At 40.5% G+C, this 72,089-nt stretch overlaps 1 protein-coding gene across 1 annotated transcript; it reads left to right on the top strand.

Annotated features, from left to right (window-relative positions):
- The first annotated feature begins 29,117 nt into the window (after positions 1–29,117).
- On the top strand, positions 29,118–71,826 carry ercc4 (excision repair cross-complementation group 4). Its single transcript, XM_073060483.1, has 11 exons — positions 29,118–29,339; positions 37,135–37,315; positions 39,964–40,159; positions 44,751–44,958; positions 47,802–47,982; positions 53,599–53,730; positions 58,924–59,034; positions 60,097–60,676; positions 67,823–67,915; positions 69,397–69,509; positions 69,820–71,826. Exons 1-11 carry the CDS (start codon positions 29,166–29,168, stop codon positions 70,551–70,553), a joined length of 2,703 nt encoding a protein of 900 aa, XP_072916584.1. The 5' UTR covers positions 29,118–29,165; the 3' UTR covers positions 70,554–71,826.
- Positions 71,827–72,089: the final 263 nt, after the last annotated feature.

Below are 72,089 nucleotides of genomic sequence, written 5' to 3'. Positions count from 1 at the left end.
CACTTCAATTGTCGACATTTGAACAATGACACCTACAAACTGAAGGGAAAGCAAGGTGTCCAAAGCTACGTGGCCCTCCCACAGTCAGCCAATGTTGGCTGACCTGAGTTTGCAGTCTCAAAAAGCATGCTCTCAATTTCCTGATGTTTTACAACTCTTATTTTTGATTCTGTAAATTGATTGGACTTTTATTCTGTCATTTTGATCTGCTGATATGCATTATTTCATCTCATTAGCAAGAATGTTGATCACTGCTTTGCTGTGCCCATCGCAAATAAAAAAGCTCGTATATTAACTCCAGACCAGGGTCTTTCTAGTGAATCCATTCTGAGTTAAGAAATATATTTAACAACTAAAATGATATTTGGGTTCATTTGAACACTGGCCATCAGAACAAGTGGCATGGGATTGAAGATAAAGTTGGATTCCAGATTCACCTCATGTACTGAAAATAGAAACATATAAGATTATGGAAGAGATAGATAAGATAGAGGTAGGTGAGACTAGATCTAGGAGACATACTCTCAGGATTCGGGGTAGATTTAGGACAGAGATGAGGAGGAACTGCTTTTCCCAGAGAGTGGTGAATCTGTAGAATTCTCTGCCCGATGAAGCAGTGCAAGCTACCTCAGTAAATATATTTAAGACAAGGTTGGATAGATTTTTGCGAAGTAGGGGAATTAATGGTTTATGGGGGAAAGGCTGGTAGGTGGAGATGAGACCATGGCCAGATCAGCCATGAACTTATTGAATGGCGGAGCAGGCTTGTCGGGTACACAACTTGCCAATGGACACATATTACTGAAGGACTGTCCTTACGACCCCATCAAGTTTGGGAAATGGTTAAGGGTTAGGAAAGATTGGACCAGTCATGGTAAATGACTAATGAAGAAACATGCTCTTAGCTGAATACTGTTCTGGCCCTGGGAAAGGGGTACACTTAAATACTTAAATGGAATTTCCTGATACTCGAACCTAGGATACAGAGGTTGTCTCGTGAGGAACTGATGCAAAGGTCAGCACAATAATTTGGAGTTTAGAAGAATGAAAAGCAATCCTCCTGAAAATATATTCTGAGGCAGATTGGTAGGGTCGATGCTGAGAAGGTGTTTTCCCAGTCGGGGAATCTGGAACTAAGGCATAATTTCAAAATAAGGGTTACCCCACTTAAGGTGAAGGTGAGGGGGATTGTTTTTTTTTCATTACTGAGGTTGTCATGAATCTTTTTGTATTCAGCTGTGGCATCTGACTCATTGAATATAATCATAGTGTGAGCTAAATTAAAGGTAATGGTAACCAGGCAGGGAAGTTTCTTTAAAAGCAAAATCAGACCCACAATGATCTTTTTGAATGTTTGACAGGCTGTATGGACCAGTCCATCTCCTGGTTCTTAACCCAAGGGCTGTTTTCTGTAAAATAACACTTTTATGGAGTACATTGATGGGGGTGCAACAAGTGAGAGAGCAGGGGTGAGGAGAGACAATGTTTCTAATCAGGATGAGAACTTTAAGCTCAAGGCATTGCTTAAACAGGAGAGAGGATAAGCCAACAAGCACAGGGGAAAGGAGACTACATGACTTAGGCATGTAGGGTTTTGGAGCAATTGAGTGTTTCTCTCATTTACAATGTAGAACATAGAACATTACAGCACAATACAGGCCCTTCAGCCCACGATGTTGTGCTGACCTTTTAAGGTATCCCTCCATTTTTCCGTCCATGTGCCTACCTAAGGGTCTCTTAAATATCCCCAATGCATCTGCCTCTACATCACCCCCGGCAGCATGTGCCACACACCCATCACTCTCTGTTTGAAACAAACTTACCTCTAACATCAGCCCTCTGGTTTAATGCTTCAACCCCAAGAAAGTTAAACTCAGAAAACCATCATTAATCGGATCATAGAGCTGAAACAGGCCCTTCTGCCCATAACGTCCATGCCAGACCATCAAACTCTCATCCATATTCACCCCATTTGCCAACTCTTGGTCTGTAGTCCACTCGACCCTGGAGATTAGAGGGCTTGACAGATGCTCCTTAACTGTGAGAATCCCTATTCCCATTATATTCTCAGGCAATGAATTCTAGATTCTGTGTGAAAAAAATTCTTCCTCAAACTCCTTGCAAACCTTTTACCTTAAACTCACAGGTTCTGGTTTTAGACAACTTTGTCATGGGGAAAAAAAGGTTTCTTGTAATTTGCCCTCTCTATGCTCCTCATAATTCTGTCTTCCCTCCCTCAGGGATCCCTAACCCTCTTCTGCTCCAAGGAAAACAAATCTAGCCTGTCTAGGGCGTAAGTGGCTAATATGAGGGTGCATAATTTTAAAGTGATTGGAGGAAACTTTAAGGCTGATGTTCGAGATAAGATTTTTTAGTGGTGGATGTGTGGAACGTGCTGCCAGAGGTGTTGGGTGAGGCAGAAACATCAGCAACATTTAAGAGACTCTTAGGCACATGGATGATAGAAAAAATGGAGGGCTATGTGGGAGGAAAGGGTTAGATTGATCTTAGTGTAGGTTAAAATGTCAGCACAACATTGTGGGCTGAAGTGCCTGTACCGTGCTGTAATGTTCCATGTTCTACATTCTAAATGAGCAAGTCTCTCGATTTCTCAAAAGCCCTACATACCTAAGTCCTGTAGTCTCCTTTCCCCTGTGCTTGTTGACTTATTCTCCCTTCTGTTTAAGCAATGCCTTGATCTTAAAGTTCTCACCCTGTTTGCAAACATTGCCTCTCCCCACTGCTGCTCTCTTTCTTCCTGCATACCCTTCAATGTATTGCAAACAAGTGTTTTTTCAAAACAGTATTTTACAGAAAAGTCATAACTGAAATGTACTAGGCCGGGCAAAGTTCCGTTGCATCTTCTGGGAAACTTTCTCGATGCCCAAATGAACTCACCACTTCTTGATTAGCACTGCCTGCCCCACTGTGGCCAAGTCTGAGGTTCCACGTTGTCTTCGTAGGACGCATCAGAACCTTGAGGCATGGAGTAGAAGCATATCATCGTCAATCCCAAGGGACTGCCCATGAAGAAGGAGGCAATTTGGGTGAACTACAGGTAGCAGCAGAACCATCAGCATGGAAAAAGGAAGCAGTGGTACAGACAGAATTTACACCAGACAGAATTTACACCTAAAGGTGCACATTGCAGAAAACTAAATTTGTCCCAGCACGGAAAGTATTCAATCTCCGAGTGTGACGTTCTCTTTTGTACTTTAGTAGAGGTCTTAATCAAAATATACCCACAGGGTGCGGCACAGGTGCAGACACATCCAGACCTGAGACACCAGGTAAGGTAATTTCATTCCAAACATTGGTTTATTGATCATGTTGGAATGTTTTTCTAGTCTTTCCTGCTCCCTTCCCCTTTTCCCAACTATGATTCCCCTCTCCCTGCCTTCTTCCCACTCAGTCCACAATAGAGACGCATATCAAAATCAGGTTATCATCACTCACACATTTCCTGAAACATGTTTTTTTTACAGCAGCAGTACAGTGCAATACATAATTACTACAGTACTGTGCAAAAGTCTTGTGCACCCTAGCTTTTGTGCCTAATATATGTGCCTAAGACTTTTCAACAGCACTGTTTAAATATTTTCCCGTATTAAAACAGCAAGATAATGCCAAATGAGGGAGCTGGGAGGTTGTGAGTTTGGGCAATTGTACTTGATCGACAGCTGAACTAATTGCAACATTTGTCAGAATTAGAAAGTCAGAATTACTCCCATTAAATGTTTGCACAATCACATCAAATGTCAATTATAGATTTCCATATTTAAAGGGCAGATGCACAGCAAATTGTTCTTTATTTTTTGCCTGATATTGAATGTTAGGGTTTGGGCGAATGCCAAGTACAGATTACTGAATTAATGTTCAGTTCATGGAGCATGCAGATTGGGCATGGACATTAATAACAACATGGGACAAAATATCAACATTTCTATGAATAAACCAAGTGGTTATATCCTGCATGTTTGACACAGTCCATTTGCCATAATTAAAGGCAAATGCTTGGAGTTCCTGCTCTGGTTCTGCCTCTGTAGCTCACAGCTTCTCATTATAAGAGGCTAAAAGAAAAACAAGACAATGAGAAAGATAAAGAAAACCAACATGTGCAAATTGCAAAGTGACATAACAAATAGTGCAAGCTGATTAACCAAGTCATCAGAAGAATATACCATTTCTGCTTCGGAAGAAGCTGTAAGTAAGGATGCATCGGGAACGTTTGCATAAGTTCAGGCCCATGATTTTCAGGAGCGCAAAAGCCGTAGAGGAATATGTGAATCACAGTCAAAGAATGGTAGTGAAAATCACTGACTACGCAAACCAAAGAGACATTCCCTGATTTTCAGTAACATTCCTTTTCCCTCAAATTGGAATATGTGCCCTGAATGGATCTCCAGTTATTGTCAGGCTACATTCGTCAGGTTTCCTTGACTCATTCCGAATGGTCAGGTACGCTTTGACATTTAATCTATCCTCCCATTGGCCATTTGGCAGCTATGGAGCTTCTCGAGTGAGCTCTCAGCGTTGATGAATTATTCTGAAAACCTAATCTAAGAAACAAGAATTATCCTGTTCTTCCATGGATGACCTAGGAGATGTGTGCAATGGCTAAGACTAGAAAATCTTATTTAGCTGGAAATCAAAATTGGGAACATATGTAGTAAACAAAAACTGTTCCCAATTTTTCTAAAAGTGAATGCTAAACTATGATGATTCATATCATTTCCAGGAGTACTTGTGTGGTTTGCATAATATTTGCTGCTGCAACATACGTTAATTCAATACATAATTTCAACAGATCTACATCTTTTATGTTGGGTAGGTTATAATTATGCTCTGCTTTTAATTTTCTCAAGTAACAAGGGATAAATGAAATTCTCTAGTTCAAAAGCAATTCATTATTTCCAGTCTGGTTAAACCACAAACATATAATAGAAGAAATATTGAGGATTTAATTGATGGTCTCGTTATTGGAAGTGGAGCTTGGAGAGCATGATTAATCCCGCTTGTTCTTATCAATGCCAACAAGATTTGAATATCTGTATCCAGCCAGCAGCAATGTCAGTCCATGGCCTCCTCTACTACCACAATGAAGCCACACTCAGGTTGGAGAAGCAACTCTGTATTTTCTATCTGGGTAGCCTCCAACCTGATGGCATGAACATCAATTTCTCAAACTTCCAGTAATTGCCCCCCTCCCTTTCACCATTCCCCATTCCTGTTTCCCTCTCTCACCTTCTCTCCCTACCTGCCCATCACCTCCCTCTGGTGCTCCTCCCCCTTCCCTTTCTTCCATGGTCTTTTGTCCTCTCCTATCAGATTCCCTCTTCTCCAGCCCTTTATCTCTTTCACCAATCAACTTCCCAGCTCTTTACTTCGCCTCTCCCCCTCTCTTGGTTTCACCTATCACCTACCATCTTGTACTTCATCCTCCTTTCCCCCACCTTCTTACTCTGAATTCTCATCTGCTTTCTCCCCAGTCCTGATGAAGGATCTCAGCCCGAAACAGCGACTGTTTACTCTGTTCTGACCTGCTGAGTTTCTCCAGCATTTTGTGTTACAGCTTTACTGCTCGGGAGCTACATGTACCTGCAAGGTACTACTAGCATTGGTTAAAGCGAGCGTTCACTTCTCAAAGGGGTGCAGCACTGCAGTTAGATCTGATAGTGGGATGTGTGCCGGTAGTGAAACGACAAGATTGAGGAATGGCGTTGGAATGTGGTGGTCTATCCAATGAAGTGTATTCCTCAAGCTGGTGGAAGCAGCTTTGTGGGGGACCCTTATGTTGATCCCGTACTGCTTCTCCTGAGGCGCCTCTGATAGCAGGTTTCAAGGTCTTCCTGAGGCACTGCTTCAGATAAATGTACTTTATTTTGTTCTGTTGTTAATTAGCTCTCTGAAGAGTCTTTTTCTCCAGCTGTTGCAGCAACAAGACACTAGGACCCACAGAGAGTGCAAAGGTCAGTTTTGTAAGGATGGCATGGAGCCTTCCGCATAAGTTATGAGTTGAGGTGAAGCTCCAGGGTAATCTTGTGTCCCACAAGGAGAAATCCTGGGAGACCAAGTTTCATCCAGTCATGGACCAACCTCACAGCACCTGCTTGTTGGCAGATGTCAGGAAATGAACTTAAAATAGTTGTGTTGGTCGCCATCAATCCCACAAAGAGTACAGTCAGTTGTAATGCTTCTTCTACCTGAATTCAGCTAATTTAGCCAGAGAATAAAACAAAATCTTTCATGGTCTATTCCACAAAAGGCACATTTAAACTGGATGATATCAAAAGAAGCATTCAATTCTTGTTAAATTTGAAGTACAAAGTTAACAGATGTAAGGCAACATTCATCCCATTATACTATCGTAGGAACAATAACCTTTGTCTATAAATATGACTATTCGTATTTAACGTAAATCTGAGATTACTCTTATTGTGTAAGGCAAGCAGCAGACTTTATATGGAGCCACAGAGTCATGAAGTCATAGAAAAGTAAGGCACAGAAACAGGCCCTTTGGCCCATCTAGTCCATGCCACACCATTTAAACAGCCTACGTTAATTGACCTGTATCAGGACCACAGCCCTCCATACCCCTACCATCCATGTACCTATCCACTCTTCGCTTTAAGTGTTGAAATCGAGCTCGCATGCACCACTTGCACCAGCAACTCGTTCCACACGCTTGTGGCCCTCTGCATGAAGATGTTTCCCCTTAAACATTTCATCTTTCACCCTTAACCACGATGTCTAGTTGTAGTCCCACCCAAATTTAGTGAAAAAGCCTGCTTGCATTTAGCCTATCTATACCCCTCATAATTTTGTATACCTCTATCAAATTCCCCCTCAATCTTCTACATTCCAAGGAATAAAGTCCTAACCTATTCAATCTTTCCTTATGACTCAGGTCCTCCAGTCCTAGCAGCATGCTTGTAAATTTTCTCTGTACTCTTTCCTGTAGGTAGGTGACCAAAACTGCACAGAATACTTCAGATTTGGTCTCACAAATGTCTCATACAACTTCAACATAACATCCCATCTCCTGTACTCAGTACTTGATTTATGAAGGCCAATGGGCCAAAAACTTTCTTTAAGACCCTATCTACCTGTACTGCCACTTTCAGTGAATTATGGACCAGATCCCCTTCGTTCTACTACACTCCTCAGTGCCCTAATGTTCACTGTGTAAGAACTACCCTGGCTGGTCCTACAACACCTGCACTTGTCTGCATTAAATTCCATCTGCCACGTTTTTCCAGCTGGTCCAGATCCTCCTGCAAGCTACGATGGTCTTCCTCACTATCCACTACACCACCAATCTTGGCATCATCTGCAAATTTGCTGATCCAGTTAACCATATCATCATTCAAATCATTGATATAGATGACAAACAACAATGGACCCAGCACTTCACTAGTCACAAGCCTCCAGTCAGAGGCAACCATCTACTACCTCTCTCTGGCTTCTCCCACAAAGCCAAAGTCTAATCCAATTTGTTACCTCATCTTGAATGCCAAGCAACTGAACCTTCCTGACCATCCTCCCATACGGGACCTTGTCAAATGTTTTGCCAAAGTCCATGCAGACAACAACCATTGCCCAGCCTTCATGGTAACTTCCTCAAAAATCACTATAAGATTGATTGGTCATGATCTACCACACACAAAGCAATGCTGACTATCCCAAATCAGTCCCTGTCTATCCAAATCCACATATATCCAGTCCCTGAGAATACCTTGCGATAAGTTCCCCGCTACATATGTTAGGCTCACTGACCTGCAATTTCCTGGTTTATGTTTAAAGCCTTTCTCAAACAGTAGGACACCATTAGCTGTCCTCCAATACTCCGTACCTCACCTCAGATTAGTGATGATTTAAATATTGCTGCTCAGGCTTCTGTAATTTCTGCACTTTCTTCCCGCAGGGTCTGAGGAAACACCTTGTCAGGCCCTGGAGATTTATCCACCCTAATTTGCCTCAAGACAGCAAATGTCTCCTCCTCTGTAACCTCTGTCAGGTCCATGACCTTGCTGCTGCTTTGCCTCACTTCTAAAGACTCTGTACCTGTCTCTTGAGTAAATACAGATGCAAAATATCAATTTAAGATCTCCCCTATTTCCTTTGGCCCTCACAACAATGGTCTCCAAGACCACTCTACTATCTGTTCTGGCACTCTGGTTCCAACGCCCCTGCAACTCTAGCTTAAAACCCACCCTCCCATGTGGTATTAGCAAACCTTCCCACTAGGATATTAGGCCCCCTCCAATTTAGGTGCAAATTGTCTCTTCTGTACAAGTCCCACCTTCCCTGGAAGAGAGCCCAATGATCCAAAAATCTAAAGCCCTTCCTCCTACACCAACTCCTTAGCCACGTGTTAAACTGTATGATCTTCTTATTTCTGGCCTCACCAGCACGTGGCACGGGTAGCAGTCCTGAGATCACAACCCTGGAGGTCCTGTCCTTTAACTTAGCAACTAACTCCCTGAACTCACTCGTAGGACCTTGTCACCCTTCCTACCAATATCATTGGTACCTGCATGGACCATGATCTCAGGCTGCGCACCCTCCTACGTCAGAACACTGAGGACTCAATCCAAGATATCCCAGACTCTGGCACCCGGGAGGCAGCATACCATCTCGGAATCTCATTCTTGTCCACAGGACCTCCTTTCTGTTCCCCTACCTAATGAATCCCCATCACCACATCTCACTTCTTCCCCCTTCCCTTCTGAGTCACAAAGCCAGACTCTGTGCCAGAGACCTGACCGCTATGACTTTCCACTGCTAGGTCATCCCCTCCAACAGTATCCAAAGTGCTATCCTGTTGTTAAAGGCGATGGTCACCAGGGTGTATATATTTTGCACAAATATGCCAACAGAACACCTTCTTAGGAAGCCTCATGTTAAATTTGCATTTACAAACTCTAGAGCTAATCTTCGCAGATTTTATAATCAATGTCGACATTAGTTCTCGATTTTTACCAGTTTGTGAATTTGTGTAAGGTCTTTCTGCAACTGCGTAGTGAACATGAATCTGAGAAAGAGACCCACACTTCTCCCAAAGGAATTTACAAAGTCCTGAATTAGTGACTGGGTTCTGATTGCAAGAGATACAACTTGAAGATCCTCTGTTATTCCATAAGACCATAAGACATAGGAGCATTATTAGGCCATTTGGCCCGTCGTGTCTGCTCTGCCATTCAATCATGGCTGATCCTTTCTTTTCTCCTCCTCAACCCCATTTCCCAGCGTAACCTTTGATGCCATGTCCAACCGAGAACCTATCAGCCTCTGCCTTAAGTACACTCAATGACCTGGCCTCCACAGCTGCATGTGGTAATAAATTCCACAAATTCACCACTCCCTGTCTAAAGAAATTTCTCTGCATCTCTTTTTTGAATGGACACCCCTCTATCCTGAGGTAGTGTCCTCTTCTCCCAGACTTTCTCACCATGGGAAACATCCTTTCCACTTCTACTCTATCTAGGACTTTCAACATTCGAAAGGTTTCAATGAGATTGCCCCTCATCCTTCTGAATTCCAGCGAGTACAGGTCCAGAGCCATCAAACGTTCCTCATCTGATAACCCTTTCATTCCTGGAATCATCCTTGTGAACTTCCTCTGGACCCTCTCCAATGCCAGCACATCTTTTCTAAGATGAGGAGCTCAAAACTGTTCACAATACTCAAGGTGAGACCTCACCAGTGCCTTATAAAGCCTCAGCATCATATCCCTGCTCTTGTATTCTAGACCTCTTGAAATGAATGCTAAAATTGCATTTGTCTTCCTCACCATCGACTCAACCTGCAAGTTAACCTTTAGGGTGTTCTGCACAAGGATTCCCAAGTCCCTTTGCATCTTAGATTTTTGGATTTTCTACCAATTTAGAAAATAGTCTACACATTTATTTCTACTACCAAAGTACATGACCATCCATTTTCCAACATTATATTTCATTTGCCACTTTCTTGCCCGTTCTCCTAATCTGTCTAAGTCCTTCTGCATCCTACCTGTTTCTTCAATACTATCAGCCCCTCCATCAATCTTTGTATCATCTGCAAACTTGGCAACAAAGCCATCTCTTTCATCATAGCCATTAAAATGCCAGCAGCCTGCTGATAACAAACCCAAGAGGCAGCATAGCACATTAGAATAACAAGTAAACCATGCAACGTGGTGAAACCATAATAATGTCATCAAGTATTGAACCACATTGGTAAAGAGATATAGAATATGCACTTGTTTGTTGGGGATTCCCTCAATCCCATGTGTAGCTAATGACTCACTCACATTAAAATAATATAAAAGCAAGAGTGTTGAGTCTTTATAAAGCACTGGTGAGGCCTTACTTGGAGTATTGTGAGCAGTTTGGGGCCCCTTATCTAAGAAAGGATGCGCTGACGTTGGAGAGGGTTCAAGGGGATTCATAAAAATTATTCTGGGTAATTTGTCATGTGAGGAGCGTTTGATGGCTCTGAGCCTCTACTCACTGGAATTCAGAAGAATGAGGAGTGACCTCATTGAAACATATTGAGTGTTGAAAGGCCTCAATATAGTGGATGAGGAGAGGATGTTTCCTATGGTGAGGGAGTCTAAGATCAGTGAACACAGCCTTAGGGCATCCTTTTATAACGGAAAGGAGGGGGAATTCCTTTAGCCAGAAAGTGGTGAATCTGTGCAATCCATTGCACATGCAGTTATGGAGGCCAAGTCATTGGGTGTGTTTAAGTCAGAGGTTGGTAGATTCTTTATTGGTCAGGGCATGAAGGGATAAGTGGAGAAGGCAGGAGACTGGGGCTGAGAGGGAAAATGGATCAGCCATGATGAAATAGCAGAGAAGTCTCGATGGGCCAAATGGCCTAATTCTGCTCTTGTATCTTACGGTCTTGTGGTCTCTAGTTCCTGCTGTACATTTGCAATGAAATGCTTGAGAGAAACCAAAGCAGTTTGTTTAGCTAACCGAGAGAGAAAAAAAAATATCAATTGACTGTCAAACCTCGATGTACAACCTGCATCCTTCCTGGTGTGACTAACTAGCCAGACAGAAGAACTGGAATAAAAATGGATGTTTCTGTATACTTGTTTCAAGGAAAAGTGACAGTTCAGTCTCTAGTGCCGCATTTAGTTGCTTGGTGACCTTATAGGCAGTTATTATATTAAAGACTTTATTTCATGTTCTGTGTTATAGTTTATTGACTGTTGCTCCTTGAGAATCAAAATAAAATTAGAGAGCCTATTTTCCTCTGAGGCAATGTTAAGGCTTTAGCTGCAAACCTAACCAAGAGTATAATTTGCTGACTGCTTGCAATTATCTGCAGTTGCTCAGTTGAATAACTATTCATAGCTGTAGGCTTGGCTTTGCCTTTGTACAGCAAATGGATCAGAGACTGAAAGTGCAAAATCTGACCAATGCCGCAAATGTGTTATCACTTACAGCTAAGTGGTAACAAATGTTAACTTTGCTTTTAGAAAGCTTCAAAGGGAATTATTAATTTCTACTTTTTCCAAGCCTGGAGGAGATGACGGGAGTAGAATGGTAAATCAATAACAAATTGAAGAAGAGAAAATCGGAGACACAAGATAGATTCTGTGGTCAAGTGGGAGGTCAGTCCCTGGTTTTCATTGCATTAGTGCAGGCAATGGATGGTGAAATGTAAAACCATCCCACATGATAATTCAGGGCACCCACGGACTTGCAAACAGCAGTTAAACATGAAAGGAATAGAAATAAAAAATTGTAGCAGGAGCCATACATCTAACCGAAGCCTCCTCTGCTATTCAATATCAACCTGGCTGATCATCGAAATTCAGTATCCTGATCCTGCTTTCTCCCCACATTACTCTTCATCCTTTAGTACCGTGGCGAGCACTTGGTCCATGACGACGGACGAGAAAAGCTTGTTCAACTCACGACTGTTTTTATTGCGACAGAGTGCCGTCACTCAGTGAGAACGCTGCTCCGTCACATACATATGAGGGAGGTGATTATTACCCACCCCGATTACAGTCAGGGAGACCCACGGACACACAAGTGAGCAACTTCGTAACCCGAGCTAAAACGTAACGATAAATGAACTTGAACATCTCACCATAATGCCACCGACGCATTTTAAGACAAAAACAATAAGTAGCGCTGGCCACTAGGAATGCTGGGGCAAGCTGTCGACCGTGCCCCTGGAGTGCTACGGTACTATATCTAAATCCTTCTGGAGTAAATTTAAAGGTTTGGCCTCAACTGCCTTTTGGTAGTATAGAATTTCATGGGTTAACTACTCTTTCGATGAAGAAATTTCTTGTCATTTCTGGCTTATGTGCATCCTTAGGCTGTGATCCAGGTCTGGACTTCCCCATCACTGGGAACATCCATCCTGTTGGGATTTTAATAATGTTAATGAGATTCCTTGTTATTTTTCTAAAATGTAGCAAAGTTCAATTGTCCAAATCTCCCTTCATATGTCTGTCCAGACATCTTGATAATTAGTCATTAAATAATTTAACACTAGGTGTATGACCTAGAAACTGATCTGGAATGCATTTTAAACCAATCAGACCAGGCTATTCATTGTGGATCACTAGATAGCTCAAACATGCATAGCATACTGTATTGCGTGGCAACCTTTTCCAGGTTTACTACATACCCAAGCCAAGTTTTCACTTACTAAAAGCTCGCACATATTCTATTCTACAACTACAATTGGAACTTTTGTCAGATCTATGTCTTCCAAGGACATGGAATGAATGTATCACAGCCTAGTGAGGCACAAATACCTGGACATACTGGACTGTGCATATTTTCTTGTATGTTTATTGATTGCTTAGGTTTTCAGCGCTTCACGGTTGCTTTAGTTGTTTCTCCAAAAACAAGAACATAAGAAATAGGAGCACGAGTCGGCCATCTGGCCCGTCGAGCCTGCTCCGCCATTCAATAAGATCATGGCTGATCTGGCCACGGACTCATCTTCACCTACCTGCCTTTTCCCCATAACCTTTAATTCCCCTACTATGCAAAAATCTATCTGACCTTGTCTTAAATATATTTACTGAGGTAGCCTCCACTGCTTCATTAGGCAGAGAATTCCACAGATCCATCACTCTCTGGGAAAAGCAGTTCCTCCTCATCTCCGACCTAAATCTACTCCCCCGAATCTTGAGTCTATGCCCCCTAGTTCTAAACTCACCTACCAGTGGAAACAACTTTCCTGCCTCTATCTTATCTAGCCCTTTTATAATGTTATATGTTTCTATAAGATCTCCTCTCATTTTTCTGAATTCCAGTGAGTACAGTCCCAGGCTACTCAATCTCTCCTCGTAGTCTAATCCCCTCATCTCTGGAATCGACCTGGTGAACCTCCTCTGCACTGCCCCCAAAACCAGTATATCCTTCCTCGAGTAGGAGAGCAGAACTGCATGCAGTACTCTAAGTATGGCCTCACCAGTACCCTGTACAGATACAGCATAGCCTCCCTGCCCTTAAATTCAATCCTTCCAGCAACATTCCATTTGCCTTCTTGATAGCCTGCTGCACCTGCAAATCAACCTTTTATGATTCACGCACAAGCACTCCCAAATCCCTCTGCACAGCAGCATGCTGCAATTTTTTACCATTTAAATAATAATCTGATCTTCCATTTTTCCTTCCAAAGTGGATGACCTCACATTTACCAACATTGTACCTCATCTGCCAGACCCTTGCCCACTCACTTAACCTATCCGTATCTCCCTGCAGACTCTGTATCTTCTGCACAATTTGCGTTTCCACTCAATTTAGCGTCATCAGCAAACTTAGATACACCACACTTGGTCCCCTCTTCTGAATTTTTAATGTATATTTTGAACAGTTGCAGGACCAGCACTGACCCCTGCAGCACACCGCTCACCACTGATTGCCAACCAGAGAAACACCCATGTATCCCAACTCTCTGCTTTCTCTTAGTTAACCAATCCTCTATCCATGCTAATACATCACCCCCAACTCCATGCACACTTACCTTATGGATAAGTCTTTTACGCACCATTAGAAAGTTCCTTTTACTGAACAATTCCTGTGAAGAAGATTTTTCTGACATAATTTTATAGCCCCAGACAAGCCTGTAACTTTGGACATCTGGTGAGTTAGAATCAGAATCAGGTTTAATGTCACCGGCATATGCGACAACACTGGTGCCAAGCTGTATCAGCCCTTGCCCTTCCCTTGGACCACATCAGTGACGTGGAGAGGGGGACCCGCTGCGTGGGCAACAGCCGGTTCTTCAAATCTTCCCGCCCAGGCTGAAGGGGACACAGTCCATCAGAGGCACAAACCCTTGATCCCCTGAGATCGACGGCTCTCTACTACATATATGCCACAAGAGGACACAGGTTTAAGGTGCTGGGGAGTAGGTACAGAGGAGATGTCAGGGGTAAGTTTTTTACTCAGAGAGTGGTGAGTGCGTGGAATAGGCTGCCAGCAACGGTGGTGGAGGCGGATACAATAGGGTCTTTTAAGAGTCTTTTAGATAGGTATATGGAGCTCAGTAAAACAGAGGGCTATAGGTATGCCCAGTAACTTCTAAGGTAGGGACATGTTCAGCATGAATTTGTAGGCCAAAGGGCCTGTATTGTGCTGTAGGTTTTCTGTGTTTCTATGTTTCTATATATATGTAATGAAATTTGTTAACTTTGTGGCAGCAGTACAATGCAATACATAATAATGTGGAAAAAAAGTAAATCAATTACAGTATATTTTAAATTTAACGTGTATAAGTTAAATTAAAATAGTGCAAAAACAGAAATAATATAAAAAAGAGAGGTCATGTTCATGGGTTCAATGTCCACATAGGGATCAGATGGCTGGGGGGGGGCAGAAGAAGCTGTTCCTGAATCGCTGAGTCTGTGCCTTCAGGCTTCTGTACCTCCTTCCTGACGGTAACAATGAGAAGAGGACATGGTCTGGGCGATCAGGGTCCTTAATAATGGACACGGCCTTTCTGAGGCACCACTCCTCAAAGGTGTCCTGGATTTTACGGCGACTAGTACCCAAGATGGAGCTAACTAATTTTACAACTTTCTGTAGCTTCTTTTGATCCTGTGCAGCAACTTCTTTTTCTAATTAGAGGCAAACCAAAAACTACTGGACCCAAAACAATCCAAGAAGAGACACACAAATCAAAGAATCTTTTTGTTAAGAATAAACCTAAGACCCATTCACGTCATTAAGCAAGAGCCAGTAAATTTTGTACAAAAATAGTTCATATAAGCGTAAGTAGTAGCCAGCTGGTGGTGTGGTGGCATCCGCACCAGAATTCGAGGCGAGTGGTCCTGGATTTGAGTCCGGCCGGCCCCTTGCACGCTTTCCATCTGTGCTGGGTTAAGCATCGAGCTGGCAACTCAGCCTCGTAAGAAAAACAGAGAACTTGCTCAAGAAACAGCAAGGGTGGCGGCCGATGTGCCAGAGCAATGACAACAAACCCAAGTAGTGGAACGTTGTCAGAATAAGCGAAATATAACAAAAAAACAACCATGGCAATAAAATAATTTTGTTAAAAGCTAACTGTGAAGATTCTTATACAGTTTGTAATCAAATAAAAGAGCAGCAAGTGAAATAGAAGACAGCCAAAGGCAAAGCAATAATGGATGATAAGGAAATGGCAGACTTGTTAAGTGAGTATTTTGTTTCTAATTTCACAATGCAGGAGGATAAAATACCAGGGCTACAGGGGGAGCAAGAAAATCTAGAGAAATCTGTAGTGGATTTAATATTAGTATATAAAACAAAACAGAACATATTAAGTATTTTGGCAAATATGGTGAACTACATATACCTGTCTGGACACGCCCCCTGATGACTGCTCCTGTGGCTCCTCCCACAGACCCCTGTATAAAGGTGATGGAGGTCTGAGCCCGGCCTCTCAGTCTCCAGGATGTAGTATGGTGGTCACTTGATGCACCATCAATAACTCACTCTGAGACGTAAGAAGCGAGATATCGGCTTTTATTGACTGGAAGAATGAACAACACTACATCCTGGAGAATGAGGCCGGGCATCAGGCCTCAATCACCTTTATACAGGGGTCTGTGGGAGGAGCCACAGGAGCAGTCAGCAGGGGTGTGTGGGAGGAGCCACAGGAGCAGTCCAGACAGGTATATGTAGTTCACCACATCACTCACTGCTCGTTCCTTCTTCCAGTCAATAAAAGCCGATACCTCGCTTTTACGTCTCAGAGTGAGTTATTGATGGTGCATCAGCAAATAATTTCTGGAATCTGATATTTTCTACTCCAGCATATTAGGAAGGGAAGAAATCATAGTATTTTACAGAATGTCTCTCAACTCCAAGATTTGTGCCTTAGGATTGAAAAACTGTAAATCATACTGCATCATTTGAGGATGGTGGGAGAGAGAAACTGTTAGTTTTGGGACCATTATTGAAATCCATCATCAGTGTAGAATGAGCAAGCTCCTGGACAAGTGTGTATTGAGCAAGAAGAATGGCTCCTTAAAACAAATCAACCTGCCTCAGTTCAGACTATTCCAATGTTCTATGGCTGGGGTTTTGTCTCATCTTGCAGTCCTTTCTTGATCTCCTGCTCCAACCTCACTTTCCTGACTGGCACCTCCTCCCTCCTCTTAATTAGGCACTTTTCCCAAGTTCACTATGTCTCCAACTCAAGCAATATCTTTAGGGAGGAAAAATTAAAACTGATGAAAGGACATTGAGCTGAAATATTAAATATTTCTTCCACCACATATGGAAGATGAACGCCTGAGCACTTCTAGCATTTTCAACCTTAATTTCATCTGTTATTTGCTTTTGAACTTTTTTCTGTTTTCCTTTCCATTCAGTCTGCTATACTACTTGCAATCTATCACTTTGGTGTTTCATAACACACAGATGTTTGATATGTAGCATCGATGTCTGAATAATAACAGCTGCATTCTCTACAATTTGTTTCTATTAATGAATTCTACGCTTTGCTTCACTTGCTAATCTTCTCCTACATTCTTCATCTGTACTTTGTTGCACGTTTCACACCCAATATCAACAAAGACTTAAGCACCACTGGAAAATCTCTATCTCCGCTACATTTTCAGACTTTGACAAGTTGACGACGAACTCTGTCTTCCATGGAAAACAGCACACACTGTATTAGAAGATCATAAAACCATAAAATATAGAAGCAGAATTCAGCCATTTGGCCCATTGCATCTGCTCTGTCATTTCATCATGGCTGATCCACCTCTCCTCTCAGCCCCCATCTCCTGCCTTCTCCCCATAACCCTTCATGCCCTGACCAATTAAGAATCTATCAACCGCTGCCTTAAATATACATAAAGACTTGGCCTCCACAACTGCTTGTGACAATGAATTCCACAGATTCACCACTCTCTGGCTAAAGAAATTCCTCCTCATCTCTGTTCTGAATGGATTCCCCTCTATTTTGAGGCAATGCGCCCTCTGGTCTTAGACACTCCCACCATAGGAAACATCCTTTTCACATCCACTCTATCTAGGCCTTTCACCGTTCAATTGATTTCAATGAGGTTACTCCTCATTCTTCTGAATTCCAGTGAATACAGGCCCAGAGCCATCAAACGCTATACATGTGACAAGCCATTTAATCCTGGTAACATTCTAAAATCAATGTGGTACCAGAACTTCTGCTTTTGAAATAGTTTATATTGCAATATCTTACCCTCCTTTTGATTTAGAACAGGGCTTCCAAACCTGGGGTCCACAGACCCCTTGCTTAATGGTATTGATCTATGGCATAAAGAAGGCCAGGAACTCCTTGTCTAGAGGTAATTTGCTGCAGTGACTTGCCTATATGTTGTAAGAAAATGGGTATCAAAGATAGATAAAACTAGAGGGCATAGATTTAGAGTAAGGGACAAGAGATTTAAGGGGATATGAGGTGGCCCTTCCTCACCCAGAAATGTACTGCCTGAGAGAGTGCTTGAAGCTGAGTTACTAACTGCATTTAAGAAGTGTAAAAATGAGCACTTGAATCACCTAGGCAAGACGATGGACAGGGAGATGAGTTTAATACAGAAAGGCGTTCATTGATCATTGTGGATATGTTAGTCCAAATGGCCTGTTTCCATGCTGTTTTGTTCTATGACCATGGCTCTTCAACCTTGAATCTGAGTAAGTTCCATGCGGGTCATCTTCTCTGTCCAATTACTGATTAGGGTTGAAATGAGAATTTTCCCCAACATATCTAATTTTACCTGAATACAACTTCGGAAGAAATATTTCCCGATATCATTTTAATTAAATAATATAACTTTGTTGAAGTGAAATAGGGTTGAATCACATGGGATTGAGTTTTCCTGTTAACAGTCTTACTCATCATGCTGTATATGGAAGAGAAGCCCTTTCTCCCCAATTCCCTTGTGAGTATAATTCTTTAAGATCACTTCAGATCTTTTCCAAATGCTCCTTATCTCATTTGGAAAATAATTATATTAAGGTATTTGCAATTTAGCAAATGAGATGAAGATAAGAAGAGTATTATTCTCATATAACAGCTGCTCCCTTTGAAAATTTATAGCTTCTCCTGCTTGAGATATCTAAGCCTCAAAGTTTTGAAATGATGCAGCCAAGGAGTGAACTACTGATATTATCAAATAAATTAAGCCGTTAATTCCATTGTCTATTGCCTAAATGACTTTGAAGGCAAGTACTGCCAATTAAAATTAGTCATGAATTATAGAATTTTATGCTAGGTTTGCTTCTAACAACTTACCTGATTTTCCATCTAATGAACGTGAGATGTAAATTAGAGCTGCTTCTAATTAATCCATGATGAGTTTATGAGGTTTATGTGACTGATTTTATACAAACAAAACTGTTGATGCCTTGTTTTATTGCAGTTTTGTTTGTTTTAAACTCACTTTCTATATGACAACAGCAGTGAAATATGATACCTTGATCTGCATTCTAAGTCCAGCAGTCTTCCACTATCAGCTTTTGCCACTTTTATTGGTTTAGTAGGCAAGAGAGTAGTATTAGTACTCACCAACAACAGTCTACAGCCAAATCCACTGTGACAATCCTCTTGTATCTCCTTTGCCAAAATCCCAACCCTAATGCATTCACTTCATCTGAAAAGGGATTGGGACTGTACTGCTCTGATGCAACCTCTGGAAGGCTGCAGCTAATTACAAGACTGTATCACTTCAGGAGTACCATTCTGAGGAAAGCCACAATATCTGAGCTGGGAGTTGCCACAGAAAATCCTCCACATGCCCAGCAGCACCTCTGAGGTCATTGCTGGCACACAAGAAGCAAGAAATACAGAAAGTTGGCCACAGAGTGAAGGAGATCCCGCTAACTGTTCTGGAGATACGTAGATCCACTTGACATTACCAGAGATCACTCTACAGGTCAGGAAGGAATCCAATGACCTCATAGTAGTGGTAAGGATAATTCAGAGCACAGGTGTCAGTACACATCCTCAGTCTTTCTTTTAGCTTCCCTCTTCCTCTTTTCCTTTCAGCATCTGAATATTTAGACACCATTTCTGGAAAGGGTCATCTAGAAGCACGCAACCCGCCACTGCTTGTAAGGAGCTTGTACGTTCTCCCCGTGACCACGTGGGTTTCCTCTGGGTGCTCCGCTCTCCTCCCGCAGTCCAAAGATGTACCGGCTGGTAGGTTAATTGGTCACTGTAAATTGTCTCAAGATTAGGCTCAGATCAAATTGGGAGTTGCTGGGCAGAACAGCTCGAAGAGCCAGAAGGGCTTTATCTCAATAAATAAAATTAGAAGTGCCTGCTGTCAATGACACATTCTTTCAATTGTAGTTAAATCTATATTGGAAAAATGTTTCATGCTACACAAGTATCTTCTCCACCTCCAATGAATGATGGGCTACAACCCCCACCACATCCATTCGAGTGGAAGAGGAGAAACGGCAATGAAAACCAAGCTCATTAGGAGAGTTCACATTGCAAGCAAACAGGTGAATGTGTGGGAGAGAGCTGGGTTGTAGTTGGGAAAATTATAGAGGAGCAATAAAAGCTGCAGAATATTAATCATAAGTAGATTCTGCTTAATGTGTTTGTTCAAAGCATTATCCTCCTTCAGATTGAGCAATGATTTTATTTGACAATGATCTCATGCTGTAGGCAAGTACGTTGTTTGTTTCACTCACTGCAGATGCTTTGCAGGAGAAGGCTGCAAAACATTAATCACCTAGAGACCTACCCTGGGCAATTAGCAGCTGCAGAGGCAGGCTGGACTGTTACCACTTTATCGCCAACTGAATGACAGCAGCCTTTTTATCAACAATGACAGCAACATGGCAGTGTAGTGGTTACAGTAACATGACTGTGTAGTGGTTACGGTAACATGACTGTGTAGTGGTTACGGTAACATGACAGTGTAGTGGTTACGGTAACATGGCAGTGTAGTGGTTACAGTAACATGACAGTGTAGTGGTTACAGTAACATGACTGTGTAGTGGTTACGGTAACATGGCAGTGTAGTGGTTACGGTAACATGGCAGTGTAGTGGTTACAGTATCATGACAGTGTAGTGGTTACGGTAACATGGCAGTGTAGTGGTTACGGTAACATGACAGTGTAGTGGTTACGGTATCATGACAGTGTAGTGGTTACGGTAACATGGCAGTGTAGTGGTTACGGTAACATGACAGTGTAGTGGTTACGGTAACATGGCAGTGTAGTGGTTACAGTATCATGACAGTGCAGTGGTTACAGTAACATGACAGTGTAGTGGTTACGGTAACATGACAGTGTAGTGGTTACGGTAACATGGCAGTGTAGTGGTTACGGTATCATGACAGTGTAGTGGTTACGGTAACATGGCAGTGTAGTGGTTACGGTAACATGACAGTGTAGTGGTTACGGTATCATGACAGTGTAGTGGTTACAATAACATGACAGTGTAGTGGTTACAGTATCATGACAGTGTAGTGGTTACGGTAACATGGCAGTGTAGTGGTTACGGTAACATGGCAGTGTAGTGGTTACGGTATCATGACAGTGTAGTGGTTACGGTAACATGGCAGTGTAGTGGTTACGGTAACATGACAGTGTAGTGGTTACGGTATCATGACAGTGCAGTGGTTACAGTAACATGACAGTGTAGTGGTTACGGTAACATGACAGTGTAGTGGTTACGGTATCATGACAGTGCAGTGGTTACAGTAACATGACAGTGTAGTGGTTACAGTAACATGACAGTGTAGTGGTTATGGTAACATGACAGTGTAGTGGTTACAGTAACATGACAGTGTAGTGGTTACGGTATCATGACAGTGCAGTGGTTACGGTAACATGACAGTGTAGTGGTTACGGTATCATGACAGTGCAGTGGTTACAATAACATGACAGTGTAGTGGTTACAGTAACATGACAGTGTAGTGGTTACGGTAACATGGCAGTGTAGTGGTTACGGTAACATGACAGTGCAGTGGTTACAGTATCATGGCAGTGTAGTGGTTACAGTATCATGACAGTGTAGTGGTTACGGTATCATGGCAGTGTAGTGGTTACGGTATCATGACAGTGCAGTGGTTACAGTATCATGGCAGTGTAGTGGTTACGGTAACATGACAGTGCAGTGGTTACGGTAACATGACAGTGCAGTGGTTACAGTATCATGGCAGTGTAGTGGTTACGGTATCATGACAGTGTAGTGGTTACGGTAACATGACAGTGTAGTGGTTACGGTAACATGGCAGTGTAGTGGTTACAGTATCATGACAGTGTAGTGGTTACGGTATCATGGCAGTGTAGTGGTTACGGTAACATGACAGTGCAGTGGTTACGGTATCATGACAGTGCAGTGGTTACAGTATCATGGCAGTGTAGTGGTTACGGTAACATGACAGTGCAGTGGTTACGGTAACATGACAGTGCAGTGGTTACAGTATCATGGCAGTGTAGTGGTTACGGTATCATGACAGTGTAGTGGTTACGGTAACATGACAGTGCAGTGGTTACAGTATCATGGCAGTGTAGTGGTTACGGTATCATGGCAGTGTAGTGGTTACGGTATCATGACAGTGTAGTGGTTACAGTATCATGACAGTGCAGTGGTTACGGTAACATGACAGTGCAGTGGTTAGGGCAACATGACAGTGTAGTGGTTACGGTAACATGACAGTGTAGTGAATAGGGGTATCATGACAGTGTAGTGGTTACGGTATCATGACAGTGCAGTGGTTACGGTAACATGACAGTGCAGTGGTTAGGGCAACATGACAGTGTAGTGGTTACGGTAACATGACAGTGTAGTGAATAGGGGTAACATGACAGTGTAGTGGTTACAGTATCATGACAGTGCAGTGGTTACGGTAACATGACAGTGCAGTGGTTACGGTATCATGGCAGTGTAGTGAATAGGGGTAACATGACAGTGTAGTGGTTACAGTATCATGACAGTGCAGTGGTTACGGTAACATGACAGTGCAGTGGTTACGGTATCATGGCAGTGTAGTGAATAGGGGTAACATGACAGTGTAGTGGTTACAGTATCATGACAGTGCAGTGGTTACGGTAACATGACAGTGTAGTGGTTACGGTAACATGACAGTGTAGTGAATAGGGGTAACATGACAGTGTAGTGGTTACGGTAACATGACAGTGTAGTGAATAGGGGTAACATGACAGTGCAGTGGTTACGGTAACATGACAGTGCAGTGGTTAGGGCAACATGACAGTGTAGTGGTTACGGTAACATGACAGTGTAGTGGTTACGGTATCATGACAGTGTAGTGGTTACAGTATCATGACAGTGCAGTGGTTACAGTATCATGGCAGTGTAGTGGTTACAGTATCATGACAGTGTAGTGGTTACGGTAACATGACAGTGTAGTGGTTACAGTATCATGACAGTGTAGTGGTTACAGTATCATGACAGTGCAGTGGTTACGGTAACATGACAGTGTAGTGGTTACGGTAACATGACAGTGCAGTGGTTACAGTATCATGACAGTGTAGTGGTTAGGGCAACATGACAGTGTAGTGGTTACGGTAACATGACTGTGTAGTGGTTACGGTAACATGACAGTGTAGTGGTTACAGTATCATGACAGTGCAGTGGTTAGGGCAACATGACAGTGTAGTGGTTACGGTAACATGACTGTGTAGTGGTTACGGTAACATGACAGTGTAGTGGTAGGGGCAACATGATATTGCAGTGGTTAGGGCAATATGGCAATGTAGTGGTTAGGGTAACATGATATTGTAGTGGTTAGGGTAACATGATATTGTAATGGTTAGGGTGACATGACAGTGTAGTTGTTAGAGTAACATGATATTGTAGTGGTAGGGGCAACATGATATTGCAGTGGTTAGGACAGCACTTCTCAGAACCAGCAACCCGGGTTTAATTCCTGCCACAGCCTGTAAGGAGTGCCAGTGACCACGTGGGTTTCCTCCAGGAGCTCAGGTTTCCACCCACCTGCCAAAGACGTGAATTGGTGAATTGGTTATTGCAAATTGTCCAGTGATTCAGCTAGAATTAAATCAGGTGGTTGATGGGCAGTTCTGCTCAATCTCAATAAATAAATAAATAAATAAATAAATAGTACCTTTAATGCAGTAAAAATGCTTTGTAAGTTTTAGTTTAACACAGAGCCAGGTAACAAGCTCAGAATCAGATTTGGATTTACTGTCACTGACATTAGTTGTGAAACTTGTTTTGTGGTAGCAGTACAGTGCAGGCAAACAAATTACGATAAGTTACGGTAACATATTTGTAAATAAATAAAGAGTGCAAAAGAAGTGGGGGAGTGTTCATGGATTCATGGACTGTCCAGAAATCTGATGACAGAGGGAAAGAAGCTGTTCCTAAAACATTGAGTGTGGGTCTTCAGGATCCTGTACCTTTTCCTTAACGGTAATAATAAGAACAGGGCATGTCCCAGATGGTAGGAATCCTTAATAATGGACGCCATTTTCTTGGGGCACCATCTTTTGAAGATGTCATTGATGGTGGGTAGTTTTATTCTAGAGATGGAGCTGGCTGAGACTATAACCCTCGGAAGTCTCCTGCAATCCTGTGCATCGATGCCTCCATACCAAACAGTGGTACAACCGATCAGAATGCTCTCCCTCTGTGGTACGTCTGTAGAAATCATCCAGTCTTTGGTCATATTATGCCAAGTGATGAAAGGTATGGTTAAGGAAGGTGTTAAGGACTAACAATGGAGTAAAGGATGATAGAAAGGCTGAGAAGCTTCAGGATGAATTTACAAAGCACAGACTCTAACAGCCACAGTGCACGAAAATGGGGAGAATAAACCTGGCAGTCAGTTTATGATTAATAGTGGGGGAAATATTAGAGACTATTGTTGAGCACAACATTATTCTCAGTTGCTTAAGCATTGATTAATAAGGGAAAGCACAAATAAATTTGTTAAGGCAAGTTTTGTCTGACTGATATAATTGTCATTTGACAAAGAAATAGAATAGGTTGATGAAGGTACTACAGTAGACATCCAAAACATTGTGTACCTTTCCAAAAGATTTCATGCTTCAATGTATGTAACACAACGCCAGCCACGAAAGCTACCCAACTTCCAGGTGAGCAGCCACTGTTTGTAACAGCACAAGTGAGAAGGGCTCCACGGAGAGTCCATCCCATCAGGCTGCTGGGCCAGACAGCATCCTGCCATCCCCACGGGCTTCAATTCATCCACCATCATCCCTGTATCAAAGAACTCTCCATCTTCAGAACAAGACAACTACTGTCTGGTGGCACTGATGCCCATCGTCATGAAATACTTTGCATGGCTGGGAATGTCATACATCAAAGAGGCTCCATAACCCGTAGTCAAGACGGCCAAACGCATCACTGGCACCAGCTGATTGGCCATTAAGGACATATCGACAGAAACATGCCAGAAAAAGCGTAGCAATATCATAAAGGATCCTACCCACACTCCTGTTGGACTGTTTGTCCCATTCTCATCGGGGAGGGGGCTACATAGCATCAACACCAGGACCACCAGACTCAGAAACAGTTACTTTCCCCAAGAAGTAAAGCTGATTAACACCTCCACCAGCTAACCGACCCCTCCACACCCCCAACCACTACTGCTTTATCATTTCCTGTCAGCAACCTTATGTACAGACACAGCATTACTTTATATACTGTACATAAATCAATCTATCCCATATATTTATACTTACTGTGGTTTTTTGTGCTGCATCAGATCTGGAGTAGCAATTAGTTCATTCTCCTTTACACTGGGGTGCTGGAAACCATCCAAAATCTTGAAAAATCAATATGCTTTTCACTCCACAGTGTTACATTTGATTTTGTTTTAGAATTTAATGTGAAGGTTCCTGCTTTACAATTTAACAGTTAATACCAAGCATGATAATCTTCATAGATCATAGCAATGAAAGGGCAAACTCATGGATAATGTGATTTAATACAGACAGATATGAAATTGTGCATTTTGCATGAAGCAACATAGAAAACAATTTCTATTATTCTATACAGTATATATCTCTTTCTCATCCTGTTCCTATAAAGATCCCTCCAATGATTAGCACTCATGATTCTTATCACCCAATCTATTTTAACCTTTCTCTAGGTAGTTATTTGTCTCACATCTCACTCCTCTCCCAATTCTGCTTTCAAAACTGCTTGCCTCTTCTGAAGCAAAAGAAAATCCTCAGATGCTGGAAACCAGATCAACATACACAGAAAGCTCAGCAGGCCAGGCAGCGTCTACGGAAAAGAGTAAACAGTTGACGATTTGGGCCGACACCCTTCATCAGTCCTGAGCTCCTCCACTCTTCCCCAGCTCTGAGGAAGATTTCCTGATCTTAGACGTTACCTGCATTTTTCTTTCCACAGATGCTGCCTGACTGGCTGAGTTGTTCGAGCATTTTTTTGTTCTAGCTTCTGCAGTTTTATTTGTTCACCATCACAGGATAAGGGGTCATTCATTCAGGACTAAGATATAGAAGAAATCTTTTACACAGAAGGGCACAGTTCCTTGGCAATCTCCATGAGAGCTCAGGACAAGCAGAGGGAAATACTGAAACTGTGAAATGCAGTTCAGAGTTGTTGTTGAGACCTGAAATAAGGACAATACAGGAAATGACCAACAGATAACGCAACATCTATACAGAGAGAAAATCTTACTAATATTGCACCTGGATAATACACAGCAGAACCAGTCACTACCTGTTAAATGTTCCCAGTGGTGTGCGTCTCAAATAGCCTCTGACAACCAAGTCCAGCTTCTGGCCTTCATGTATGGCTTAGCTACTAAACCCAGCAAAACCATTTCTACTGACAGGAGAAAGGGCGAAGGTGGGGTACTGGTGCCTTTAAATCAGTTGCTTTGGGCAGATGGGGCTCTCCAGCCATGTTTGGCAGCTCATCTAGGAGAAGGAAAACTCTGATCTCAAAACTCTGCTGTTTTGCAGCTATACCTACTCATGGGGCATGAGTAAACCCCGAGGAAAAAATCTGGAGCTGGAGTCCCTCAGGCAGTCCTACATTGAGCTCAATGCTGACTGGCAACTCCGGCAACACTGCTGGTGCCAAACTGTATCGGCCTCTGCCGTTCCTTTGGATTTGTCAGCTGCATGGCAGAGGGAGCCTCCTATATAGGCATCAGCTTCCCCTCCATATTGTACTGCCCCGGCTTGCATATGACAGCTAGCAGGCACCATCCATGGTCAATCCCCACCAATGGAGGGCCACAGACAAGTCAGAATCTTAGTGAGAAAGAGTATACGGTGACATGCAACTAGAACCTCAGGGCCTCCCTTGTGGACAACATGCAGGTATTCTGCGAAGTCATCCTCTAACCAACATTTGGTTTTCTCCTGTGAAGAGGCAGTCACATTGTGAGCACCAAATGCAATACACTGGATTAGAAGAAGTGCAAGTAAATTGCTGCTTCATCTGAAGGGACTGTTCGGGTACTCAGGTGGTGGGAAGAGACAAGGTTATAGAGGAAGTCATGGAAAAGTGCTGTGACAAGGGGATTGGTTGGTGAAGGTGGAAGAATGGATCAGATCACAAAGGGAATAGTCACTTCAGAATGCTAAGAGAGGTGAAAAAGATGTGTTTGAATGTCATTGAAAGTGGTGAAAGAATTGAATGCAATCCAATTCAGGTATAGTTGTCATTCAACCGTACAGAGCCAAACGAGACAGTGTTACTCTGGAGTCAAGGTGCAAAACACAGTACTAACAGTCACACACAGCACAAAGCACACACAAGATAGCAAACACAAATAGTATCACAATCGCACTATAAAATGGTCCAAAACTCTTGCCATCGATCTACAGCTGACCATAACAGAGCTTGTCTCCTTGCTGAGCGAACGTTGCGGGGAAGGGCAGCACTAAGTCCAGTCTGGACACCTTGCCACGCCACCTCCAGTGAAGTGCTTAGGCTCCAATGCCTCTCTCAGGCGTCACCACGCAACCACGCAAATATATAATCCTGACCCTTCAGTAGACCATAATAGAGCTTGTCTTCTGCCGAGCGAACACTGGGGCACAGCACCGACTCCAGCCTGAACCCCGCACCACAATGCCTCTCTCAGCTGACACGGTGACTTGACTCCTAGTCCTTGCATATACTCAGTAACGCAGTGAATGTAGAGGTAGTGATGTGAACATAAGAACATGGAGACCCAGTCCTTGCTTTGAGTTGAAGACATGTTGAGACCAGAGGTACAGGAAATAGACGGCAGAACATTGAGTCTCTGTCAGCTATAGCATGGAGATGCCAAACTAAGAAAGAAGGAAGAGTTCTCGAAGTTACCTGTGTGAAAGTCTTGTAAATAGGGTAGATACAATGGAGGGAGATAGTACAGGATACTTGCAATACATAATGTAGTGTACACTGTAAATAAATTACAGTCAAATAAAGGTAGCACATTTCTCGAAGGGTTCATCACTTGGTGGCAAAGCAAAAGAGAAGAGGCAGGTGATTGGATGACTTGAATCTTGCTGATAAAGGTCCTCACACATAATTTGGCAACTCTTATTTGGAAAAAAATTCTGGAGAATCTCTAATGCAGCTTTTCTGTTCCATACTTTTGCCACTGAATACTCAGCTGAACTGTCTTATCCACATCTTTTCTTTCCTGTGCAGAGTGGAAAAACAAGCTGGTTCCATCACTGTGTGTTTCTCAACTTTCTATCAAACAGTCTTTGTTATTTCAGTTAGCTTTGTTATCATGGATAAGCAGAAACTTTCAAAGGAAATGAAAGGACACTTGAAATTTCTCCCTGATATTTCTCTCTGGTAGTAAACTGAAATGTGGGTATCTTATTCTCCCAGTTGTTATTTAACCCTTACATAACTGCTCATATTCGACTTGTGGAAACTGTGTGGTAGTTTCTTTCGAACTTACAGTCTTTTAACATCTTTGGACTATTATTACCGTGCCCATGGTCTGTTTTTTTTTAATCAATTATGGTATTGTTTGCACTGTTGTAACTATGTGGTTTTGTGTAGATCTTGTAGCTTTAGTTTTTGGTTTGTTGGGTGGTAGAGTTGGTCTCCTGACTTGGTGTGTCTGGGTAGTCTTGTTTTGTTTGGTGGTTTTGGAGCTCCTTTCCGGGAAATGCGTGCTTTTGTGATTTCCTTCTGGAGGAACGTTGTTTCATTTTTTAACTGCATTGCAGTTGTGTTTTCTAAATGACAATAAACTGAAATTCAATTCAATATTCTATACCTTTACAGTATGGTCCGGGTCAATTTTGACCCAGCCCCTGAATCCACTCATAAATACCAAATTTTGAACCACAGTTCTATTTAGAATGTACAAACAGCCTATCTGACATTAATAAATGGGTGATTAAGCCTTAATTAATGTTTCAGAGAACTAAAATCCATTTCAATAGATACGGGTCAAATTTGTAGCACCTGTACAAAAGTATAACATTTTTTAAATATTGTCATTTTTACGCATTTTGGGTCACTTTAGGAAAAGTCATCAAATTTCGGCTAAAAAAAAAATGACGGTTAGGGTGCTTTTACTGCTGTCAAAAGTCAAAACGGGTCAAATTTGACCGGAACAGTATGTAAGGGTTGAATATAAGGAATCCTGTAAATATATTCTGTAGCCAGTAGTTGGCGATGTGGCTGGAGGGCAGCTAGTGAAGTACAGTGAGATGTCCCTGCGCCGTTGGATTCCGCTCCTCGGCAGCAGAGAGGTGCCGGTGTTATGGCTCCTCTCTTGGAACACGAGAACCAGATCTTTTTAGACTTATTTCACGAAGATGGCCTCGTCATCACGGCAAAGGGCTTGGGTATAGACAGGATTCTGCTGAATTTTCTCAAGCTGTATTGTGACCCCGGGAACCTGGTGCTTGTGCTGAACACCAACTTGGCGGAAGAGGTAAACGTCGAGGGTCAGGGCGGCGGCCTGTCAGTCGGAATTGGATGGCTTGGCGGTGCTGTTGCCTGCACCCTCCCTCGCCGAGCATCCGTGACAGTTGTCGCGGACCCGTCGCCCCATTTTATCCATTTGTTGGCCCGGACAGAATCAGGTCGAGACCCTTCGTCCGGACTGAGGGAGTAGAGGGGAGGCTGGGCATCAGTACATCAGGATGTGGTGTGAAGGGCAGGTGTGCTGAGAGGATAGCAGCTGTCAAATGCGCTTTTAGGAGGAAGCGGTTACAACTGTTTTTCGATGGGGGGGGGTGTTGTTGCAACTAGTTCTGTTCTTGAAGGGGTTGCAACTAGTTGTCTTATCAAAGGTAAAGTGATGTAGATTGTGTAATTGAGACAAAATCTCTAGCGGTGAAAAGCAAACTTGCCATTTAAAGCTCACAATAGACTGCAGATGCTAGAATCTAGAGTTTGGAAGTATTTAAGGTTGACGTGTTTTTATCTGAAAGGGTTAAACATGCGTTTACCCTTTAATTGACATGTCATAACTTTATTGGCATATTTAGTACATAACTATAACTGAAAAGATGTATTTTCAGAGATTTCAATGCTGACATTCTGACAAGGCATGATTAAGTTAATCACCATCATGACTTGCATGGTTAACTGCACATGTGCAGATCTTCTGAAATCACTGAAAATAATGGGATGAGGTTTTGATTACTTTTTTAGTTATGGAACAGTAAATTCAAGATTTTTTAAAAGTGATTTTCCCATTTCATTTCAGTACGGAAAGAAGCCATTTGAGTCCTGTGAGTCTATGGCAACTCACACTGGTTTCATTCCCTCTTCAGTTTGCCCTGTACGTATCCACTGCACATTCCCATCAGTGATACCACCCTAAAAAAAAACTTTCTACATATCCTATCTGACTGGAAAGGTACAGAGAGACACCTAGTATTGAAAGTTTTCATAATAATTTTGATCAGAGGTTGCAATGCTAATGCACAAACATTTACAATTAAGTTAGTGCAATTAGTTCAAAGTAAATTTATTATCAAAATATGTATGTGTCACCAAATACAGCACTGAGATTAATTTTCTTGTAGGCGTACTCAATAAGTGCAATAACCATATTAGAATCAATGAAAGACCACACCATCAGGCAGTCAACCAGTGTGCAAAAGACAACAAACTCTGCAAATACAAAAAAACAATAATAATAATAATAATAATAATAATAACAACTAAGAAATGAATATTGAGAACATGGGATGAAGAGTGCTCAAAAGTGAGCCCATAGGTTGTGGAAACAGTTCAGTGATGGGACAAGTGAGTCCTGAAGCTCATGTACCTTCTTCCTGAAGGCAAAAGTGAGAAGAGAGCATGATCTGGGTAGCAAGGACCCTTGATGATGAATGCTGCTTTCCTGCAACAGTGCTTCATGTAGATGTGCTCAATGGTAGGGAGGGTTTTACCCATGATGGACTGGGCCACATCCACTACTTTTTGTAGGATTTTCCATTCAAGGGCAGTGGTGTTTCCATACCAGGCTGTAATACATCCAGTCAATATACTCTCCTCCACACATCTGTAGAAGTTTATGGAAGTTTTAGATGTCATACAAATTTCACAAGCTCTTAAGGAAGTAGAGGCACTGCTGTGCTTTCTTTGTAATGGCACCTACATGCTGGATCCAGGACAGGTCCTCTGAAATTATAACATGGAGGAATTTGAAGTTGTTGACCCTCTCCACCTCTGATCCCTTGCTGAGGACTGGCTCATAGAATAACAGTTTCTTCCTCCCGAAGGCAATAATCAGCTCCTTGGTCTTGCTGACGTTGAGTAAGAGTTTGTTGTTGTGGCACCACTCAGCCAGATTTTCAACCTCCCTCCTATTTGCTGATCTGATTCAGCCTACAACAGTGGTATTCTCAGCAAACTGTAATATAAATATGGAGCTATGCTTAGCCACACAGTCATAAGTGTAAAGTGAGTTGTGTACACAGCCTTGTGCTGATGGAGATTGTGGATATGTTGTCAATCTGAACTGACTGGGATCTGCACGTGAGAAATTGCCCAAGGAGGTATTGAGGCCAAGGTCATGAAACTTTTTGATTAATTTTGAGGGGATGAATGCGAAGTTGTAGTCGATAAAGAGCATCCAGATATATGCATCTTTGCTGCCCAGATGTTCCAGGGTGTGTGAAGAACCAACGAAATGGAATTTGCTGTGGATTTATTGTACCGGTAGGCAAATTGAAACAGATCCAAGTAGCCTCTCAGGCATGAATTGATATGTTTCACCATCAAATTCTCAAAGCATTTCATTGCTGTGAATCTAAGTGCTACTGGATGAAAGTCATACAGGCAGGTTACCAGGTTCTTCTTGGGCATTGGTATAATTGAAGCAGGTGGGTATGTCAGACTGCTAAAGCAAGAGGTTCTTAGTGAGCCCTCCAGCTAGTTGATGAGCATAGGTCTTTGGTACTCAGTCAGGTACCCCGTCTGGGCTGGATGCTTTTGGTAGGTTCACCCTTCTGAAGGATGCTCACACGTTGGCCTTAGAGACTGAAATCACGGTTATCTGGGACTGTAGTAGTTTGTTATGGTTCCTCCATGGTATAAGATCATGCAGCACTTAAAGATTGATAATGTGACATTAAAATAAGAAAATGGCAGACATTAAATATTTACTTTTCATCTGTGATCACGGAAAAATATGAGACTACTGTGTCACATCTCTGAAGGAAATTAGTGATGAATGAAGGACACAACCCTATTGGGAAATATGATTCTCCTTCAGAGACCAGATTAAAATAATGATAACTTCTGGAGAAAAAAATAAGGAACTGAAGTCTACTTACCAGGACTATTCTGCTGGAGAATCAAATTAACAGTAGGGAAAATGACACTGAGAAGTAATACATTCCTGAGACCGGGTAGCTTTAGTCCCAGATTTTTAAAGAAAGTAGTTAAGATTATTGAAGATGCTGAAACTGTAGTGTTCTCTTAAACTGTTCCTTTGGATTGAACAATTGGAGATCATTTTGCATTCTATGACTATGACTAGGAAGAAAAGTAGACCTGAGGGCTAAACACTCAAAGTCCCTCACATTTGTTGTCAAGGAATTATTTGAATCTGTAGTTAAGAGCTGATAATTAAATATCTTGAAAGTTTTCAGTAGATCAAAGGGAGTTGGGAGACAATTTGTGAAGGGTAGGACCATAGCTGGAGAGAATCTTATTTGATATTTTTTAAAAAGATGACAGAATGAGACAAGGAATATTTTGTAAAACTACACCGTTCCTTCATTTCACAAATGAGAAAATCTGTGGATGCTGGAAATTCAAGCAGCATACACAGAATGCCGGAAGAACTCAGCAGGCCAGGCAGCATCTATGGACATAAAGTATAAGTGTCGGCAGTACTCTTTTCCATAGATGCTACCTGGCCTGCTGAGTTCCTCCAGCATTTTGTGTATGTTGCTTGCTGTTCCTTCATGTATTTACTATATATGTCATTGGTATACTAACAACATAGATGTCTGACAACTACATAAGCAGTTAGAATATATTAACAGATTACGTGAAAAAGGTAAACTTCAGTAAACACTGCAAAGCAGTATTCTAATAAGTATATGATAGGATAATTTGGAGTACTTTCTAATTATGAAGTGCTAGAGGCAGTTGGAGTCCAGAGAAGCTCATATGCACAGGTCACATACAGGTACAAACAGTAATTGGAAATGCTAATAGAATGATCATCTTTAAATACCTCTGATAATCGATTAAGTGGATTAGAATACAGCATGTTAAAAAATCATTCAGAAATGAGACACACCCCATTTAGCCAATACCAAAAGATTGTTGGGCATCACAGCTTCCCAGAGACACATAGGCCTTGCAGTGAATGCAGCTTATGTTTATTGAAATGATATCGGAACTCTAAGAATTTAATTATAATGGGTGATTATGAACTAGAATTGTATGCAATGAAATTTAGAAGAATATTGAAAGATTTGATAAGTTATCAAGATGTTTGAGGAAATCAATAGACAAGTGAAGCCAAACTATTTTTGTTGAAGATCAAGATCGTAGTCTGAAATTTATAGTCAGGCTCAATTTGTCATATGTACATCAAAACATACAGTGACATGCATCACTTGCATCAAATCAAATCAGCTAGGGTTGTGTTGGGTGCGGCCCGCAGCGTCACTACACTGCTGGTACCAACATAACATGCCCATAAACAAGAGAAAATCTACAGATGCTGAAAATCTGAGCAACACACACAAAATGCTGGAGGAACTCAGCAGGCCAGGCAGCATCTATAGAAAAGAGTACAATCAACATTTTGGCCCAAAATGTTGACTGTACTCTTTTCCATAGATGCTGCCTGGCCTGCTGAGTTCCTCCAGCACTTTGTGTGTTTTGCATAGCATGCCCATAATTCACTAATTCGATATAAAGATATAACAATTACAGCACAGAAACAGGCCATCTCGGCACTTCTAGTCCGTACCGAACGCTTACTCTCACCTAGTCCCACTGACCTGCACTCAGCCCATAACCCTCCATTCCTTTCTTATCCAATTTTACTTTAAATGACAATATCGAAACTACCTCTACCACTTCTACTGGAAGCTCGTTCCACACAGCTACCATTTTCTGAGTAAAGAAATTCCCCCTCATTTAACCCCTAAACTTTTGCCCCCTAACTCTCAACTCATGTCCTCTTGTTTGAATCTCCCCTACTCTCAATGGAAAAAGCCTATCAATGTCAATTCTAACTAACTATCCCCCTCATAGTTTTAAATACCTCTATCAAGTCCCCTGTCAACCTTCTATGCTCCAAAGAATAATGACCTAACTTGTTCAACCTTTCTCTGTAACTTAGGTGCTAAAACCCAGGTAACATTCTAGTAAATCTCCTCTGTACTCTCTCTATTTTGTTGATATCTTTCCTATAATTCAGTGACCAGAACTGTACACAATACTCCAAATTTGGTTTTACCAATGCCTTGTACAATTTTAACATTACATCCCAACTCCTATACTCAATGCTCTGATTTATAAAGGCCAGCATACCAAAAGCTTTCTTCACCACCCTAGCCACATGAGATTCCACCTTCAGGGAATTATGCATCATTATTCCTAGATCACTCTGTTCTACTGCATTCTTCAATGCCCTACCATTTACCATGTATGTCCTATTTGGATTATTCCTACCAAAATGTAGCACCTCACACTTATCAGCATTGAGCTCCATCTGCCATCTTTCAGCCCACTCTTCTAACTGGCCTAAATCTCTCTGCAAGACTAACCTGGATGTCTTTGGAATGTGGGAGGTAACTGGAGCACCAGGAAGAAAACTATTAGGACATGGGAAGAACATACAAACTCCTCACAGAACCATTTGGGATCTATGTTAGTAAGCACACTTTCAACCAAGAAGTAGAAGTTGTTGAATTAATAGATGGACTTAGATCAGAAATAATATCATTGAATGATGAGATGAATTTGAGGTCCTTCTCTTGTTACAGTGTTTTATAATTATTATTATTTAAGACCATTCAAAAAGGGAAGAAAACCCCGTTATTTTTATAATATTCAAAGAGTATGATAGATTTCCTGTGCAGATGCTTTTAATTTTTAAAAATTAAAATATGATTTTCCTTCAAAGACCTAATTAAAATGCTGGCAATGTTAAGTTAGATAAATACCATTTTGGAGAAGTAAATGGAGATTTGATGGCCATATACTAAGAATATTTTTGAGTAAAATAATTGCATTACACTTTAGTATTTAATTACTCTAAGTATATCCCATTGATTACATTTTCATATTTGCTATGCACAACCCTGAATTTACACTCCAAAATTTATCCTTGTTGATCATGTGCCCAATGAAGATGATTGTTACTAGTAAGTCATCCCATTCGGAGACTAGAATTTCCCCCACTTAATTTCTTTTTTAATTCACCATTGTTTTATTTGTGGAAAAAGCTAATATACTTCTATTTTCCATGGGAGCTGATTGATACCTTAGTACAAACGTGTCAACGATTGAACAATGTTCAGATTGGCAGATGCCATAAAAGGGAATGCAAGTCTTAAGCATATGCATATTGAAGAAGTATTGAAATATATGGTGACAAAAAGAACTTTTGGGGGGGTATGATGTACTGAGTGAAAAGTTTTGTTCTCATTTCACAAGGGAAAAGAATGCTGTCAATATCATAGTAATAGAGGGGATGAGAGAGAAATCTTTTAAAAATATATTTGGATAATATTTGAAGTATTTCCCCTTTATCAGCTCTCAAAGTAGAAAATTGTGAAGTTCAGATGGTTTAAAAAAAAGAATGACGATTACAAAGGTATACTCTTCTAATCCTTAATTAGACCCAAGAGAGAAGTAGTGGTGAGCATATAGTGCGTTCCAGTGGTACTATTGTTGAATTGCAAATATTGTCTGTTGGACCAATCAGCATAATATCTTGGTTAGAATGGCTTCAAAGTCGATACTCACAAGCAAAAATATGAGAAACATGATGTTGAATAAATGAAAACACTGATTTATCAAAGGAAAATTATATTTGACTGACATGGGGGCCATTGAGTCATACATCACAGAAACAGGCCCGTCAACCCAACTGGTCCACAATGACCGAGAGTCCCAAGTAAGCAAGTCTGATTTGCCACCATTTGGCCTATATCCTTATAAATGTTTCCTATCTTTGTAGCTGTACCTTTTAAATGTTGTTAATGTACCTCTGCCACTGCAGCTATAGTAGCAACTGACAGTCAAGGCATAATGAGTTAATTCTGCCTCTTCTGGCTAACTATATGGCTTCAAACAGGCTTTAAAGCAAAACTACTTTCCAAACTTTAATTGTTCCTTTCACTTTCTCCTCTACAATCCAGCAATGAACTATCAGTGTATGTTGCTGACTTACTTACAAGGAAAGATGAAGAAACTGCTCAGCATCTTCCTCAGTTAAACCTTCCCGTCTTTGTATGGGCTGGCGACACAGCTATATGGTCCATTGTGCGCTTGCCAGAAATATTGGGGCTGCTGAAGTTAATTCTGCTTCCCAGTTGTAGATTGTGACTGTTTATGTGCTCATCCTAATGGTTTTTTTTTAATGTGCTGAATTTTTCTGAGCCAGCTAGTGAATTCCAAACAGGTGAAAACATCTATGGAAATGAATAAACAGTCGATGTTTCAGTCCAAGATCCTTCTTCAGTACTCTGTTCAGGATATGCCCTCTTCTCATTACTATTATTAGAGAGGACGTGTTGAAACCTAAATGTTTTAAGAACATCATCTTCCCCTCCACCATCAGCTTCCTGAACGGTCCATGAACACTACCTCACAACTTTGATCCCTCATTGCATTACTTATTTAATTTTTATATTTTTCTTTTTGTAACTTGTATTTTTTTATGTATTACACTGTACTGTTGCTGCAGGACAAATTTCATGACATATGTCAATGATAATAAACCTGCTTCGGAGTCTGAGGAGTATTATGATGAACTTCAATAGACACACGCATAGTGATGTGGTTTACTTGGGAAAATGAGGCAAACTAAATGGTGGAATATTCAGTGTTGCTGCCACAAAAGAGCCTGGGGGTTTGCAAACACAAAACATTAAATGAAGCAGGGCAAGTAAAGAAGGTTTTGCAACCGAATTACCGGTACATGTTGTGAGTACATTTCAACTGCCCTGTGCACAAAACAGAAAATAGTTATATAACAAAGAATTTTGAAATGTCTTGTTTCTTTTATGTTTCAGCAATATTTTATTGAGCAGTTACGGTCTGAAGGAGTGTCCCATCTTCCTCGTATTATTACTAATGAAATTCCAAGCAGTGAGCGTTATGCTGTGTATACAGAAGGTGGAGTCTTATTTGTGACGAGCCGGATTCTGGTTGTTGATTTTTTAACAGATCGTATTCCTTCTAATCTAATTACAGGTGAGCAATTTATATGTTCCCCCTCACCCCAAGAAATGGCTTGTTCTTAAGGTGCCTTAATATCAGGTTGCACTGTAAGATGAAACGGCAGTTCTTGCACTGAGAAATATGATGGTTTTGATCAGTCAAGTCGTCACTTTTTATTGTCATTTCGACCATAACTGCTGGTACAGTACACAGTAAAAATGAGACAATGTTTTTCAGGACCATGGTGCTATATGAAACAGTACAAAAACTACACTGAACTAAATGAAAACAACACAGAAAAAAAATAAACTACATTAGATTACAGAACTGCCCAGGACTGTATAAAGTGCACAAAACAGTGCAAGCATTACAATAAATAATAGACAAGACAATAGACACAGTAGAGGGCAGTAATTTGGTGTCAGTCTAGTCTCTGGCCATTGAGGAGTCTGATAGCTTGGGGGAAGAAACTGTTACATAGTCTGATCAGAGACCTTGGTTAATTTTAAGCTATCTTGTTTCCCTTTTTATATATATATATATAGAATCTAGGAGTTTAAAAAGCGTAATGCAACTTCTGAAATCATACAGGAAGATTATTATTGGAAATATTTAATTTATGTTCACTTTCCTTTGAAATAAAATATATTACCAAAGGGCTTGAGCATTTGCAATATCTTCATGCAGTAAAGTTATTTCATGTGTATATAGACTCAGCGGCTATTTCATTAGCTACCTCCTGTACTTAATAAAGTGGCTACTGAGTGTATGTTCATGGTCTTCTGCTGCCGTAGGTTTGATATGTTGTGCGTTCAGAAATGCTCTTCTGCAGCACTATTGTTGTAACGTGTGGTTACTTGAGTTATGTCACCTTCCTGTCAGCTTGAACCAGTCTGACCATTCTCCTCTGACCTCTCTCAATAACAAGACATTTTGTCCACAGAACTGCTGGTACAGTACACAGTAAAAACGAGATGTTTTTCAGGACCATGGTGCTATATGAAATAGTACAAAAACTACTCTGAACTACATGAAAACAACGCAGAAAAAAAGAAACTACGTTAGATTACAGACTTGCCCAGGACTGCATAAAGTGCACAAATCAGTGCAAGCATTACAATAAATAATAGACAAGACAATAAACACAGTAGAGGGTAGATAACATAACATCACACTTGATGTTTTTTTGTTTCTCGCACCACTCTCTGTAAACTTCGTGTGTGAAAATCCCAGGAGGTCAGCAGTTTCTGAGATACTCAAACTGCCTCGTCTGGCACCAACAATCATTCTACGGTGAAAGTCGCTTCGATCACATTTCTTCCCCTTTTTTTTGCATATGCAACATTGTTTTATTTGACATGATATTCCAAATTATACAAATGATTGATTGAATGGAAAGTTTAAAGTATAGTGTTAATTCTACAAGACACATGTGTATGGAACTTGACATTAAAGGTGAAATCTTATATCTTAATGTCTGTTGGTGGCGAAGTTTAAATTTGATGGTGACATCGATACCAGTGATTCCCAATTGTATATTGTAATTTACACAAGACTAATGGACCGAATAGCTTTTTTTAAAAAAAAAGGTGAATTTAAGATACCACAAATTGTAAGGTTATAGCATTTGCAATATTCTTGGCTATTATTCCAGTTGAATTTGCTTTTGAGAATAATATTCAAAGGTTTCTCATTACAAAGAAGCAGGGTTTGGCAATATATCCCTCCACAACAAGTTACAAGACCACATGCAGTCTCCATAAAGTACATGGCAACATTGCATTAAGATAATCCTACCATGGATCAATAAAGCAGTGGTTATGGTCCAAATGCCTGTCCATCTTTCAGCTAGAACCAGAATTTGAGACACTGACTTTGGTCTTTAATGTTGGAGGTAGGGTGGGGACTCAACTGAGATGGTTAGTATACCTTCTGGGTTATCCAGTTCACTATTGAGCCACAGCAAATTAGGTAGAATCAGAGGAAGCTCTGCTAAATTTTTCAGTTCAAGGATTTTTTTAATCTTTCCGATTTCAGCAATAGATTTCTTCCCCGTTTTGATGTTTGGTCTAAACAACAACTAGACCTCTTGACCATGTTTTGTGCACTGAATTGCTGCCACGTGATGGGCTGATTAGAGATTTGCAGGAACGAGCAGGTATACCTAGTAAAGTGGCCATTGGGTGCATTTCATTTTGTCCTGACCTTTGAAAACTTGGGGTCTTCAGTGTCTTATTAAAGTTCAATATTTTTGCAATGCTTTCGCTTGTAAAGCAATGGAAATGCCATATTGTGTGAGGTCTCTATTTGAATAAGTGTGTTAAGTGTAAAATGAGAGACTGCCTGCCTGCCCTGGAGTGAGCAAATGGATGTATTGTCACAAGTCTTTGCTTGTTGCTATTCAAAGAGGATTGATCATCCAGCATTCACCAGAAAGAGTGAAAATCCTACTACCGTACTCCAGTGATATTGATGGTGTCGGTTTCATACCTGGGGATATAAATCTCTGTAATCTCAGTTATTAAATTCCAAGTTTCTCGTACTGTATGATTTATAGAGTTGCGTCTGTTTTAGAAAATTCATGATATTTGCTGCACACTCTCCAGCTGTCTGGACGTGACCTAGATACATTAGTGGCTTCTATGAACACTTAAGTGTTGGAATGTTTTATGTTTCTGCAGGTATTTTGGTATACAGAGCTCACAGAATCATTGATTCATGTCAGGAAGCATTTATTCTTCGACTTTACCGGCAGAAGAACAAACAGGGTTTTATCAAGGCTTTCACAGATGATGCAGTAGCCTTTAATCTTGGATTCTGTCGAGTGGAACGAGTGATGCGAAATTTGTTTGTCCGTAAACTGTACCTTTGGCCTAGGTAGGTACTGTACAGAGAAACATCATAATCTGCTGAGTTTCTCCAGTGTTTTGTGTGATCACAAGTTGACAGAAGTGAAGTTACTCTCTCAAAATCCTCTTAAACTTGTTATTTTGCCTATGTAGAATTCTTTAGGCTTCATTTGAATGGAGCAAAGTTTTTTTCTTATTCAAGTGCTAATTCATTTTTGTCATTTCATCCAAATAAGAAAACAAGTTTCGAAACTATTTTAGTTTATCTGTTGAGTGCAGTGCTCTACTGTTTTAAGTGACTAACAATTGAAGTGTCTTTCTTGAATAAATGTGCCTATTGGCAATATTTTGTACCAGAATCATAGATAACATACTTGTGCTCAACTATGAAGTTACTGAGTTTAAAGCCAACACATCTGATAAAAGCCTTTGGATGTACATGCAAGTTCACTTGAAACGGAAACATTCCAGAAATCTAATGCACTGAGTGAACTAGGTATGGCTTAGCTTCCTTGAGGAACAGCTGGTACAGTAGTAGCCAAGTATATTTATTTTCTTGAGTATTACCACGAGGAAAGTGACCATTTAGCCTGTCAGGTTCATGCTGGCTTCCGGCGGAGCATTCTTATTGGGACCATTCCCCAGTGACTTATTCTTTCTAGTGTACTGTTCAACTCACTATTCTTTAAAATTTTCTACAGCGTACCTTACATTAAAGGGTAACTTCCATTAGCTAATTAACCAACCAGTGCATCTTTGAGATGTAGAAGGAAACTGGAGCACCCTAAGTCAGAGTGAGAACATGCTGACTCCACACATACAGCACCAGAAATCGGGAACAAATACAGATTCCTGGAATTGCAAGGCAGCAGTGCTGCCCCTGTTGTACTTGTGCATTAGATCAGGCAAGCTGGAAATAAGGCCCATGACCAAATTTGGCCAGTGACAGTCTCGGTTTGATTCAGGGTGAAAATATCCTGAAGGTAAGTTTTATCTTCTATAATGCACCTTGTCCAGAATATTGGAATAAACCTATCCCAGTGAACTTCTCCCATTAACTTTAAATTCATCAATGTTATTAAGTGCACTTATGAAGAAAGCTCTGCAGAGCCTCTACTTCCTTAGGAGTTTGCAAAGATTCGTCATGGTGTCTAAAGCTTTGACAGACTTCTGTATATGTGTGGCGGAGAGTATATTGACCAGCTGCATCACAGCTTGGTATGGAAACACCAATGCCCTTGAACAGAAAATCCTACAAAAAGTAGTAGATGTAGCCCAGTCCATCACGGGTAAAGCCCTTTCCACCATTGAGCATGTCTCTATGAAATGTTGTCACAGGAAACCAGCATCCTGCATCAGAGACTCACACCACCCAGGACATGCTCTCTTCTCACTGCTGCCATCAGGAAGAAGGTACGGAAACATCAGGACTCACACCACCGGGTTCAGGAATAGTTTCTTCCCCTGAACCATCAGGCTCTTGAACCAAAGGGAATAACTTCACTCAACTTAACTTGCCCCATTATTGAAGTATTCCCACAACCAATGGACTCATTTTCAAGGACTCTTTATTTCTTGCTCTCGATATTTATTGTTTATTTATTATTATTATTATTATTTATGTATTTATTTTTGTATTTGCACATTTTGTTGTCATCTGCACTCTGGTTGAACACCCAAATTGGGCGGTCTTTAATTGATTCTGTTATGGTTATAATTTTATAGATTTATTGAGTATGCCCACAAGAAAATGAATCTCAGATTTGTATATGGTTGGCATATATGTATTTTGATAATAAATTTACTTTGAACTCTGAAGAGATAATATCTGCAAACGATGGGTTACACAGATGGTAAGTGGATGTATTGACGAAGAGGATTAGAACAGATTGTAGCAGCACTTCAGGAGAGGTTAAAGGGCAGTGGAGGATAGACATTGAGTAGATTAGGACAGGATTGTGGAAACTAGGTTAGAGAGGTTGGCAGGGTGAGTGACAGATGCTTGTGGGGGAAGACATCATAAAAAGTAGTTGGTCTGGTTAGGGCAGATAATGGAGGTTTGGAAGGGGTAGGGTTCAAGATTTGCAGATGGAGGAGTGATACCATGAGGACTTTAAAAGCATTGTAAGATGAGAGCAATTACTAACACCTTACCTTCAACAGGACCTTCAAAACAAAACAGGAAGGGTGAAGCTCTTTAACTATTGATGAAACAGGGCACTGGTCTTTGGTTAAGACTTGCTTGCTGTTCCCATTTTCCTTGCAAGCATAAAGAAGTTTTGTGCAAGTGCCAACAAATGAGCCTTGTGCACCATCTGAGCACAATACATATGCCTGAGAGCATCCATGCTTCAACATGTCGTGAATAAATGTGCAGGCAACAATATTGGCACCCATGGTCAAACTTTGGGTACAGTGCATTCTACATATTGGTTTCTTTCTATAAGACCATAAGATATGACCCTTTCATTCCTGGAATCATTCTCATGAATCTTCTTTGAACCCTTTCCAATGTCAGTATATCCTTTCTAAAAACCACACACAATATTCCCAAGTGTGCCTTTTAGAGCCTCAACATCATATCCCTGCTCTTATATTCTATACCTCTAGAAATGAATGCCAACATTGTATTTGCCTAATTCACCACTGACTCAACCTGGAGGCTAACCTTTAGGGTATCCTGCACAAGGACTCCCAAGTCCCTTTGCATCTCTGCATTTGAATTCTCTCCCCATCTAAATAATAGTCTGCCCATTTATTTCTTCCAACAAAGTGTATGGCCATACACTTTCCAACACTGTATTTCATTTGCCACTTCTTTCCCCATTCCCCTAAACTATCTTAAGTCTCTCTGCAGGCTCTCTGTTTCCCCAACACTACCCACTCCTCTGCTATTCTTTGAATCATCGGCAAATTTAGCCACATATCTATTAATCCCATAGTCCAAATCATTGACATACATCTTACAAAGCAGCGGTCCCAACATCAACCCCCCGTGGAACTCCACTAGTAACCGGCAGCCAGTCAGAACAGGATCCCTTTATTCCCACTCTCTGTTTTCTGCCAACCAGCCAATGTTCCACCCATAGTCGTAACTCCCCTGTAATTCCATGGGCTCTTGTCTTGCTAAGCAGCCTCATGTGCGGCACCTTGTCAAAGGCCTTCTGAAAATCCAAGTACACAACATCTACTGCACCTCCTTTGTCTAACCTGTTTGTAGTTTCCTCAAAAGATTGCAGTAGGTTAGTCAGGAAGGATTTTCCTTTCAGGAAACCATGCTGGCTTTGGCCTATCTTATGTGCCAATGACAATGGTTTTTGTGGTCCATGGTTCTATGGTTTTTACTGCTATTAATATTAATTTTAATAAACAGTTTGAGTTTCAAAGAATGCTCAAGAATTCTTTAAAGCTATTAAGAGTTTGATGATTTATGTGAAATTTTGCAATTTATCCTACTTCTTTCTGCTGGCAACTTCAGTGACATTAAATGCATATGAATGCTACACCAAGGCAAGACTTTTTAATTGTTAAAGAGAAGATTCCAGCATGTTTCAATAGGAAAGATCTGTTCCCTACATTTTAACTTGAAACTTTCATTTTTTTAAAAATTTGTGCAATTTAATAATTCATTCATCTTGGGGCATCTTGATCTTTTAATTTTGTGAGCCTTCTGCAGTTGTCACCAGTTAGGAAAGAAAAACATTGAAACTTGAACAGCTGAAGTGATGAAGATGAATTGCTGCCATTTCCTTGGTATTGAGGCTGTGTTCTGTATACTAAATAGGATATTGGGATTCTGTAGTTTGTCCTTGAAACTGCTTGCTTTTATTATAAATGCACTGTTCTATTATTTTGAGAACAGCCTGTGTATATAATAAATGTATTCTTCTTAAAGTCCTCAAGTGTAATTTATTTTGTGCAGTAAGTGCTTTTTACACTAAGTAGCACATTAAAGCAGTATAAAAGTGTGCTTCCCATTAGAGCAGGTGTAGCAAAAAGGATTGTCAGATAAAACATTTGTCCAAATGATTTGCTCTTTGTTTTGGCCTTTAGGCTTTCTCAAATTTAATCTTGCCAACACTGAAAGTTATTTAGAATCTTCACACTTTCCTTTCAAATTCAAATCCAATTTAAGTTTATCCATATGTTTAGATCAGTTACTCTTACATGGAGGTGATACAATTTCAAGTGTATGATCTTACAATGCTTATTTTAATACCAAACTCATACTAAATGTCAACACCTAATTCCATGCTGACCTCCAGAAATAGAGATGTCAAACAGCTTTTGAATATAAATTTTTAATGTCAACCCTGCAATTTGGTCTCTCCAAGCTTTATGATTAGTTTATTTGTTCTGAAAGCTGTAATTGGTAAAATCGCTAAACAAATACGCTCTTGGGGATTTTCAGCGCAAACGATGAACGACTTGTCGAAATGGTTCTAGCCTTGGTTAGATGCTTAATGGAAGTTTCTCATGCACTCTCAATGGAATTGCAGAATTCAGTAATTTTAGCTGTAATTGTTCTCTGATAGAACTACTTTTTGAAGAGTCTGCTTTTTGATTGACTACATGTTATATTTCCCTTTCACTGGTGTACATCTCTCTGTTCCATTAAGGTTCCACATTGCAGTTAGCTCTTTTCTAGAAAGATACAAACCTGAAGTGATAGAGCTGCATGTTTCCCTCACTCCCACTATGCTGGCTATCCAGACGGCCATTATGGATGTAATGAATGCCTGCTTGAAAGAACTTAAACAGTACAATGCATCTTTGGATGTTGAGGATATGTCTCTTGAAAATGCAGTTGGAAACTCCTTTGAAAAGGTTTGTGATATGGAATTTTGTTTTGATGAATATTTTGTATCTCAGCATTTCATTGACAGACTCAGGGCTTTTGCCCAGAGGCAGCAGTAGTTCACTTGAGCTCATTGTTGGTGAGTGATTTGAGCTGTATGGGCAACTATACCTGGTTTGTTTTTTCTTTATTCTTTAAATCGTATCTAGTTCATTCTGGGAATGGTCTTGAGTCTATATGATGCATTTCCAAGCATACAGCTAAGAGATAAACATCCTAAATGGAGAATTACTCTGTGTGGACTGAAAAGTAAGATAAATTGAGAGGGGGTTGGTGGCAGCTAGGGGACACATAGAATGGTGGGAATACAGAAATATTAAATCCCTTGGAGATGGTAAAAGTCATTCCAAGATTGGTCTCTGAACCAGAGAAAATTGGAGTAATGTTTAACTTGCAGAAGTTTCAAGTTTGAAGCAATTTAAATTGAATCATAATAATCTTTGATTTGCCTTGTTGCCTAAAGTTTTAATATTTGAGTCTTTCACCTGCCTTTAAACAAAACTGTTCTATGATTTATACAGATTTGTACACTATGGGATCGCAGTTCTGACTGGAATATATAAACTACACTGTATAAAAATATGTCTTGTAATTTATGCATGCTGGAAACTTATGAAATTTTTCCATCCTATAAAATTAACTTGCAGAAAATGCTGCAGGGCAGATTGACCTTAATATCCAAGCTATCATTGCTGCTCTTCCTTTTTGTGAAGTCCTGTGCGAGGACTGTGAATTTGAAAAACCTGCTTATGAATCCAAGCATAAAGACACAGCTTTGATAGGTGATTCTTTTGATCTATCTGTAATGAAGAGTTTTGTATAATTTTTCTCCTGCACATTTCGAGCCTAGCCTAATAATTTCTCAAGTTCACTTTCACATCTCTTTCATAATTAGGTTTAGATTTACCACCTAACATCAAGTCCCATGATAGTATAGCCTGGGGGTAAAGGCAATTAAACCTTTTGTTCTGTGAATCAGATATTAAAGCTCCATGTTCACTTTTGGAAATTTCTAAAAGGCAGGCTGATCAACACCTTCGTGACACAAAATAAAATATACATCAGCAAGCTGTTTGCATTTACAATTTGTCAAGTGCCTGTATAGAATAGAATTTAAACTCCAGCATGACTTCACATAAATTCAGCTGTTCCTCCAAGAGGAAAAGTTACAGTACAATTTGCTCATTATTGGGCTAAAAGTCACCTTTTTCATCATTCAGCTTTTTAATGGCTCTGTATTTTTTTCTGTTTGGCTCCCTTCCAAAATTTTATGGAATTGACTGTGGACCACATTCCTGTCCCTTGTTCCCTGCTCAAAAATAACATTCAGCAAATTGATCTTTGTTCCCCTCCTTGACCTATGGTGATTGACTGCCATGTCCGAATATGACAGGAAACCTGTGAGAGAGTTTTTTTTTAAAGTGGAAAAGCCACTGCACTGGGGCAGCTCCAATCTCTCGACCTCAGAACTCCAGGTCCAGTGGTACAAACAACCTTCACAAACTGGGGTCTTCCTTGGTTGCACTGGGTGCCCATGAATGTGCCTTGTCATGTCCTTGGCTCTTCACGAAGCTGCTTTCCTGGCCATTGACCTCACTGTTGATCTCATCTGCCCAGTCCATCAGAGCTGACTTCGCTTGCTAGAACATGCAAGTCCCTATCTCACTGGGGTGTGAGGCTGCCAGCTACTTTCACCTGGTTTAGCCTGTCTGTTGAAGCAGTATACCATGGTGCATGCACACAGCTACTTGGAGCCATAGGTGAGAGCTGAGTGTCCGGTGGGAACTAAAGGTGAGTGAGCTGCCCTGGAATGGACATGACAAGCCTCTTCACCAGAGAAGCTATCCTTCACTGGACACCCCATACACCTTTCTCGAATAGCGATTGACTAATAGAGTAGTTAATTAAGAGATTGTTATGATATGAAAGAAACAACCATGTGCAAATTGGGAGTATTGTGACTACTCAGTGGCTCCAAAAACATCACTGCAGTTTCCTCTACAAAGGCTGAATGATCAGTTGACAACTTTTTTTGGATTTCAAATTTCCAGTATCTGTATTTCTCTGCTTTTCAGGGATTGTATAAATTGGTTCATCTAGCTTGAAAACACGTGAATTCTGTTTCTGTTCTAAGTATTTAATCTCATAAGGTTAAAGTTTAACTTGATTATCAATCATGATAAAATCCCTCCACAACAAAATATTCAGAAATCCTCCTTTAAAATAATAATTATAAAATATTTGGAGCATTAAAGATTATGGTGCATCAGAGAGCTTTCTTGAGAGGAGCTCCAATGTTCTGTAATGTGACAATCAAAGTTTCCTCAAACTCTAAGATAGTGTATCAATATATTAGAAAAGCAGAAGCATTATGTAAATATGAAACAGCCATGCAGCAAGGAAAGTACATGCGTCACTCTACGCTTAAGCTCTGTCTGAAAAGAGATTTTCTTTTGGAAAATAGCTCATCACATTACAGATCTATCATGAATCATCTTCACTTACATATGAAATGAGCCATTTACTTCTTGTTCATGAGCTCTATGATACCCAAAGGTAAACTGAAATGCCAGTACCAAGTCACTTAGTAGGCTGAATGTATCATACCAACCATCAGCAAAGCAAGGACACATCCTCTAAGGCTTGATTATAGTGATAAAGACATTATGTAAAGTAATTACACATACACCAAATAAATGACTGAGCATACTTCAAATTAAATTCAGGAAGTTTGAAGAAGTTATTAAGCATTGCTTTATTTTACCTCAGCAATAAATACTTTTTTAACAACCTCATTTTTCTTAATTCCCAGGTAATACGTCACCATTTGGATCCAATTTGGCACCAGCTTGGTGCAAAAACAAAATCCCTGGTACAGGATTTGAAGATTCTTCGTACTCTATTGCAATATTTAACCCAATACGACTGTGTTACCTTCCTCAATCTACTTGAATCTCTACGAGCCACGGAAAAAGCTTTTGGCCTGAATTCAGGTATTTGTGAAATTAAGACTTGATAAAGTTATGGCTGGGTTCATTTATTCTGGAAATGTCTTGAGCATCTAAACAATTATCTTCAACAAGTAACTATCATTCTAACTATTTCTCAGATTTGTTGTTAATGCTGGGAAGTAGTCGCGTTCATTTAGCCTGCTTGGTGTTGAATCATGCTTGGTGTTACATCATGCTTGTGTTGCTTTAGCATTGCTTAGTATCTTGCATCATTAAAGAAAATTTTACTAAAATACATTTTAAATGTAACTGCCTTTACCACTTCTTCTGGCAGCTCACATACCAGTGCGGGAGAGTCAAAAGTTGCCCTCATGTCGCCTTTAAATCTTCCCCTCTCACCTTAAATTTATGCCCTCCAGTTCTAGACTCTCCTACCTGGGGAAAAAGATTGTGCCCATTTACAAGAATAGTCTCCTTGTAAAGTAGCAGCTACTCTTTGATGTGTTCCTTCAGCCCTTCAGCCTGGCATGATGAAATGGCAGAAATATTTTCACTCGCTGCATCTGAGAAGGACACGAGATCTATTTCATTCCATTTCTATCCTGGGACTGGCTCTGGGTCTCCGTCAGAGGACACAGTGCCCGCAACTCAGATGGCTGTTGTCCACCAACAGCATAATATGCATTGAGTCCATCTTGCTTTCAGGTTGTCTGAAGCTACTGTGCCCAGGGGTCCAGTTTGTATCCTTGGCTTTACCAGGAACCTCAGCAGTGGTGATGACAGCATCTGCGAGTTCCTTCATGTTATTTGTGAAGCCATCGCCAACCATGGGAAGAGGAAGGTTTGCCACAATCCGATCGGGTGGCTTGGCTTAGCAGGATGATGGCTCTTATAGAGTTCTGCACACTCGGTTGGACTTGCAGGTCCTGGATGGGACCACTCCTCCAGATGGCTGATGTCTACTTCTACAATGTTGGTGAGAAGCTCCATCTTCATGACTCGTGAGAGCCACATCCCTGGATATCAGAGCCTCCACTTCAACCTCGTGCTCGTCCTGACTGGCACGCAGCTTATCCTCAGGAGATCAGGACTTTCCAAGGTGCTAATCCACAAGTTTAAACAGAATGTAATGCATTGATGGAATAAATCGCTCACACCATAATAAATATATAATCCATGATGATACGTCTATCTCTCAACTGTGAAGGGGCCAGGGGACAGACTCAGGATAGAATGAGTGGTGAACGAAATGCTCACGCAGATGTGCTGACAAAAGGTACATCAGGTAATCATGAAGACAAAATGGTGACAATGACAAAACTGTGCAAGACACTAGGTGTGTGCCAAATGTTGAAGGGTGTGAGGGGAGAGAAGTGAGTGCGGTTACTATTACAAGGGAGATGGTGCTCAAAAAGCTGAAAGACCTAAAGGTACATAAGTCACCCAGGCCAGATTCACTGTGCACTAGAATCCTGAAAGAGGTAGTGGTAGAGACTGTGGAGGCATTAGTAGTGATCGTTAAAAAATCATTGGACTCTAGCATGGTGCCAGAGGACTGGAAAATTGCAAATGTAACTCCACTCTTTAAGAAAGGAGGAAGGCAGCAGAAAAGAAATTATAGACCAGTTAGCCTGACCTCAGTGGTTGGGAAGATATTGGGGTTAGTTGTTAAGGATGGCGTTATGGGGTACTTGGTTACACAGGGCAAGATAGAACAAAGTCAGCATGGTTTCCTTAAGGGAAAACCTTGCCAGATAAACCTGTTGGAATTCTTTGAGGAGATTACACAGAGGATACATAAAGGGGATGCAGTGAATGTTGTATATTTGGATTTTCAAAAGGCCTTTGACAAGGTGCCACACATGAGGCTGCTTATCAAGTTAAGAGCCCTTGGCATTACAGGAAAGTTACTGGCATGGTTAGAGCATTGGCTGATTGGTAGGAGGCAACAAGTGGGAATAAAAGGATCCTTTTCTGGTTGGCTGCCAGTGACTAGTTGTATTCCACAGGAGTCGGTGCTGGGACTGCTTTTTATGCTGTATATCAGTGATTTAGATGATGGAATAGATGGCTTTGTTGCCAAGTTTGCAGATGATACAAAGATTGGTGGAGGGGCAGGTAGTGTTGAGGAAACAGGTAGGCTGCAGAAGGACTTAGACAGATTAGGAGAATGGGCAAGAGAGTGGCAAATGAAATACAGTGTTGGAAAATGCATGGTCATGCATTTTGGTAGTCGAAGTAAATATGCAGACTATTTTGTAAACGGGGAGAAAATCCAAAACTCTGAAATGCAAAGGGACCTGGAAGTGTAGAACGTCCTAAAGGTTAACTTGCAGTTAGAGTAACAAGGTCAAGTTGCAAAGAACCAGACTGGTGATCAGTCAACCTGATACCAGAGGTTATACACAAAATTACAGATCCAGCACTCACTCTTCCTGGCAGGGAACACTGCCTAATCCCAAACCCTGTCCTGACACTATCCAAAACCCTGATCCCTGACCCAACTTGTAACCATCAGCCCTAACCCTGTTGCCAGTCAAAACCTAACAAGTAAAACTAACCCTAATCCCTAACTCTTAAGTACCACTCCTGAAGTAGAGGTGAACCTGTAACTCATCCCTAACCCTAAATCCTGACTGATGCCCCAATTTATAACATTTAGTAGGAGTACAATCACTCAAATCAAACATAATGTTCTCTCAGGAGCTTATTCCCTTAATGAAGAAACTAACTAGGGTTAGTTTAATGTGGGGAGGCTGATTTCCGGACAGCCACCACACAGTCCTTGGCAGATCAGGGTGTGGTCTAGTGACATGGAATGCAAGATGACTGGGGTTCCTTCACTCTGCAGCCTTCCTCTGCCTTCACTGCCATTGAGCTCTTAGTTAGATCATTCTTTGTCTGGAACCTCTCTCTTAACCTTAGCACCATGGGCAACTCTACCAGGAGTTAAGCTGCAGATGGCATCTCTCTTGGGATCTCAGGGGCACATAAACCTCTCCAACATGACTCTGGAGAAGATTATAAACTAACCTTCATCACTAACTCTAAACCCTAATCCATGACCTGATCCCTAACCTTACCCTCATCTCCAGTTGTAATGCTACTCCTTACATTCAACCCAAAGACCAAACCAGGACATCAAACCTTAAGAAGCCATTGGTGACCATGGGAAGAGGAGGGACACACCCTACCTTACACAAGAGATCACTGATGCAGTCACAAGTCCTTCCATTACTGCTGAGGTTCCAGATAAAGTGGAAGGATGTGAGGCAGAGCTCATCCTTCCTCTTCCTGTGGCCACCGAAGGCATTTCATGCACAGAGAGGATCTAACTGATGCATCCGTGAGTCCTTCCCTCATCACTGTGGATATCCCAAATCAAGTGCTTAGCTGGCTGTTGCACTCTCTCTACAGTCGTGTTGACATATGAGAAGCACCCAGTGGCCTCTTGCCTATACTTTGCAGATTAGAGAATAACGAGGGGATCTCATTGAAACCTATCAGATATCGATATGCCTAAATAGAGTGAATGTGAAGAGGATGTTTCTTGTGGTGGAGGAGACAAGGACCCAAGGGCACAGCCTCAGAATTCAAAGATGTCCCTTTAGAAAAGAGATGAGGAATTTCTGAGCTAGAAGGAACTGATTCAATGGAATTAATTACCACAGATGGTGGTGGAGGCTAAGTCATTGGGTACATTGAACACAGAAGTTGATAGGTTGTTGATTAGTAAAGGTGACAAAAGTTAAAGGGAGAAGACAGGAGAGTAGGGTTGATAAATCAGCCATGATGGAATGGTGGAGAAGACTTGATGGGCCAAATGCCTTAATTCTGCCTTATGGTACAAAGTCCCCCATCAGCCTCCTTGTGTAAGCACTCTATTCTGTAATCTCTGAAAAACGAATGGGAAGTCAATGACAAAAGCATGCAGCCTACTACAGTCAGAATAATGATAGAGGAAAATAATCCAGTTTGTATCTGATATTCTGATCAGTCTATTCTGAATGGATACACTTAAAGATGCTGGCTACATCTAATAAGCGAATTAAACCTTCAGTCCAAAAATTATTCATGGCAATCATGAACCTAAAGTTGTTTTACCTTTATTATTTGAACATTGCTGGGTGTTTTTAACCATGTTTGAAAACAAAATTAACTCAAGTCTGCAACTTCAGTGCATCATCTTCCCACAATTGTATCAAATTAGAGCAGTCTCTTACCTACTTCCTTTGACCATCCATTCATCTTCAATGATTTACAATGTACTGGTGCCATGAGCATCGTCGGACATCTTGCTGCCGCAGCAGACAACTGCCTCTTCAGTTAAGTGAAAGCAACAGATAAATTGAGACGAGGGTGAGGAATGCTTTGTACCTCATTCAAAGTAATCTAGAATTTGCTGTTTGATTTCAGTATAAGGTGCGGTGTTAGCATTTCAGTTTGTTATATCAGTGTGTATTTCTGGTCGAGGCCATGCATGAGGACTTCTGGGTTTTGACCGAAACATTAATTACCCTTTTGCCTCCACAGATATTGCTTGGCACATTAAGATCCTCCAGTAGTTTGTCTGGTGCTTTCACTTAACCAGGAATTAACCGTGCAACAATTGAATAGGAAAGGAAAATTTGAAAAAAAAGATACCAGAAAACTAAATTTTTAAAAAAACTTTCAAAAACATTCTGCAATCAGGCAGTATTTGTGGAAGGAGAAACTGTTACCATATCAGGTCCAAGACACTTCATCAGAATCAAAATGAGTTTAAATAAAATCTGAAAATTTAAAAAAACGCTGTTCTCAGTAGAAGTGGAAAAAAAAACTAGCTGGTTCAAAATGTAGTTTGGACAAATCAGTTCACAGAGGATTAAGAGAGGAGACATCTGAAATCAGATCAGAAATAATTTTTCATTGGCTCCTCCTTCTCCCAGCTGCCATAGTTGTGATGGGAATTAGAGGTGATAATAACTGATATTAGCACAGCACTGGCAGACAGATCATCTCACTTTTTTTGAAGTTATATTTTAGTCATGTCAAATGTTTTGAGAGAGTTTTGCTGACAGGAACATTTTAAAATTTATTAAATGAAAACATGTGAAATAGATTTCACAATTTCTATTGTGAAATAGAGATCAAAGGCTAAACTTGGCAGAAATAAAACTTTACCTTAAGAAAAAGAGCTTAATTTGCATTTGCACTGCTGTAGCTAATACGGGAAATACCCTGGGAAGACATATTGCTATAATTAATGTATTATTTGAATATTTTGCTGCTATACTACTGCATCTATCCCTATTGCTACTAGCACCATATTTTATGCAGGACCAGATGGCACTTCAGTGGCTGTTGCCAAAGTCCCTAGTTGTAGCTGGAAGGAGATGACTGTGTAAAAGGCTGCACTGTCTGACAGCCTTTGGCAGAGTACGAAGCATAAAAACTAAAAATGCTGGTTAAGGTGCAGCATTTGTGGAGGTAAAAGCATTTCAGTTTGATGACCTTTCATTATGATCTGATCTATGAAAGATTATTAACCTGAAATATTAACTCTGTTTCGCTCTCCACAGATGGCACCCAAATGTTGAGCATCTCCAGCATTTTCTGCTTTGATTTCAGATAGACAGAATCTGCGGCTTTTCAATATCTGTTATTCTGTGTTTATAGGGTGGTTATTCCTGGATGCAAGTAACACAATGTTTGTGAATGCTCGTGCCAGAGTTTATGAACTTCCTGAGGCAAAGCTCAAAATCTCAAAGAATGTGTCAGAATCTGAAGCAAAAGAAAGAGACCAGGCAGGTATGTAACTTGCTGCTCTGCTGCATTAAGGACTGCACTGATTTCTTTTGACTGGTTGTGTATGTTTCCGGAATTAACTTTTTATTGTTGAAATTAGTAAAATCTGACCTGCAGAAAGTGAGAAATCCGTAATTTTTTTTCTCTCTCCCCAGAGGAGCTTTCATGTGCAGTGGCCAGGACAATAGTGCCACTACACTAACAAATCGACCGTGCTGCTGCTGAGTGCCATGTATCTAGCAAAGGCTCAAACATGTGCTTGGCCGTAGTCCATAACTCAGCATTAGATAATAATCCTACAGAAGAGACTGTTGGAAAGCAAGGCACCATGTGAGGATCAAGATAATGCACCTGCACACAAACCAGACAGAAGTGGGACTAAGCCATCTCTTCCAGGCTGCCTGCCCATTCAATATGATCATGGCTACAGCCTCTTCTGTGCCAACTCCACACAGCACACAAATATCTTTAAACAAATTAACTACTTGCACTTCAAATCCTTTGTTAATGTTGCCTCCACTACCCCTTGGAGTAGAGAATTGCAGACATCCACCACCCTATGTGAGAAGATTTAGTCACACAGCAGGGAAACAGGCTGTTTGGCCCATCATGTCCATGCTAACCAATGGGCACCCGTCTACATTAATCCCATAATCAGTCTTGGCTCATTGCCTACACCTAAGCAATTTGAGTGCTCATCTAGTCACTACTTAAATGTTGTCAGCAACCCTGCCTCAAACACTCTCTGGGAAGTCCCTCTCAGGATACTTGCTGCTCTCTGGGAGTGGGGGTAAGTTTGTCCTCCCAAGTCCAATCCAAATCTCTTCCCCCCCCCTCCCCCCCCCACACAGTCATCAGTCTATGTCCTGCAGTTTTATCTACTTCTGAAATGTGGAAAAGTTTCCTGCAGTCTTCACCAGCAATCATGTCTCCTCTTAACCTCATCTGATCCAAAGGAAACACTCCCAGTTTTGGGAGTTTTTTTTCTCAAGACTGAATTACACTACCTTATCTTGTTTTACTCTATAACTGCCACAGTGCACTGTTGTAACAAAATAATCAGTATGGATGGTATGTAAGTACTTGTGTAAGTTAAATGAGCATAGAGGTTCAGGTTGCATTTCTCTTACTTAATGGCTGAAATAAAAGTTGAAGTAGCTGATGACTCTATACATGTATAATGCTCGGATAATTATGTTGGTACCACTTTTTGCCTCTGAAACAATGGATTCAAATCCCAATTCGTAGTCTTTAGTACAGCAATCTTTACTAGTGTCCTGTGCTGTTCCAAATGAATAAAATAGTCATCTTTCAGATAGGATGTTAAACCTGGTCCAACTTACTCTTTCAGGTAGATATGAAATTTTCAATGGCATTATTTTGGAGAACAGCAGGGAATCCTCTATGTCATTGCTCATATTTTATCCCTTCTTAAAATTACTTGGAAAGAATCAGATTATCTTGTCATTATCACATGATATATACAATTCAGTTAGCATATACCCCACAAATGGCACTGGTGAACCATGGCAACGTGTTGCAAGCAGCTTACAAAATTACAAAATATATTTCTAGTAAATTACTCTCACTGCAGTCTGCAGACTGTCATATGGTACTTTTGAACAGTCTTTGTGAACTAGTGACTTCATAATCTTACCTCTCAAGCATTCAGGTACGGCACCTTTAAGCAGATGAAGATACATCACCATAGCTAGTAGAGAGGGAGAAGGGAAGGACTCCAAGCCAGGCTAAAATGCCAGGGTATTTTGTTAGCAGATGTACAGTCACTGAGGATCTAAGGAAAAGTTTGCTGTATCAGAGGGAAATGGGGAATTGCTGTGTTCTCTGCTTCACAAAGACATGGTGCACTCCAGACATGTCAGATATATTGGTAAGACCCATGGGTTTCTTGATACACAGAATGGACCAGGCTGCTGATTAGGAGAAGGCAAGAAACAGCTTACCCCGACGCCTTTCTGATCATTGTGGGGGACTTCAATCAGGCCTATTTGAAGAAATCTCTGTCCAATTATCATCAATGTATAACTTGCAGCACCAAAGGACCCAACACACTCAACCACTGCTATACTGCAATTAAGAATAATTACTGTTCCATTTCTGGGAACAGAAATTACTGCATTTTGGGAACTCTGATCACTTTGCTCACCTCCTCCCATCTGCATACAAGCAGAGGCTAAAAAGCAAGGCTCAGAGATAAGGACCACAAAGAGGTGTTCACAGCTGACAGAGGAGGATTACTTCAAGCTGGTGGACTGTGCCGTGTTCAAGGACTCATCAGAGGATCTGGACAAATACACCACGGTTGACATGGACTTTATAAAAACAAGTCATAGTGTGTCCCCATAAAATCATTTAGAGTCTTCCCCAGCCAGCCAGAGGCCGTGAATGAACCCCTGTTGAGACCCAGCTCAATGGCATTCAGGTCTGGCAACCAGGAAAATATAAGTCATCCAGGTATGATCTTCAGAAAGCCATTTCATGGTCAAAGCGGCAACTAGACGAAACTTGAATCTCAAGTTTTACTCGAGGATATTCAACAGCTGTGTCAGTGTTTGAATGCTATCTCCTCTTACAAAGTGAAAACAAGTCACATAGGTGATAACAAGGCTTCACTCCCAGATGAGTTCAATGCCTTTTGTGCTTGCTTTGACATAGGGGAACCTTCCCAAACTCCTATAGATCCCGAGGACTCTGTGATTTCAGTTTCTGAGGCTGACATGAGAGCATCCTTCAGGAACGTGAACCCACAGAAAGCATCTGCTCTGGCCGAGTACTGAAGACCTGTGCTGATCAACTTCTGGAGTGTTCACCAATATCTTTAACCTCTCACTTTGGCAGTCTGAGATATCCATCTGCTTCAAAATGACTTCAGTTATACTGGTGCCTAAGAAGAATGTGGTAACCTGCCTCAATGGCTATCGTCCAGTAGCACTTGCATCCACTGTGATGAACCTCTTTGAGAGGTTGGTGATGAAACATATCTCCTGCTTGAGAAACAGCTTGGATCCACTCCAATTTTCCTACCAGGACAACAGGTCCACAACTAATGCTATTTCATTGGCTCTTCACTCAATCCTAGAACATCTGGACAACAAAGGCACACACATCAGGATGCCCTTTATCAACTGCAGCATTCAACGGCATTCAATACAGTCGGCCCTCTTTATCCGCAGGGGATTGGTTCCGAGACCCCCGCGGATACCAAAAAACGCGGATGCTCAAGTCCCTTATTTAACCTGAATCAGTGCTGTGGTCTTTAGGACCCAGCGGAACCCCAGACTTTATTTAGCATGTTCAGTGTGGTGGACATTAGGAACCGGCATTGCTCTGAATCCGCAGTGTTTCTGTTCACGAAAAGAATCAACGATTGCGATTGAAAATAAAGTGGAAATAATAAAGCGATTGGAAAGAGGTGAAGCGCCATCGGTCATTGGAAAAGCGTTAGGCTACAGTCGGTCAACGATCGGAACAATTTTAATGGAGCATTTGAAAGACCCTGCCCCGATGAAAGCTACAATTATTACTAAGCAATGCAGTGGTTTGATTATTGGAATACATATGTTTCTTAAGTGTTTTATATGCATAGAAAGGTAAAATATGTACTATATACTAAGAAAAACGTTTGACTAACTGACGCTAAATAATTTCAGATGTACCTGTTCCGACTTCAAATCCGACTTAAAGACAGACTCAGGAATGGAACTCATTCATAACCCAGGGACTGCCTGTACTTTTAAGTCATTTCTAGATTACTTATAATGCCTAATACAATGTAAATGCTATGTAAATAGTTGTTATACTGTATTGCTTAGGGAATAATGACAAGAAAAAATAGTCTGTACGTGCTCAAACAACAAGTGCTGGAGAGAACTTACAGGTTTTCCCGACCCGCGGTTGGTTGAATCCGCGCATGCAGAACCTGCGGATAAGGAGGGCTGACTGTACTATCATTGCCTCAAAACTAATCAATAAGCTTCAAGATCTTGGATCCTTGATTTCTTTACTTGCAGTCTTCAGATATTTCTAATTGGCAACATCTCCTTCACAATCTCTCATCAGCACAAGTGCGTTGCAAGGCTGTGTGCTAAGCTCTGTGCTCTACTCGCTTTCTACTTAAGAATGTGAGGCTAAGCACAGCTCCAATACCATATTTAAGTTTGCTGATGACACCACTGTCGTTGGCTGAATCAAAGGTGGTGACAAATCAACATATCAGAAAAGAGATTGAAAATCTGGCTACAACAACAACCTCTCACTCAATGTCAGCAAGACCAAGGATTTGATTATTGACCTCAGGAGGTCCATGAGCCAGTCCTCATCGAGGGATCAGAGGTGGAAAGGGTCAGCAACTTCAAATTTCTCAGTGTTACTATTTCAGAGGATCTGTCCGTGAGTCTAGCATGTACATGCCATTATGAAGAAAGCACAACAGCACCTCTATTTTCTTAAAAGTTTGCAAAGATTCAGCATAGCATCTAAAACTGACAAACTTCTGTGAATGTGAGGTGGGGATTAGTTGCATCACAGCTTGATATGGAAACATCGATGCCCTTGAACAGAAAATCCTACAAAAAGGAATGGATTTGGCTCAGTATCATGTGTAAAGCCCTCCCCTCCGTTGGGCACATCTGGATGTAGTGCTGTCACAGGAAAGCAGTATCTATCATAAAGCACTCTCACCATCCAGGCCATCCTCTCTTCTCACTGCTGCCATCAGGAAAAAGATGCAGGAGCCTCAGGACCTACACCATCAGTTTTAGGTACAGTTATTACCCCTCGACCATCAAGTTCTTGATCCAGATGGGATAACTTCACTCACCCCATCACTGTACTGTTCCAACAACCTATGGACTGACTTTCAAGAACTCTTTATCTCATGTTCTTAGTAGTTATTGCTTATTTATTTATTAATTATTTTTGTGCTTGCACAGTTTGGTATCTTTTGCATAATGGCTGTTTGTCTAGCCTATTGAGTGTGGTCCTTAAGTGATTCTATTGTGTTTCTTGTTTTTACTGTGAATGCCTTCAAGAAAAATAATCTCAGGGTTGTATATGTTGACATATACTCTACATACTTTGATAATAAATTTACTTTGAACATTGAAGATACTCTGGTTGTGGTGAACTTAGGTTGTGAAAAATGTTTTTTAAATATATTCCTTTTACTTACTTTAGAGGAAAAGAAGGAACTTGTCCTGGAGCCAAATCCAAAGTGGGAAGCATTGAGTGAAGTGTTAACAGAGATAAAAAGAGAAAATGAACCCAGTGAAGAACTGACTGACTCTGGTGAGCTGGATAAAGAGCTAGAAGAATTGAATGCCTTCTTTTTATTTGCCTATCTTCAGAATGCATGTATGGGTAATGATTGTGTGAATCCTATGAGAAGGACAAGTCCAGATAGTACAGGTTTCTACATGAAAAGCTTTAAGGTTTTGGGAGGGTTTTAGGAGACAGCTAGGACTGGGGTACATTGGTAATTGTCCATAAAATGTTTTTGAATATGGAATTTGTTCCAAGGATAACTAATTTATGAGTTGAGTACATACGTATATAGAAAAAAGATACTCCATTTTATTGCTTGTGAGATCCAGGCAGGTTTTTTTTTCTAAAGCCTGCTGCTACATGATGCCAACAATCGCTGCATAAATATGCAGAACCCATTCTCTCAGACTGGCATGGTGCTAATTTGGTCCAAGCTATGTGGTTTACAAGTAAAACCAATCTATGATGTCTGTGGACACTCCATGTTAGTAAGAATGATTAACACTCTAAAAGAGAAACATACGTTGCCATTTACTGTACCTGAATCCAGCAAGTTAGCTATTTAGAAGCTGAATATAAATTGAATATAAATGTTTAGGCTTTACTGCTGATGCCGTATATGGACTTTGGTTTTCAGTCAGGTATTGAGTCTGTAAAACATATTTGCTTTAGAAACAGGAAAGTAAAGAATTGATATAAAAACACTGAAGCAATACAAACTAGAAACAAATACAGATGAGGGCAATTATTTGGTCATCAGTCTTTATAAAATCAACGCCATTCATTTGTGGTGATTTTTTACTGCCTGGAGAAGTTTACATTTCACAGTTTAAAATGAAGGCAATTAAAAGGACCCTTATCATCAGAGTATAAAATAGATGAAATAGCCTGGATGTTGTAAATCCAGACATAACTCAAAAACTACAGCAAAATAAGGAAAAGTGAAAATTAATGGAATGTGAAATTTGAACAGATAGCAAGAAAAGTGAATGCAAAGTATAGGATTAATATAGAAATCAAAATAACAGGTGAAGGCTTGCTATGGTTTGTATGACTACTGTAGTCTTTTCTCTTGCCTGCCTGTAGGTCATGTACTGATCTGTGCCAGTGATGATCAGACCTGCGCACAGTTGAAGGAATACATCACCATTGGAGCAGAGGCCCTTTTAATGAAGCTCTATAGTAAAATGTTTGGAAAGAATGAGAAGGCTGAGTATTTAAAGACAGCCACTGTGAAAAATAAGCCTGGCAAATCCAAGGCAAGACCAAAGTCTGCAAATGGCCCTAAACTGAAGAAGGCAAAAACAGAGACTGTCAAAAAAAAGAAACCAGAACTAACACTGACTCAAATGGTTGGAAGAGAAATTAAGGAAGATTCTACGGAAGAGAAGGAGAAAGAAGATTATGGAAGTGTTAGTATGGAACATAGCAGTGAAGAAACTGAAGTTAATGATATGATGTTGAACCTGCCAACAGATGCCTGCTATGGAATCCTAAAGGAGCCACTCATTATCCTCCATCCTTTACATGGCTGTAATGATCCGTATAGTCTGTCACGCGTACTACATGAAATTGAGCCCCGTTATGTTATACTCTATGATGCAGAACTGTCATTCGTTCGTCAGCTTGAGGTATTCAAGGCAAGCAGGACAGGCAAGCCGCTGAGGTAATTGTGTTCCTGATATTCAGTCTTCTTAAACGTGAAACTGGGACTTGTTTTTTCTCAGAGGAAGGGGGATGCTGTTAATGCTTATTGCTCACCACTAATTGCTGTTACATTTTTTAAGTGTTTCTTTCCATAATCAAATAATCTAATGGCACTTAAAAAGAATCAACTACATTTGTGAGCTGGAATTATTACTAAACCATGTGAGGAAAAGGATATGATCCCTCAGCCTGCAGCTCCATGTTTGGTGCCATAGTTGTTGCAGTGTTACTCTGATATCCACTGGAGTTCCAAGCAAATTTAATTTTGGAAGATAATCTGAGGTTGGTGGCATTCTGAAGCTTTCCCATTGTTTGTGGACTATCAGGTTAGTAGATTAAGGAGGGCAGGTAGAGAGAAAACAGAATAATGTGACATATTAAAACACAGGTCAGAGCTGTTCCTGAAACCTGAACCCAGAGGAAGAATGCCGAAAATGTGCAGAAGATCAGGCAGTGTCCGTGGAGGGAAAGAATAAAATTAATTACTGATGAATAACTTCATAGCAGAACTAGCTTGCTTCTGGCTTCTTCTAATGGTTGACTTTGCATTGCACGTTTGTTTAGTCCACAGGGTTAACATTGAGCTTCCAGCTACCTGTGGCTTTAATTTTCCAGCTCACTCCATTTTTACTTATCTGTCTGGTTTCCTGCACTGTTCCAGCAGAGCTAATGTAACTGTGTTTAAGCCTTCACAATGTGCTATCATATTCAACAGTTTCAAGTAACTTGTTTTCTCTATTAATAGCTGAGCTGAAGGGTTCTGTTATAAGTTTATCCATTTGTAGTATTAACTCAACCTCCCATCACTCCACGATCTGTTTGGATCTAACCTACATTTTGCATTTTTTACATGCCTTTTCATTCGTTGGCTTACTGACCGAACTATTAATCTAACAGTCTACTTCTTGTACAGTGTATCATCATGGCAACTTTGGCCTTGCCCTTTAGATGTCCTTTGTCTTATCCATTTCACCCTTGTTTCCTCTGCAAGATTAAACAAATTTATTTTCTTTCTGCAACAATTCTGATGAAAGGGCTTTGACCTGAAGGTTTAATTCTGTTTCTCTTTCCACAGATTCTGCCTGACTTACATAAGAACATAAGAAATAGGAGTGTTTCTACATTTTTGTTACTTTATTTCAAACCTTCAATGTCTGTTTTTATTTTGAGTTTTAATTATTACATGATCACTTATTGCTGATTGCAGGATGTGTCTTTGCTCAGATTCACTCCTCCTTGCCTCCTTTACAATACTTTTAGAGTATTGTCTTTAAAGCTCAGATATTCTAAGATGATATTCTTTTTGTGATTGTTATAAATGACTTAGATGAGGGAATGGAAGGGTGTTTGTAGATGACACAAAAGATGGTGGTGGTGTGGATAATAGAGAAGGTTGTCATAGGTTACAGTGGGCCATAGGATGCACTGCTGGCCTGACAAATGACAGGTGGAGTTCAATCCAGAAAAGTATGAAGTGATTTCCTTTGGAAGGTCATACTTGAACACAGAGTACAAAGTTAATGGCAAGATCCTTAGCAGTGTGGAGGAACAAAGGGATCTTGGGATGTTCGTCCATAGATCCCTCAGAGTTGCCACACAAGCCAATAGGCTGGTTAGGAAGGAGTGTGGTGTGTTGGCCTTCATTAGTTGGGGCATTGAGTTCAAGAGCTAGTTAATGTTCTAACTCTATAAAACTTTGGTAGACCACAATTGGAGAATTGTGCTCAGTTCTGGTTGCCTCATTATAGGATGGATGTCAAAGCTTTAGAGAGGAGATTTGCCAAGATGTTACCTGGATTAGAGAGAATGTCTTTTGAGGAAAGGTAGGACTTCTCTCTTGGGAGCAGAGCAGGATGAGAGGCAACTTAATAAAGGTGTATAAGGTGATAAGCGGTATAGACGGAATGGGCACCCAGCACCTTTTTCCCATGCAGTGGCTAATACAAGAGTTCATACTTTTAAGTTGATTAGAAGAAGGTATAGGGGGAATGTCAGAGGTATTTTTTTTACACACAGAGTGCTAAATAAATGGAATGCACTGCCAGAGGATGCTGATATGGGCAGATACATTAGGGATATTTAAGAGACTTTACTAGGGACATGGATGAAAGAAAAGTGAAGAGCTATGTGGGATGGAATGATTAGATTGATCTTGGAGTAGGTTAAAAGGTTGGCACAATATTGTGAGCCTAAGTGCCTGTACTATGCTGTACAGGTCTACACAGAACTTAGAAATTAGAATCATTGAGCCAGATAGATTTCTGTAATGTGCCAGTGTGTTCATGGTCATTTCTTTTCAGATACTGTAATTGTACATTCACAGTGTGCAAAGATAGAATTTGCAAATGCATAGCTATTTGGATGATTACTCATCACATTAGGATAACCTTTTGCCTGAAATAAATAGTAATAAGTATACAGTTTTCTTTGGGCGTGAAATATTCATATAAAGAACCAATGGGGGATTCAGAATTGGCTAGCCTATAGAAGTTAGAAGGTAGTTGGGACTTGCTAGATGAAAACAGAGAAGGGTGGGTTAGTAATTTTGCAGTCAATACGAAGATTGGTGGTGGTGTGGGTAGCAGAGAAGATTGAAGAGAATACAGCAGGACATAGTTCACTTGGAGAACTGGCAGGTGGAGTTTAAACCAGACAAATGTAAAGTATTGCATTTGGTGAGATCAGATGTCTAGACAGTATATTGTTATTAACAGGATCCTTAGCAGTGTTGTTGTGCAGAGGTATTGTGGGATCCAAGTCTATAGCTCCCTATAAGAAGCTATGCAGCTTGATGAGGTGATAAAGAAAGCATGCTTGTCCTTATTAGCTGAGGAAATGAATTAAGAGTTGGGAAGTTATGTTGCGGCCTATAGTTAGTTTGCATCTAGAGCAGTGGTTCCCAAAGTGGGAGATATCACCCCCTCCCCCGGGAGCGGTGGGGGGGTGCACTCAGTAGCAAGAGCAGCAGGTGAGAGATTACAGGCTTAATTTGAGAAACTAATTACTTATTATAAGCATTTGATCTTCAGTGCCTCATAGTTGATTACAATGATCATGAAGTCACTTCATCTCGTGCTAATCCGTCATTCTCTTAGATTTTGCTCAAAGTGCGTTATAGTTGTTGAAAAGCAATGAGACAGTTCTGAATTTGGCATATCATGAGAAATCTGGACTGTAGAAATTGTGTTATTTCCAGGCCCAGCCTGTGTATTATTGCCATTCAGTACTGTACTACAGTGTTAGCTAGTACAATTCCCATGTTCAATTGGGTAAAGTTCAGAATCTGCCTTTTGAATGGTCTTGACTAAATTTCTCTAGCCCATGGCCGAAATGAGGTATCACTGTCCTACTTTATATACCTTCAGCTCAAGAGTCAGGTTTTGCCTGAACTATGATGATGTCATAACTTTCCTAGAGCAGCGCTTGAGGTTAGACAACCGATAGGCAATTGACCATCAATCCATACAAAAAATGGCAGGGGCAGACCAAACAAAAATGAAGTGTAGACAGTTTGGTGTGGAGTATCTGAAATATGGATTTATACCTGCATCAAGCAAACAACAGCAGCCAATGTGTGTGTTGTATGAAAAAGCTTTTTTCCAAATGAGCCAATGAAACTGTCCAAGCTCCTTGATCAATTGAAGATAACAGACTCTGATAAAGTGAACAAGAACTTGGCTTATTTTCTGTCACTTCATGAAAATTTTCAGAAACAAGACATTTCAAAACAAGTTTACCAGCACTTCACAACAAAACAGTGATGATTTACTGTACATACTTCATTTTTCATTGCTAAATATGGAAACTACCATACAATTGAAGAAGAACTGATTCTGCCAGCAGTAAGGCAGGTTCTGAGTACAGTTTTGCATAAGTCACCAGACCGAAGTATTAAGTTGATTCTGCTCAGTGACAAATCTGTTCAAAGACAAATAAATGTCTCAGAATGTGGATGATACATTGTGCAACATATTTAGGAAAACAGAATTTGCAGTTAACTTTGCCAGGCATCAAACTTTTGCTTCTTGATTATGTTTGCTTCATAAAAGATGAAAGCATGATTCAAGAGTTATTATTTGCAAGGGGACTGGAAACAGATACAAAGGGGAGTCAATATTTCAAAGTAAGGAACATTCTGCTCACCAACATTCTTGCCTGTACAACAGATGGTGCACCATCAATGACAGGATGTCATCATGGGATTTTTATTTCTTGAAAAAATCTGTACTTAACATATTTACCATTCACTTTGTAATTCATAGGCAACATCTTGTCGCAAAAAAAGCCTAAGTGATCAGCTGCACAAATCATTTAATACTGTTATCACAGCAGTAAATAAAATAAAATCCCATGCTCTCAATTCTCGGACTATTCAAGAGTTTTGTTTAGAGAATGATGAACAGTTTGAATGCTTGCTGTTGCACAAAGAAGTCAGATGGCTCTCAAAAGGAAATTGCCTGAAATGCTTTTATGTGCTTTTTGAAACTGATAAAATTCCTTGAAGACTCAAATGTTTTATTCAGTATTCAACTCGAAGAGTATTAGGTATGACATGGCTTATTTCTCAGAATTATTCACAAAGTTTAATGAAATCAATCTTCAATTGCAAGGAAATGATGTGATTCGGTTTAAGATGGCGCTACTGAAGTTGTGCGACAGCTTTCTGGTTCAGAAGACGGGAAATACGACAGTTAATTCCTAACATTACTAATAATAACTTTCCTGAAGTAAATTGTGGTCAACTATCATCACAAACAATAAAGAAGCAAGCAGAGATGAAGCTAATTTAAGGGATAAGCCATGGTGGTGTATCACAAAACCAAAGCACAGTGTGTTCAAGATGGCATCGCAGTTGGATCTGGTATCGCTGTTACTCTTGGAGTGAACGATTTGGAGAGGAGTTGATGCAGAAAAGTTTTGATACCATATGCCTAATCTAGGTGCGAGGTTGGATTGCTCCAAGCACCAAGCCAATTTGGTGAGATTGAGAACAGTTCATTGCTGTATGATCCAAGTGTGTCACTGTGCTGTGGTCTGGGTCCGAGAGCCCGGCATGGACAGTTTAAACGCCGGTCCAGGTAGACTGGAAAGCCCAAGTGTCAAGACTGGAGACAAGGGTCAGGCTGATTCTGCTGGCTCTCACGTAATATTCATTCCTCTCCCTGGGGCACCAAGGCTGTAAACTGCCCCAGCAGCTGTCGTCTCTGTGAGTTTCACAGCATTTTTGCTCCGCTAATGTGATGAGTCGAGATCATGGCTTGGGTCTACTCCAGGGAGTGGATCTAAGGACTCAGTCTAGTTCGGAATGCTCTCGTTTGCTCCTATTGTTTCCACGATGTGTGTGTTTTTTCTGTCTCACTCAGCACAGTGGTTATAGTCTTTTTTTTAATCAGGTTATTTGGGTTTCTTGCTTTGTGACTGCCTGTAAGCAAACAAATCTTAAGGTGTATTATTTATACATTCTTTGATAAAAAATGTGCCATGAGTCTTTGAATCTTATCAAAGTCAAATCAGCCGTCTCCACATTTCTGTCCAAGGCAACCCTATTTAAGTGGAACATTGGCCATCGTGACCTTTTCCAATTTCTGCGACTCTAAGATGGAATAGAAAGAAAGAATACCAGTTGATGATCTTCAATATACTGTGCCCACCTAGGTGAGCTGCATAAAGACGTCAGAGAGATTTCAAGATCTTCACTTGATCCAGATTCCAGATTGGGTTCCTGAACACTAGTAACAAGGAGGCATTGATCTTGCTACAAAATAACTTGGAACTGAAGCTGAGGTTCAAGTTTTTTACATGGAGAATATACAGCCGGGGGGCGGGGGGGTGGAGGCAAACATAAGAGGTATTGAAGAGGCTGTTAGACGGGTATATGAATGCACAGGACAAGGAAGGGTATGGAGATTGGGTAGGCAGAAGGGATTAGTTAGCTGGACCATTGGTGTCTGATCTTGTGCTGTGCTATTCCATGTTCTCTCATTGCCCTGTCCTTCAGCACGTTTACTAACTTGTAGTCTAATTGACTGGAAGCCATGAAGAGGCGAAGTAAAAGGTCTTTGGGTTAACTTGGATATTATTTGCTGTGCAGAAGTAACTTGTTCATTTGTAGTTGTCAGGGCACACAAGCACAGAGAATTGCAGATTATATAGCTAACTGTGCTAGAGCTATTTCATCTCTATAAATACATATTGTCAGGATAGTGCCTCTATAGTAGCTCACAATTTTAATGGAAAATGTAAACATTTTAGTAAAGAGTACAGATTACTTGGTGTCAAAGACTTGCTTCCCTGGAATTTATGAATCAGGCCATTTCCAAATGTTATGCATTAATTCAGAGCTCCAGTTCCAATAGGTGCCAATGATCCAAATTGACTTCTTCATTTTTGTAGTTCTGGTTGCGTCCATTAATCTCTGATTTGCTCTGAAATGCTCTACCATGGAGGGGAGAAAATGTGAAGCAAGGTTTATATTTTTTTAAAACTTAACTTGGTATTTATTTGGCACCCATTTTCATTCCATGCCTTCCAGTTGACCATTGAGCTCCTGCTATCTTGGTGGACAGTTTTCATATTTTACTTTTTGTACTGTACAGCAGAATGTTTCTTTCCACAGTATTTAGAATGTGAAACCTGCAACAGATGGAGTAATTTTGATGAGTGCCTTAAAAGGGAAGAAAATAACACACATGGTTGATTGAAGATGACTGGAAGGAGCTCATGAGTATCAGCACATATATTTTAGTCTTTACCAAACCGTATATAATGATGTTGCTTTTTAGAATGTTTGTTTCTTTCTGTGCATTTCTTCCTCCCCACTAGTTTTCCTTCAGCTTAATAAATTGAAAAACATACTCCTTTCCTCATCCTGGTGATAAATTATTTTCCACCCGAGTCATTTCAATTTTGTTGAACATTAATGAAGCAAACTGAACAATTGTATTGGGAATTACACAGCTGAGTCAAAGGGAGCTACAAACCAATTTCACTTAAATATTCTGCCTACTTTTTTAACCTAAGCAGCAGCCATGAACATGTTTCAGCATGAATTATTATATGTGTGTTGCCTGAAGGACTGATGCTCCATTTAATTTCTTTATTCTAGAGTTTATTTCCTCATATATGGAGGCTCAACAGAAGAGCAGCGGTACCTGACCAATCTGAGAAAGGAGAAGACAGCCTTTGAAAATTTGATAAGGTAAATTAATAGAAAAAGTGCTTCAGTGGGGCTGATGCTGTAAATGAAACGCTTTGTAAAATTGTATTCGCTAAGGTGGTGATGATGACTGACTTGCCCTAGATTTGTGTGCTAGGGTTTCTGATGTAGGATCCAAGAACATAGATAAGCAATTGCCAAAAATTGAGAATAAAAGATTGTCAGAGGAAAAATTATTCTGATGGTTTGGCAAATATATCAACAAATGCTGAAGATATCCAGATGAAATGAGTAGTCAAATTCAGTAATCCTACAGCTGGGAAAATTGTATACGACTGCAATAAAAAGTTAGAAAGCTATTCTCTTTAACCATAAGTTTATGATGTTGAACAAAGTGTAAGGCAGAATCTCCTCATACTACCTGCTGTCTAGGTGACCCTATACATCTCTCAGCCTACCTGTACTAATGGAGCGATGCACTATTTTTCCCTGCAGGATTTCATACAAACGTAGAAAACCTTTAGCACAATACAGGCCCTTTGACCCAGGCTGTGCTAAACATTTACTTACTGTACTTTATCTGGTATTGGGAAATGAGCTTGGTCAGGTGTCAGGTCTCTCAGTGGGAGAGCATTTTGGAGATAGTGATCACAATTCTATCTCCTTCACCGTAGCATTGGAGAGGGATAGGAACAGACAAGTTAGGAAAACGTTTAATTGGAGTAAGGGGAAATATGAAGCTACTGGGCAGGAACTTGGGAACAGGTGTTCTCAGGGAAATGTATGGCAGAAATGTGGCAAATGTTCAGGGGATATTTGTATGGCGTTCTGCACAGGTACGTTCCAATGAGATGGGAAAGACGGTAGGGTACAGGAACCGTGGTGTACAAAGGCTGTTGAAAACCTGGTCAAGGAGAAAAGAAAAGCTTACGAAAGGTTAAAAGAACTAGGTAATGATAGAGATCTAGAAGATTATAAGGCTAGCAGGAAGGAGTTTAAGAATGAAATTAGGAGAGGCAGAAGGGGCCATGAGAAGGCCTTGGCGAGCAGGATTAAGGAAAACCCCAAGGCATTCTACAGGTATGTGAAGAGCAGGAGGATAAGACGTGAGAGAATAGGACTAATCAAGTGTGACAGTGGAAAAGTGTGTATGGAACCGGAGGAGATAGCAGAGGTACTTAATGAATACTTTGCTTCAGTATTCACTACGGAAAAGGAAATGCACTGACTGTAAAGGCGGCTATTGTTCAAAGAGCCAGTCAGATCACTCACTAGTTCTTTGTTTATTTAGTACATTTGTAATCTACTTGTCTATAATATTAGAATATATTTTAAAAGCCTCTATTGTTCAACATTTTTACTCATTATTATTATTATATTGTTCACATTGGGGAAAAAAGTGCTGTTTGAATCTGCCCAGGTTCCAGTTGATCACTGCAATCAGTGCAAGATAAAAACCTTAAATAAAGAGTCTTAGTAAAGAATATTTAACTATTATCAATTTCAATCCTGACCATTTTTAGGGAGAAGGCTGTAATGGTAATCCCTGAGGAGAGGGAAGGAAGGAATGACTTCAACTCAGATCTTACACGAGATGCTGGCCTCTCACCTGCTGAAAAAGACACGCGGAAAGCCGGTTGGTTTAAACTGAGCGGGCTCTCTATTTTCTATATTTGTTGTAGATCTGAATAATGCTTCTGGTGGAAATGCCACAACCTCTACTCCAAAGAGAGGGAAAAAAAGTGAAAGGAAAATCTACCAGTTAACTAGATAAGAATTATATGGAAGTGCATTGCCTGATATCTTCTTAATACTCTGTAGCAATAGTAATTGCTTATTATTTAAGAAAAAAATTTATATGTTTAAATTTTTGTATGGCAATTAAAGATTTTTTAAAGTCATGATTTATTTTATTTTAACCTTATGCCTACTTTGCCTTTGTCCAGGTGGCCAGGCTCAGAAGAAAGAGCAACATCGCATTATAGTGGATTTACGGGAATTCCGCAGCGAGCTGCCATCCCTGATACATCGGCGTGGCATTGATGTTGAGCCAGTCACCCTGGAAGTTGGTGATTACATCCTGACTCCTGACATTTGCGTTGAGCGCAAGAGCGTGAGTGATCTGATTGGCTCTTTGAACAGTGGCCGCCTTTACACTCAGTGCACTTCCATGTCACGGTACTACAAGCGGCCTGTCCTGTTGATTGAGTTTGACCCCAATAAGCCTTTCACCTTGAACTTCCGAGGATCGGCCCACCAGGAGATTTCCATTAATGACATTACATCCAAGCTCACCCTGTTGACTCTACACTTCCCCAAGCTGCGAATTATCTGGTGCCCCTCCCCGTATGTTTCTGCTGAGCTGTTTGAGGAGCTGAAACAAACCCGGCCAGAGCCTGACGCCGCTACTGCCATGGCCGTCACAGCCGATTCTGAAGTAGTTTCCGAGTCAGACCGATACAATCCAGGTCCACAAGATTTCTTGATGAAAATGCCTGGAGTGAATTCTAAAAACTGCCGGGCACTGATGAATCACGTAAAGAACATTGCTGAGCTGGTCAAACTCTCTCAGGAGCAATTAGCTGACATCTTGGGGAATGCTAACAATGCCAAACAGATTTGGGAGTTCATTCACTCATCGTATACAGACAAGGCAGTACAAACCAAAAATAGAAGATGATGTTCAGAGCGGAAAGAATTTAATGGACTCTTCCATACCTTCTGTTACCACAGCCTTTGAATACAAAATTATTGTCTTAAAGAAAAGTTGTTAACTTATTTAATTATTGTAGTAGACTTGTAAAAATAACAATAATCTGACAAAAAAGTGTTTCAAATAGGTTTCTAGTTATTTTGATAATAACATCAGGAACTCTATTTAAAATAGCCCCTTGGAAATTCCAGCTTCAATAGTCAGGTGCTTTGCTGATTCATAGATACTTGCTGTGAGTATTGGGGGCAGGGTAGAAGTTTTAAACTAAAAGGATAGTGAACTATAAAAATGATTGGGTCAATGGCACTTTCATACAAGAGAGATTTAGAGGCAAGTTTTAAGAATGCTGATAAATCAAGCTGATACCAGTCATTGGATCTAAATAACCAAGGTGTTTAATATATTTATGTCTGTAGATGCTAATGAGATGTACATTTCTGCTGCTTTCATGTTTTGTGAACTTGTCTGTCTATGTTATAATCCATTTACCATATTAGAATCATCCCTCTAAAAGTGTATTTTGTATAGTCATTGGAGTCATTGTCATAAGATAATGGGAAATGTTCCAAAGGATTAACTCTTTGAAATACTCCTTTGACATTTTTTAATTAGGTCTGCTGATCCCTTATTTGGAAGATTCTGCCATAAAATTTGAATCAGCAGACTCAGCCTTTAATGGACTGACAGTATTAAGGACTTCTTTCTGTAGCGTATGATGTACATGTTGCTTTAGAAGAATTCCCTTGGATTTCTTTCCTTTTATGCTTTGAAAGCAATAGATGAAATTTACATTAATATGTGTGATGCAATAAAGCAATTACAAAATAGAAAAAAAATATGAATTTTGGATGCTTAATCTTAACTTGGAACTTTTTTTGTCAAATCAATTGAAATAGTACTACACCTTTATTTTCTGTATGGTACACTCTGCTGGATAGGCAATTTTGAAATGTTTCCAAAAAAATCCTTAGGATTCACTGATTTTTGGGTGCAATATTTAATGACAGAAACTGAAACCCCTGGAACTTTCTTGGAAACATTTTAAGAATTAACTTGGTACAAAATGAATGAGAAATATCATCCACCTTTTAGGTTGGTTGGGGTGCTAAAATATTGAATCAATGCTTTTTGTACTTGAATATTTTAATATTGTATTTTAGTTTTATAAACTTTCTGTTTAATAAAAAATGTAGCACTTAAATCAATGGTCCATTATTAAAAAAGTCAAACTTTTGATTGAAGATTCCCTCTCACCTGTTCTCAGCTATCACCTGCCAGCTTGTACTCCTTCCCCTCTCCACACCTTATTCTGATTTCTCTTCCTTTACTTTTCAGTACCGATGAAGGGTCTTGAACCATTGACTGTTTATTCCTCTCGGTAGATGCTGCCTGACTTGCTGAGTTCTTGCAGCATTTTGTGTGTGTTGCCCTGGATTTCCAGCAACTGTAGAATCTCATGTGATCTCTTATGTTTATGAAACTGTTTGGTCTGTTTTCTATTTT

The sequence above is a fragment of the Hemitrygon akajei genome, chromosome 11 (assembly GCF_048418815.1).
Source record: "Hemitrygon akajei chromosome 11, sHemAka1.3, whole genome shotgun sequence".
NCBI lineage: Eukaryota > Metazoa > Chordata > Chondrichthyes > Myliobatiformes > Dasyatidae > Hemitrygon > Hemitrygon akajei.
Note: the sequence above shows the minus strand (reverse complement) of the source record. Positions and strands in the feature narration are given on the sequence as shown.

Bases quoted from the DNA above. Each gene is read 5' to 3' on its own strand.
- ercc4 (XM_073060483.1), top strand. From the start codon at position 29,166: ATGGCTCCTCTCTTGGAACACGAGAACCAGATCTTTTTAGACTTATTT. The intron at 44,959-47,801 runs GTTTGTGATATG...CTTAATTCCCAG, and splicing joins TTGGAAACTCCTTTGAAAAG to GTAATACGTCACCATTTGGA. The intron at 67,916-69,396 runs GTAAATTAATAG...GACCATTTTTAG, and splicing joins GCCTTTGAAAATTTGATAAG to GGAGAAGGCTGTAATGGTAA.